The sequence below is a fragment of the Chanodichthys erythropterus genome, chromosome 3 (assembly GCF_024489055.1).
Source record: "Chanodichthys erythropterus isolate Z2021 chromosome 3, ASM2448905v1, whole genome shotgun sequence".
Taxonomy (NCBI): domain Eukaryota; kingdom Metazoa; phylum Chordata; class Actinopteri; order Cypriniformes; family Xenocyprididae; genus Chanodichthys; species Chanodichthys erythropterus.
The window spans coordinates 16908450-16972924 of record NC_090223.1 but is presented as its reverse complement, the minus strand read 5'-3'; the positions used below and the strand labels follow the sequence as shown (position 1 = coordinate 16972924).

The 64475-nt window shown below is 37.9% G+C and overlaps 4 protein-coding genes across 5 annotated transcripts; all 4 read left to right on the top strand.

The window, feature by feature from the left end:
• The first annotated feature begins 21619 nt into the window (after window positions 1-21619).
• On the top strand, window positions 21620-37025 carry hook2 (hook microtubule-tethering protein 2). 2 transcript variants are annotated; one of them, XM_067381187.1, is made up of 23 exons: window positions 21620-21748; window positions 22670-22752; window positions 23119-23179; window positions 23925-23997; window positions 24096-24146; window positions 24353-24485; window positions 25739-25806; window positions 28165-28227; window positions 28317-28397; window positions 28481-28641; window positions 29876-30016; window positions 30098-30299; window positions 30388-30498; window positions 30581-30662; window positions 30779-30845; window positions 31673-31810; window positions 33045-33132; window positions 33774-33808; window positions 33885-33967; window positions 34119-34222; window positions 34317-34424; window positions 34514-34585; window positions 35832-37025. In XM_067381187.1, the coding sequence occupies exons 5-23, from the start codon at window positions 24126-24128 to the stop codon at window positions 35961-35963; spliced, it is 1890 nt and encodes a 629-aa protein (XP_067237288.1). In that variant the 5' UTR covers window positions 21620-21748; window positions 22670-22752; window positions 23119-23179; window positions 23925-23997; window positions 24096-24125; the 3' UTR covers window positions 35964-37025. The 2 variants fall into 2 exon arrangements, with proteins under 2 accessions (XP_067237288.1, XP_067237287.1); XM_067381186.1 differs by lacking the exon at window positions 23119-23179 and having other exon boundaries at window positions 21626-21748.
• Window positions 37026-41557: 4532 nt separating this feature from the next.
• LOC137003787 (nuclear factor 7, ovary-like) lies at window positions 41558-56315 on the top strand. The gene is made up of 6 exons (XM_067364071.1): window positions 41558-41953; window positions 42059-42154; window positions 42646-42876; window positions 42949-42971; window positions 43053-43171; window positions 55804-56315. The coding sequence occupies exons 1-6, from the start codon at window positions 41558-41560 to the stop codon at window positions 56313-56315; spliced, it is 1377 nt and encodes a 458-aa protein (XP_067220172.1).
• LOC137013926 (uncharacterized) lies at window positions 51223-54740 on the top strand (the record flags this gene model as incomplete). The annotated part of the gene is made up of 4 exons (XM_067377980.1): window positions 51223-51283; window positions 51901-52676; window positions 53544-53784; window positions 53956-54740. Coding segments are annotated over exons 1-4 (1863 nt in total), but the record flags the coding sequence as incomplete, so codon positions are not given.
• Window positions 56316-57931: 1616 nt separating the features above from the next.
• trir (telomerase RNA component interacting RNase) lies at window positions 57932-63912 on the top strand. Its single transcript, XM_067370847.1, has 3 exons — window positions 57932-58641; window positions 58786-58863; window positions 63485-63912. The coding sequence occupies exons 1-3, from the start codon at window positions 58339-58341 to the stop codon at window positions 63590-63592; spliced, it is 489 nt and encodes a 162-aa protein (XP_067226948.1). The 5' UTR covers window positions 57932-58338; the 3' UTR covers window positions 63593-63912.
• The last annotated feature ends 563 nt before the right edge of the window (window positions 63913-64475 follow it).

Below are 64475 nucleotides of genomic sequence, written 5' to 3'. Positions count from 1 at the left end.
TAAAAGAACAGAATCTTTTTAACTTTTTTTTATGAATCCATTCATATATTTGGAACCTCCGAATACTAAATATAACAGATCTACTGATAAACAAAAAGATCCTAAAAAAAATGTTTGTTTGTGTGTTATTGGAAAGACTAATGTGTGTGTGTGTGCATTTAAAACTGTGGGGGGTTTCGTAAATTTCTTACTCACCACTATGGTATAAATTAACAGACACACATTGTCCTACTGGACCACCGTGAGAGCATGTCAGACCTGTGATCGAAAGACCACATAGAATCTCTCTGTGTCACACACATACACACACATTGGGTTTTTATGTTTTATGGGGACTTTCCATAGACAATGATAATGATATTTCTACTGTACAAAAGGTATATTCTGTCCCCTAACACTGAATCTACCCATCACACAAAACTTACTGCATTTACATGTTCAAAAAATGTCACTTAGTATGATTCATAAGTTGTTTTCCTCATGGGGACCAAAAAGAAAAAAAAAAAAATCCCCACAAAGTCAAAGATTTCATGTATGGCCATGTTCTTTAAAAAAAAAAAAAAAACCTTTTGACCTCAAACCTTTGAACAGCAGTACAGTATAATAGATTATAGAATTTGATGAATATGATGTATTAGAACAGAATCTTTTTGATCCCATTCCATTATTTTTATTTGGAACTTCTAAATAGCAAATATCTCAGAACTAGTGACAGATAGCAAGATCCTGCCACTAACAGTTTGTGTTATTGGGAAAGACTAATAGGCAGGGCCTAAAATTAACACCCGGCAAGCGCCAAATGCGAATAAAAATTGGTGTTGGCGAGTATATGTTACAGTGTCAATTGCCAGTTGGTCCATTTTTATGAATTCTAACAATGCAATGATGTGAAAATATGAACATGAACAAACATGAACGACGCTCGGAACAGTTACCAGCGCTGCATTGTCACGAAAGTTTAAGCCTTGCTAATTTAAATATTCAAGCTCAAGAATCACAAATGAAACTCAATTCGTTATTTGCATGTCATGCGTGCAAACATCAGAAGCGCGCCCAGAAATCCGCATCTCAGACAGAGCAAGAATACTGAATGGAGTTCTCTTTCGCGTCTACTTGCGCTTGAACAGACAAACTCAAACAAATGTCACAATCCCAGTCTTAGCGAGTATCCGTGTAAACATAGGGCGCTATTTTAATGATCTAAGCGCATGGTTGATGGCGCAAGTGCGCTTAGGGTTTGTCTGAATCCGCTTTTGTCAGTTTAATGACGGAAAAAATTGTCAGCGCGCCCGGTGCATGGTCTAAAAGGGTTGTACCTATTCTCTTAATTAGTCATGGGTGTGTTTTGGGTGTAATGTGCAATCAACCAATCAGAGCCTCATCTCCCATTCCCAGCTGCGCTCGCACCATGGCGAATTTATTGGCGGAATTTGCAAGCGGAAAAACGGAATGCTTCTCTAGCAAGAAAACGGATCTGCTTGTGCGCAAGGTTAAAGCACGCAAGCAGACCATCTACGGGACAAGCCGGATTCCACCATATCTTTATGTACACAATAATAATCTTTTACATTGTAATCCTTTTATTTTCAATATCTGGCATGTTTGTGTGCTGCTGCGCGTCCCTGTGTGTGTAATGAGCAGAGTGTACATGTGTTGTGCATCCACATATATGTACATATTACTAACGCGCTCTTTAAATAACAAAACAAATACTGCAGCATTGACTTCAAACCAGGTTTCAGTTGGTCAATGGTGCAGTCTATTTCAGTTGCCTCAAAATAGCAACACGCCAACAACGCACCTGAACACACCTCGTTTTCAGACCAGCACACCCATGGGTGCACAAATGGGCATAAATGCATTTGCTACGTGATGTGAAAATGAAACACTTGCGTCACATTGCGCCGGGTGTATGATATGGCCCTTAGGCAGTTATGTCTTAACTGAACGTAAACAGTTGAGAAATAAAACACACAGGGTAACATTATCAGTATATTGGATCAGTATATTCGCTCTTAAAGTGACAGCAACCTAATAAACCTGCTGCTGTCTGTGTATTTAATGTTAATCAAACAACAAAAGAATAAGAAAAATTACAAAAGGTTAGTTTTAGGCCCTGCTATTATGTGTGTGTGCATTTAAAACTGGGGTTTTCCTTTGTTTCTTACTCACACTATGGTATAAATTTAAACACACACACACACACATTTTCCTACTGGACCAGTTTTTTATGTAAAGTGGATTATGATGACATTAGACTGAACTTATGTTTTCCAACATTAAAGTTCCCTTAAAGAATGGAAAGTAGCCTAAAGCTGTGTGTTTTGATGAAGAAGGGTTATTTTTGCAGATATTGTTGTTTAATCGTGTGTGGGGGAAACTGGTGTTGAAGCAGGAATGTTAACGAGGATCAGATTAGGAGCTCTTCCTTTCATGACAGACCAACAGACAGTGAAAGAGTGTAAGTGTTTATAAGTTTGGCGGCCCGTGAACTGAATTCCTTTCCTCTTACGCTCCTGCAGCGCGCCTGAACCTCCTTCCCGCCTAAATGCTCCTGTCAATCAAAGCTCAGTTCTGGCCGGAGATTAATGACACTGCGGTCTGTGCGCCGGGTTTGATGTTGCTCTGTTTCTAGCGGAGCGTGTGAGTGTGTGCGCGGGTGTTTCGGCATGTGTCTCCATCTGTCAAACGCGCTGTTTATCCGAGGCTTCTGTGTCTTTGTGAGTCGACCGCAGCACGTGTGATTCAGATCCGTGAGTCATGTAAGAGCATCGGTGCTGCGGTCACCGCAACAATCTGTCCCGGAGGAAGAAAGAGAGAGTGTTGCTCCACAGACGTTGTGTTGAGGGTCTGAGACGGGCAGAGGGGTTACTTTACTTTATTTTACTATCTATCTATCTATCTATCTATCTATCTATCTATCTATCTATCTATCTATCTATCTATCTATCTATCTATCTATCTATTGTTCATTCGTTTGTTTGTTCGTTCAGTCCATCCATCAATCCATCCATCCATCCATTGTTTGTTCATTCTTTAGTTCCGCCTGTCCATCCATTCATCATTCATTTGTTTGTTCATTTGTTCCATCCATCCTCCTTTATTTGTTCAATTGTTACATCCATCCTTCATTTGTCCCTTCGTTCCATCCATCCATCCATCCATCCTTAATTTGTTTGTTCCATCTATCCATCCATCCATCCATCCTTAATTTGTTTGTTCCATCTATCCATCCATCAATCATTTGTTCATTAATTTGTTTCACCCATCTATCGTTCATCCATCCATCCATCATCCTTTGTTTGTTTGTTCATTACATCCATCAGTCCTTCTTTTGTTCATTCATTTGTTCCACCCATCCTTTGTTCGTTCCATCCATTCATCGTTCATTTGTTCGCTCCATCCATCCATGCATCATTCATTTGTTTGTACATTCATTCTGCCCTTCCATCCATCCATCCATCGCTTGTCTGTTCGTTTGTTACATACTTCCTTTGTTTGTTCAGTCATTGCATCCTTCACTCATTCGTTCCATCCATCATCCATCCATCCTTCATTTGTTTGTTTGTTCATTCCATCCATCCATCCATCCATCGATCCATCGTTTGTTTTTGTTTTTTTGTCCGTCCATCCATCGTTCATTCGTTTGTTCATCCATTTGTTCGTACATTAATTCCATCCATCCATCCAACCTCTGTTTATTTGTTCATTTGTTACATACATCCTTTGTTTGTTCATTCTTTGGATCCATCCTTTGTTTGTTTGTTCATTCATTCCATCCTTCCTTCATTCATTTGTTCAAGCCATCTATCATCCAGCCTTCATTTGTTTGTTCATTCCACCCATCCATCCATCCATCCATCCATCGTTTGTTTGTTTTGTTCGTTCGTTCGTCCATCTGTCCGTCTGTCCGTCCATCCACCATCCATCCATCCATCCATCCATCCATCCATCCATCCATCCATCCATCCATCCATTGTTTGATCATTTGTTTGCTCATTCATTAATTTCATCCATTTATCATTTGTTTGTTTGTTTGTTCATCCATACATCTGTCCATCCATCCATTGTTTGTTCATTCATTTGTTTGTTCATTCATTAATTTCATCCATCCATCCATTGTTTGTTCATTTGTTTGTTCATTCATTCCATCCATCCATCCATCCATCCATCGTTCATTCATTTGTTCATCCATCCTTTGTTTGCTTGTTACATTCATTGTTCGTTTGTTCATTCATTCCATCCATCAATCCTTCTTTTGTTCATTAGTTTGTTCCACCCATCATTTGTATGTTCTTTCCATCCATCCATCCATCCATCCATCATTCATTTGTTCGTTCATTCCATCCATCCATCCAACCATATTCTGTTTGTTTATTTGTTACATACATCCTTAATTTGTCCGTTCATTCCATCCATATACTTCGTTAGTTCATTCATTTGTTGCATCCATCCATCCTTCATTCATTCATTTGTCCGTCTATCCATCCATCCATCATCCATCCTTCATTCATTAGTTTGTCCGTCCGTCTATCCATCCATCCATCATTTGTTCATTCCATCCATCCATCCATCTGTACATTACATGACGTTAAAAAATAATAAGTCATCATGCAAAAAACAAAGAACTAATTTTCATGTAGAATGATGTTTCACATGATTTCATATGATTTTAAGGAGCACATGTGAATCAACAGTCTAGTTTAGGACTGTAATTGGTGGATGTTGAAAATGATTTTGTGTCACTCTCACCTGCCATCCACAAACATCTACAGTAAAAACAGATAAAAGACAGAGAAAAGAAGTAAAGAGTCATAATGGAAGAGTGAAAACAGATGTATGAAGGGTAATTTTGCAGACAGCTGAGTGTATGTGTGTGTTCATTTTCTTCTCCCCCATGTGGATCAATAGAAATCTGTAGTCAATTATACACAAACACACACAGATATTAAGTTTGAGCAGATCTCATAAGTGATTGTATAGAGCAGCTGCAGCATGTCTGTAATGAAGAACATCTCTCTCTCTGCGTCTCTTAGGAGTGGAAATGTAAGGCACACTTGTCCGTGACTCATTGAAGTGCACTGTAGGAAAACCTCACCACACCAGAGGATGTGTTGTGTGTATTTCTGTGCGTTCAAGTGTGTGTGTCTTGTTGCAGCTGCACATTTAGTTTTTCAATAAATAACTGTGGCGCTGTTCCTCCTGCAGTTAACGGAACAGATTACTGTAATGTGTGCACCGCTTTTGGCTGCTTTAGAATTTATTTTACTGGAATGGCAATAAAGCAGCCTGGTTTCCGTCATTAGCTCAGGATGTGTTGCGGTCTGAAGCCAGAGAAATGATTTTTTTAAAATGATGTTTAAATGATTACGGGCACAACACAGAGGAATAAACGCTGGCATCTGTCTGACAGCCAATAGGGGTTTGTGTAAGGGGTTTGTGTCGATGCCTCTCATTTGCACCATAAAGTGACAAGTGATGCAAGTTTTTGTATTTGTACTCTATCTATCTATCTATCTATCTATCTATCTATCTATCTATCTATCTATCTATCTATCTATCTATCTATCTATCTATCTATCTATCTATCTATCTATCTATCTATCTATCTATCTATCTATCTATCTACAGTGGTGTGAAAAAGTGCTTGATTTCTGATTTTTAATTTTTTTGCATGTGTCACACTTTAATGTTTCAAATCATCAAACAAATTTAAATATGAATCAAAGATAACACAAGTAAACACTACATGTAGCTTTTAAATTAAGGTTTTTATTATGAAAGGAAAACAAAATCCAAACCCTGGCCCTGTGTGAAAAAGTGCTAGCCCCCCGCTGTTAAAACATAACTGGTTTATCACACTTGAGTTCAGTTTCTCTAGCCACACCCAGGCCTGATTACTGACACACCTGTTCGCAATCAAGAAATCACTTAAATAGGACCTGCCTGACAAAGTGAAGTAGACCAAAAGATCCTCAAAAGCTACACATCATGTTGAGATCCAAAGAAATTCAGGAATAAATGAGAAAGGAAGTAAGTGAGATCTATCAGCCTGGAAAAGGTTATAAAGCCATTTCTAAAGCTTTGGGACTCCAGCGAAGTTAGAGCCATTATCCACAAATGGTGAAAACATGGAACAGTGGTGAACCTTCCCAGGAGTGGCTGGCTGACCAAAATTACCCCAAGAGCGCAGCGACGACTCATCCAAGAGGTCACAAAAGACCCCACAACAACATCCAAAGAACTGCAGGCCTCACTTGCCTCAATTAAGGTCAGTGTTCATGATTCCACCATAAGAAAGAGACTGGGTAAAAATGGCCTGCATGGCAGAGTTCCAAGACGAAAACCGCTGATGAGCAAAAAGAACATAAAGGCTTGTCTCAGTTTTGCCAGAAAACATCTTGATGATTCCCAAGACTTTTGGGAAAATACTCTGTGGACTGATGACACAAAAGTTGAACTTTTTGGAAGGTGTGTGTCCCATTAAGTCTGGCGTAAAAGTAACACAGCATTTCAGAAAAAGAACACAATACCAACAGTAAAATATGGTGGTGGTGGGGGTAGTGTGATGGTCTGGGGCTGTTTTGCTGGAGACTTGCTGTGATAAATGGAACCATGAATTCTGCTGTCTACCAAAAAAATCCTGAAGGACAATGTCCGGCCATCTGTTTGTGAGCTCAAACTGAAGTGAACTTGGGCTCTGCAGCAGGACAATGATCCAAAACACACCAGCAAGTCCACCTCTGAATGGCTGAAGAAAAACAAAATGAAGACTTTGGAGTGGCCTAGTCAACGTCCTGACCTCAATCCTATTGAGATGCTGTGGCATGACTTTAAAAAGGCGGTTCATGCTCGAAAACCCTCTAATGTGGCTGAATTACAACAATTCTGCAATGATGAGTGGGCCAAAATTCCTCCACAGCGCTGTAACAGACTCATCGCAAGTGATCGCAAACACTTGATTGCAGTTGTTGCTGCTAAGGGTGGCTCAACCAGTTATTAGGTTTAGGGGGCAAGCACTTTTTCCACACAGGGCCATGTGGGTTTGGATTTTGTTTTCCCTTTATAATAAAAACCTTAATTTAAAAACTGCATGTTGTGTTTACTTGAGTTATCTTTGATTCATATTTAAATTTGTTTGATGATCTGAAACATTAAAGTGTGACAAACATGCAAAAAATAAAAAATTAGGAAGGGGGCAAGCACTTTTTAACACCTCTCTCTCTCTCTCTCTCTCTCTCTCTCTCTCTCTCTATCTATCTATCTATCTATCTATCTGTGTGTCTGTCTATCTATCAGTCTAACTGTCTATCTATCTATCTATCTATCTATCTGTCTGTCTGTCTGTCTGTCTGTCTGTCTGTCTGTCTGTCTGTCTGTCTGTCTATCTGTCTATCTATCTATCTGTCTATCTATCTATCTATCTATCTATCTATCTATCTATCTATCTATCTATCTATCTATCTATCTATCTATCTAACTGTCCATCTGTCTATCTATCTATCTATCTATCTATCTATCTATCTATCTATCTATCTATCTATCTATCTATCTATCTATCTATCTGTCTGTCTGTCTGTCTGTCTGTCTGTCTGTCTGTCTGTCTATATATGTGTCTATCTATCTATCTATCTATCTATCTATCTATCTATCTATCTATCTATCTATCTATCTATCTATCTATGTGTCTGTCTGTCTATCTAACTGTCCATCTGTCTATCTATCTATCTATCTATCTATCTGTCTGTCTGTCTGTCTGTCTGTCTGTCTATATATCTATCTAACTGTCCATCTATCTATCTATCTATCTATCTATCTATCTATCTATCTATCTATCTATCTATCTATCTATCTATCTATCTATCTATCTATCTGTCTGTCTGTCTGTCTGTCTGTCTGTCTGTCTGTCTGTCTATGTGTCTGTCTGTCTATCTATCTAACTGTCTATCTATCTATCTATCTATCTATCTATCTATCTATCTATCTATCTGTCTATCTATCTATCTGTCTATCTGTCTGTCTGTCTGTCTGTCTGTCTGTGAGTTTCATGCAGTATGTTTCTGTCAGTTCACTCTTCACAGGTGCACTTCAGTGTATGTTGATGGTTCATAAATCAATCAGCTCAGCTCTTTGAGCACAAGCGCTCAGCACATGATCCAGATGAATCAGTGCGTTCATGTTTACGTGTGTCCAATGTGTCCGTGATCCATGGTGACCCGAGCACAACGCGGCTTCTGTCCGAGTCGTGAGTGGGTCGCGTGTGGGCTCTGACCTCATAAAGCGCACGTGATAAGCGCCTCTCTAATTGGCGGTTGTGGGTTGTGCGGTTTGTGCACTGACCGAATTTGTTACACAACAACAACACAAGCCACAAATATGCCATAAAAGAGTGAAATAATGAGGCTTTGATGGTTTCAGCAGGCATGAGCTCCAGAAATAGGACCAGAGAGAAAGCAGCTCCCGTTCTCGGCCATGTGGCTTTTAGTTTTCGGTAAATGCATTTTTAAGAGGGTCTGTTCCCACAGCCATCTGCAAGGACACTGAGAATAAAACAACAGCAACAAAGATAAGACGTGTTAGAGCGCCTACGGAGCGTGTGACGGCCAGGAATGCGTAACGTTCATTGTAAGCATTTGGAAAGAGTCGTGTCAGTTTGAAATCAAGTAGAAATACAGCATATTAAAGTCTGAGAATGCCACTACACCTGTCTGTTTGTGATTCTCATTTCTTAAAAAATCAGACAGATAATAAAAATGCCATGTTGTTATATTTAATACTGTTGTGAATAAGCTACTTCACATAACATAGTCCACAAGACAAAATTACTGAATTCACACACATGACCACATTCAAAAGTTTACATATGCTTGATTCTTGTGTTGTTACCTTAATAATCAATGCCTGTTTTTGAGTTGTGTGATGGTTGTTTGGTTAAACTGCCTGCTTTTCTTCAGAAAAATCTTTGAGGTTTTTCACATTCTTTGGTTTAACGGCATCTTCTGCACTTTTGAACCCTTTCCAGCAGTGACTATGACTTTGATATCCATATTTTCATATTGTGGACAATTAAGGGACTGCAAACATTCACTGATGCATTGGGGGATGAAAACTTGTGAACAGAATGAAAATTGTTCTTATTTTGTTAAAGATTTTATTTCTTTCATTAAGTACTGCCCTTCAGAAGTTACATAATATATTTAAAGACCAAATAAGACCAATTTGTACTGATCATCCTGTTCACAAGTTTTTTTATTTTTATTATTACTAACACAACAAGCAAGGTGTACCTCAAGTCTAAACTGTATGTACGGCGTGTTTGCGATGTGTTGGTCAAGCATTCATGTCCGTGTTTATGTACTGTACTTGTTTAGAGTCTCTTTCTGTCCTGACATGTTCATATTCCATCAGATACTGCTGAGATTATGAAACGTCTATATATAGAAGCACTTTCCAATGCGGCACTAACAAATATGTGTGTGTGTGTGTGTGTGTGTGTGTGGAGGGCTTTACTACAGTAGCTAGATCAGAGCAGGTGCAGACCTTACACACACACACATACAATACACACATCAACAACACGTGTGTTTGAAAGTCACTGAACCGGTAAGAAAGTGATTCAGGCTCGATTGTGAACATGACAGGGCAGAGAGAGAGAGAGACGGGCTTTGAAACAGAAAAACTGATGACTCACCAAGCTTCCCAAAACCCCCCTCCTCCCTTCCCGCCTTACGGGAAATGGAATGTTTTCCTTTTTTTCCCTCTCGCTCCTCTACAGGGAGAAAAGCTCCTTTGACAGCGCTGGGGTCATGTGTAGGTTGAGCGTTTGTGTGCGGGACCGTCGTCTCCCTGCCGCTCCGGGGGTCCGGGGCCTTATCCGTTGGGGGCTGTTAACTATGAGGAATAGGGGTGTGTGTGTGTGTGTGTGTGTGTGTGTGCATTGCTCAGATCAGGGGTTTTCAATCTTTTAGGTGGCATGGACCCCAAATATGATCATCCTCACCCTAAAATTTAAAAAGGCAGATAGATATTTTCATGTATTAAGACCCAGTTAATATTGTGAAAAATTAATATTCTAAAATATGTGTAAAATAGTATTTGGAAAGTACTGTACTGTTAGATGTTTCATTTATTTAAATCACATTTTATTTATTTTAATACATTTATTTATTTATTTCGATCAGTTTTCTCTATTTAAATAAATATTTATTTTATTTTTTAAATATTATTTAAATATTTACTATTTAATCAAATTTTAAATAAAACAGTATTTATTTTAATGAAATTAAGTTTGTTAGCTAGCTAGTTTAATCTTATACTATTTAATCTTATTTATATATTTTATCATTTATTTAGATCAATTATGATTAATTTGTTTATTTTAATTTTATTTATTTACATTCAATCAATTATTTAATTTTATTTTTAGATTTTTTTTATTAATTTTAATCAAATTTAGTTAGTTATCTATATTATTTTTTATTGAACATGTTTATTGATTTTTTTATTAATTTTTAAAAAAAATATATATATTTTTTTATTTTAATTTGTATTTATTTACTTTTTAATCAAATTTTGTTTTATTTAAATCAGAATTGATTTATTTTGATCAAATTTAGTTTGGTTCTATTTCTATTTTTTAGTTTATTTGTTTCTGTAAACCTTTCCCTGGAGTTTACGAGACCTACGGTAACAAGTTCTCAGTTATGCCACTTTAACGTATCAACTCATGTCTCAGATGTTTCTCCACAAATTCCTTACATGAAAAACAAAAAATAAATATAGACAAAACAGATTATCTATATGATTTTGGCAAAAATGAGAAATGTCTGAGCTCATACTGAGACTCTTTGGAAAAACATCATTAGACCTAAACAAATGTCTTTATTTAAACTCATAGCTGTCTAGGAACAACAGTTAAGATATTAAAGAGGGTCTGTGTGTTTATATTCCTAGTGAACGCCACTGCTTGTTGAATGAAAGTCTGTGTTTTTGTCCATTCAGTGACTGTTAGTATGCTAGCATATCTAATAGCATTCCTCTTCAGAGGCGGGACGGTGGTGCTGTCATAAATAACCCACTCTCGGACTTTCCGTTTGAAGTCGGTTTGTTTGGCGGCCTGTTGTTTAACTGGGTTTAATTGAATCCTTACGGCTCTTCAGACTCCTGAAAGTGTTTGTCCTGAGGGAGACAGAGTGTTTTATAACATGGAAACTTAGGGGATTTCTCCCGCATTTCTGAGCGATGATGCAGGACGGCAGCCAATGGGATCTCAAGGCTCATGTAAACACTGAGAAAACAGATTCCAGAACAGAAACAGAAATCACATGACTGAAAACAGCACAAAATATGTACAACACAATATAGACAATAGGCTACTGTACAACACAACAGCAGCACATGCAGTGAATCTCAGATGGAGCGTCTGTGACCGATATCAGGTGTGCTAGTCATAAGGTCACCAGGTTAACCTGCTGTTTGTACTGGTCTGTACCTGTTTGAGCAGATGTGTGAAGGTAACTGATGTTGACAGAATGTTTGGTGTGTGTCATCAGTTATGTGTAGCTTTATCTTCATATCACACCGAGATAAAGGCATCAGACACTGAGACAATACAATACACAATATGACAAGGGTTGTGCATCATAGACAGACAGACAGACAGACAGACACAGATAGATAGATAGATAGATAGATAGATAGATAGATAGATAGATAGATAGATAGATAGATAGATAGATAGATAGATAGATAGTTAGACAGACAGACACAGATAGATAGATAGATAGATAGATAGATAGATAGATATAGATAGATAGATAGATAGATAGATAGATAGATAGATAGATAGATAGATAGATAGATAGATAGACTGACCTCAGTTTGAACCTTTACTCAGAGGTCAGAGGTCACTCAACAGTACTGATACCTGCAGCTGTCAGTCACAGGTGTGTGTGTGTGTGTGTCACCTGGTCTCGACTGCAGTCTGTAATTACACACACAGGTGTGAGACGCCCCACAGACCGTCATGTAACACCGTACTGTGTTTACCATAGCAACCGTTGCTAGGATGAGTTTGTCTCTTATTTCCAGGTCCTGTCTGGAAAATCAGATACAACTTCAGAAATTATATGCCATCAGATCTGACTGAAATCTTTCATTCTCTCCAAGAATCATCACAGTTTTTAGTTAAAACTTTGTGTTCAGCTGCAGTTTGTTTAATACAGATGAATTCCTGGAAATGATGTAATAGCTTTGATGGTGAAGCTACTTTGAAATCGGTTTTATCAGGTTACTTATTTAAACTACACTGAACGCAGTTAAGAATGCAATGTGTTTTTAGATATATGTAAATAAATATATATACATGCAATTTGATCATATATGATTTAAAAATATATTTTTAATTACTCTACATACAACTACTAAAGCTACAAAACACACTCATTTTGATATCCAAGTTGAAAACAGTGCAAACAGCAGCACTACAAAATGCAAAATACCAGTTGAATCAGTGAATCATTTTTAGAATGAACAATCAGACTTGCCAGTGTAGTTTACAAGAGTGTGTTTGATTACAGCTGCAGGAGTTTCTCGCGTGTGAATGTTGTGAATAATCTGCTGTGAAGTTTTGCTCTAGGCTGAACTGCAGATGTGCGGATCTCAGCAGCTTTTCTTGTGTCTTTGTCTCCTTCTGGCGCTTCTGTGTCCAAGTAGGTCAAAGTTGTGCTGCAGTTTTTCCCGGACTAGCACTTCTGTGTCCAAACTCACAAACACAGCTGGAAGAAAGCAGGGCATGTGGACGATAACTGTAAAAGCATGAGTCAGAAGCACAGCTGTGAGTGTCTTTGTTCTGTTTTTTGCATTTATTTTTCAGTTTATACTTATGTGAGAGTGCTGAATGCATAATGAATCCTGCAGATTGTGGGGTTTGTTTTCATTAGTGATTCTGGTTTTCAACGGGACGCTCCCATGACTGTGATCAGGGCATCTGTTTTCATGTCAGTGTGACAAAATGACTGGTTTCAGTCAATAATGTGATTCATTATTGACTGAATCAGTTCGTTCAGATGGTGCATTTAAATGAACCGATTAAGAAAATGATTCACTGATTTGAGTCCCTGCACTGCATTTGTTATAGTGAAATACACTCAGTTTTTAAATTGTATGTAGTGTAAATGTTTCTGCTCAAATTTGATGCTTTCACACGAATTAAATAATTCAAAAACATTTGTTTTTGTGCCTGAAAATCCATATTTGCTTAAAGGAGAAATATACATTAGTTTATTTAAAAAGACATTGATATTAAAATACTTTAAATGCATTTAGCTACTTTTGTTAGTAGCTGGTACTGAAAATAACTGCTTTAAATGTAGTTTGTCACCAAAAAATGAAAATAATGTCATTTATTACTCACCCTCATGTCGTTCCACACCTGTAAGAAGTTCATTCATCTTCGGAGCGCAAATTAAGGTATTTTTGATAAAATCCAATGGCTCCGTGAGGCCTGCATAGGGAGCAATGGACACTTCCTCTCTCAAGATCCATTAATGTACTAAAAACATATTTAAATCAGTTCATGTGAGTACAGTGGTTCAATATTAATATTATAAAGTGATGAGAATATTTTTGCTGCGCCAAAAAAACTAAATATTATATAGTGATGGCCAATTTTAAAACACTGCTTCATGAAGCTTCGGAGCATAAATGAATCAGCGTGTCGAATCATGATTTCGGATCGCGTGTCAAACAGCCAAACTGCTGAAATCACATGACTTTGGCGCTCCGAACCCCTGATTCGACACGCTGATTCATTATGCTCCGAATCTTCCTGAAGCATTGCACTAAATAAGTTATTTTTTTTATGTTGGTGCAACAGAAATATTCTTGTCGCTTTATAATATTAATATTGAACCACTGTACTCACATGAACTGATTTAAATATGTTTTTAGTACATTTATGGATCTTGAGAGAGGAAATGTCATTGCTCCCTATGCAGGCCTCACGGAGCCATCGGATTTCAACTAAAATATCTTAATTTGTGTTCTGAAGATTAATGAATTAAAATATAAACTAAAACTGAAATAAAAAACAAAAAAAACTATACAAAAACCAATACAAATTGCAAAACCACACAACAAAATGACTAAAACTTTAACAAAAATCAAAATATAAATGGAAAATATAAAAATAAAACATTTTTGTCATTCGAAATAACTGAAATAAAAAAAATTTTTTACAGTTAGTTGAAAAGTAATTAAAATTACAAAACGAATTCAAAGTATTAACAAAAACTATAATAATATCTCAATGATACTAAAATAACACCGACTGGCACCAACTAAATCCACTACGGCGGCTCTTAAAGCACATGATAATTACGAGATTAGTGGCACAGAACCTGTTTAAAGGTTCATTTGTGCCGATAGTCCTTCATATGAAGTGTGTTTGTGTGTCAGTATGGGTGCGGATGTATCACATGGGTGTACATGAGTGGTTAAGAGCTTTACTCGATTTAGTTTGCTAACTTAAAATGTAATCTAATCTTAAAGAGTCGAGAGTGGATGCAGTGATTTATAGACACAAGTTTTTCAGGTACTGCCATGATAATTTATTTAATAAACCTAATTCATTATTTCATGTGCCGCTTTTTGTTTTAATTACCTTCAGTTCAACAGGTCGACTGTTGGGTGTTACGTCTAATTTTCACTAAAATGTTTCAGAGACATTCAGAAAAATTATTCTGATTATGTAATAAAACATTCAAAATAACTTATTTTCTGTCAGTTTCACATTGGAATCAACAATTGTTTTTTTGAATGTGTGATTGATTGTTTCTTGCAATTAGACCTAAAGTTTAGGGTCAGTAAGATTTTATTTTTTTATAAGAAACTGATACTTTTATTCAGCAAAGATGCGTTAAAATAAAGATATTTATAAAGTTACAAAAGATTTCTATGTCAAACTAGATGAATAAAGTTCATAAACAAACTTTGAAGTTGGCTTGAGAAAGCCAAACCAGAAAGTTTGACATAGTTTTAAAAGCTTGAAGTTTGAAGGTTTTCAGTTTGAAGTAGTTTTAAAGTGTAATGTTTTAATGTTTTGAGCTGTTCTCTTGAACTTTCTATTCATCAAAAAATCCTAAAAAAAATATCATGGTTTCCATAAAGATGAAGCAGCACAACTGTTTTCAACATTGATAATAATAAGAAATGTTTCTTGAGCAGCAAATCAGCATATTAGAATGATTTCTGAAGGATCATGTGACACTGAAGACTGGAGTAATGATGCTAAAATCTTTTAAATTCACAATTTTACTGTTTTTACTGTATTTTTGATCAAAAATGCAGCTTTGGTGAGCAGAAGAAACTTCTTTCAAAAACATTACCATTCAAAATTTTTTGAAGTTGGTATGATTGTTTTTAACATGTATGTATTCAAAAGGACTAAAAATCATTGAAATTATTGATCAGCAGAATCAAAGCATCCTGAAACGTGCTCCCACAATCCCGTGCTGCCCGTGACACATGGCACGGTTGTTGTGTGCACATGATGCTACATATGTGAAGCAGGTCACCAGACGCAGCCTGAATCTTGTTTATTGCGTGTGTTTTCGTATCTGAACAATAGCAGCAGTGTCGTGTTGCTGCGGCCTACGAATCCATCTGAGCATCGGAGGATTTGGCCATAATGATGGCGACACGTGTTGGGTGTCTCCCAGAAAACACACACACTTCCACCCATGCAGTGGCAGCACATGGCCAGTGGGACGTGACTCACTGCAGGCCTTGTGTAACCGTGTGTTTAGATGTGCAGATGCCAGCGCAGGAGTCAATATGAACCAACAGGAATAAATCATGTTTGAGGAATGAAGCTCACCTGGTCTTCCTGGCGCACCTGTCTCATCTTCTCGTGCCACATGATCTCCTGTCTATTGCCCGGGATGAATCATACTTGAAAATTATTTCATCTCAAGGCTCGTTTACGCTTGGTAAGAACTAAAATAAACCACCAACCACAATCTCTGAGGCAGTACATCTCAGACAGCTGAGTTGTGTTTGCGCAGGCCTAAATCCGTGGCTTTATTTTGTGTCATTTTAGTACTTGCTTCCACTTCTGCCACTCATTTTTGATTAATTCATTCATTTTTAAACTACATTTTATAAATTTCCCATACAAAATTCTCCACTGGTTGCTAGGGTGTTGTGGGTGGCTGCCAGGGCAACGATGTACAATTGCAATGTATTTAACATGGTTTTTAATATTACTATGTGGTTTCTAGGGAGTTTTCAGGGTGTTGCCATGAAGTTGCTAAGATATAATAATTTGTTAGGGTGTTCTGGGTGGTTGCCAGGATGACATTGTGCAATTGTAAAGTATTTGAAGTTTTTTAAATCTGGTTTTAAAAATGTGTCAGTATGTGTTTCAGTTGGTTTCCAGGGAGTTGCTATGACTTTCTGAGTTGTCAGAGTTGTTCAGTTGTAGTGGTTGGTTGCTAGGGTGACACTGTACAATTGCGAGGTATCCAACATGTTTTTTACTATGTTTTGTAACATTATTTTGTGGTTACCAGGGTGTTGCTATGCCATTCTGAGTTGCGTGAGATGTTTAGTTGTTGTGGTTGGTTGTCAGGGCGACACTATGCAATTCCAAGGTATCTAACATGTTTTCTAATATGTTTTGTAACATTACTATGTGGTTGCAAGGGTGATGTGGATGGTTACCAGTGTACCATTTCAAGGCATTTAAGCGGTTTTGTTATGTGGTTGCTAGGGTGTTGCTATTTAGTTGCTAAGATAAAGTTGTAAGTTCCAGGGTGACATTTATAGTAATTTATAATGTGTTACTATGTGCTTGCTAAGATTTTCTAAGTCGCTAGGGTGTTCTGGGTGGTTGCCAGGAAGACATTATGCAATTGCAAGGTATCTAACATGTTTTCTAATATGTTTTGTAACATTAATATGTGATTGCTAGGGTGCCTTGTGTGGTTACCAGGGTATTGCTATGTAGTTGCTAATATATTGTAAGTTACAAGAGTGATGTGGATGGTTACCAGTGTGACAATGTACCATTTCAGGACATTTTAAGTGGTTTGTAATATTATGTGGTTGCTAGGGTGTTGCTATGCAGTTGCTAAGATAAAGTTCCAGGGTGACATTCATAGTAATTTTTAATGTGTTACTATGTGCTTGCTAAGATTTTCTAAGTTGCTAGGGTGTTCTGGGTGGTTGCCAGGATGAGATTGTGCAATTGCAAGGTATGTAATGCTTTTTTAAACCTGGTTTTTAAAATGTGTTATTATGTGTTTGTTAAGGTGTTTCCGTTGGTTTCCAGGGTGTTGCCATGCAATTTCTAGGACATTCTGAGTTGTCTTGAGTTGTTGTGGCTGGTTGCCAGGGCAACATTGTAGAATTACAAAGTATTTAACATGTTTAAAAACTTGGTTTATAATTTGTTACTGTGTGGTTGCTATGGAGTTTTGTGAGGTTTCTAGGATGTTGCTATGCAGTTGTTAAAATAAGATGCTAGGGTTTTGAACAACTGCAAGGTATTTAACATGTTTTTTTGTGTGTTTTTTTTTACATGTTTTTAACATAACTATGTACTTTTGGGTGGTTTTCAGGGAGTTGCTATGCAGTTGATGAGATAATCTGAGTTGCTAAGGTGTTTTGGGTGATTGTCAGGGAGACACTGCACAATTGCAAGGTATTTGACGGGTTTTGTAACCTTACTTTGTCATTGCTGGGGTGCTTTAGGTGGTTGCCAGGGTGTTGCTATGTAGTTCCTAAGATATTGAAAGTTGCAAGGGTGATGTGGATGGTTACCAGCGTGACAATATACCATTTAAAAAAGGCATTTTAAGTGGTTTGTAATGTGCTATTATGTGGTTGCTAGGGTGTTGCTAAGATAAAGTTGCAAGTTCCAAGATATTCTAAGTTGCTTGGGTGTTTTAGATGACTGTTTGGAGTTTTGCTCTGGATTTTTAAAATCATCTACCAGGTGAAATCTCATAAACGGACAAGCTGCGTGCAAAAGTTTAATAGGCTACCAAAGATCAGTGGGTTGTTCAAATTGACTTAGAAAACACTAATAAATCAAGCTCGGGCGGCTAAAAGCTGTTTGACTTTCATGTTGCCATTCTGCGTCTGTATAGTGGCCGCTAAAGTTTCCTCAGATGAAAGGTCGTGGGGAATTTTTACGATGTTTATTTTCTTCTCCAGCTCTTCCAGCAGCACCTGCACGGTCTCTGAGTCAACACACCGCCTCATTAAAACCTCATTTAATGGCCCTTGTCGTTGTTCTGGGCACATCTGCAGGGTTTTCACCCGTGTGCTGTCAGTCTGACTCTCCCTCGTATCAGAGCAGCACAGATCCGCCCTCGACAAGGCTGTAAATCTGCAGTGGATCTGGGGTGAACACACACACACCTGTCCTGTCGCCCTGCCCTCATGAGCTCATGTCTGGAGTCGTGGGTTTGTAGATCTAGCTGAAAGCGCTTCACCCGGTCGAGAGACCTGCCCTGCCCGCTGCTTTCCTGGCGTCCAGCAAACCCCTGCTGTTTTTCCTGTGCTTCCTGCACCTGGCGCATTGCTGCGACGTGCCAGCAGCCCATCACTCCCGCCAGTCATTCAGAGCAGCCCACATTCCTGCCTTAAAGACGCAGGACACCCACAAAACCGTCACGCATTCAATGTGGACCAGCACTGTTTCTGTGGTTTTTAGGCATTTTAGTCTGTCCTGACGTCAGATGTGGGTGTGTAACCTTAAATTAGAGTCTGAAAGCGTCATTTCTGAAATCTGCAGAGACCCCATTTGAATGAAGTGTTATTTAATGTTATTGTTTGTTATAGTCATCCTACAGCGTTTGTGCTTCACACATGAATAAATCATTCTGAGAGAGAGTTTGTGATCAGACACAACATTTACAAGTAGGCCATTATATATATTTTATATATATTTTAAAATAATTGTATTAAATTAATTACATTAATAATAAGTATTAGACAAAAGCATAATTATTTACCATTTATACCTAAAATTATACACTAAAATTTTAGAATGTTTATTTAAAATACGAATTGAAAGTGTTTTTTTTATCTTATTTTGTTATTTTTTACTTGAAATATGGATTTATATTTTCAATATACCATTACTGCCACATCATACCTTTGTCTAATATATATATATATATATATATATATATATATATATATATATATATATATATATATATATATAATTTATTAATGCTGTCAAATCGATTAATTGCAATTAAAAATATGTCAGTTAATTTTAAAATAATTTTATATCTATATAAATACAGGCTACTTTTGCCTTAGTTATATATATATATATATATATATATATATATATATATATATATATATATATATATATATATATATATATATACTATACAACTTTTATGTTAGATACGATTAATCAATTTGACAGCACTGTTATTAAATAATTTATAATTAGAAACAAGGAATATATATTTAATTTATTAAGTGCTCATTAATGTCTTATTGAAATTTTATTTTATTTCTTGTCTTTTCTTTTAATTGAACATTGTTATATTTTCATTACCATTACTGCCACCTTGTTGTGTCTTTTCCCTCCACTGTCACAATATGTTTGTGTATTGTTGCTTTGGCAATACAATGTGTAAAATGTACAATGAGAAGGGAGCAAGAGGGAGAAAATAAACAGTGTGTGTCATGGTTATTTTACAGAAATAGTTTTAGGAAGCACATCTGGACAGACGGATGGAGAGCAGAGAAGAGGAAGGTTCCTGAATGAAAATAGCCGGTTCTTGTGAAAATCCCCTTCCTGTCTCTTGCCAGTTTGTTAGTCATGAACCCCTGGAGGATGACTAACCATAACCAGACACTAGTTTATAAACTAGTGACCCAGTGTCCGAAATGAAGGACTTCCTGTGAGGGTCAGAGCAGCCCCAGACCTGTCAAATTAATGGAAGAATAGTATTTATGATTTATGATGCCTATATTACATACAGGAAAGGAAGTTACACTGTGAGTGCACGTACAGTAACAGCATGAGAGGTGTTGGGTAACCACAGATGATTGACAGGTCCGGATGGGAGGAGCAGGAAGTGACGTACGCACACGTGTGTGTGTGTGTGTGTGTGTGTGTGTGTGTGTGTGTGTGTGTGTGTGTGTGTGTGTGTGTGTGTGTGTGTGTGTGTGTGTGAGGCGGATGGGCCAGGCAGAAATAGAAAGTATGTGAGAGATGTCAAGTATCCGAGAGAGGGAATATAAACACAGATCTGTGTGTGATTATGGGGAGTTTATAACCCTCGGCTGTCATGGTGAAAAATGTAGTTATGTTTCCAGTACCTTTGCCAAGAGCCGTTTGTCCACAGTTATATGGGATGGATCTGAGAGGGAAATATTCTAACCCAAAATATTATAAATATGTTCTAAAAACACGTTTTGTGTCAGACACTTATGAATTAGCCTAATTATCCACATTGTTTATCACAGTAGCGTTTTGAGATCATTATGACGATTTTTATTATTGATAATGATCAATATTAAGATGATTAATATCAATTCAGATGACACTAGTTTTCCCCCGGCTTGATGGCGACAAGAAATATAAGAAACCGAAAATAATATTAAATCTTGTCACTTTTTGGCTATTGGCTTGCGCCATCTAGTGGTCACACAGCAGAACGTGTGGCAAGCATGTAAGTCCACTTTCAAGTAAAATTTTCCTGATAATTTACTCACCTATGTCATCCAAGATGTTCATGTCCTTCTTTCTTCAGTCGAAAAGAAATTAAGGTTTTTGATGAAAACATTCCAGGATTATTCCCCTTATAGTGGAATTCAATGGCCTCCAAACGGTTGAAGGTCAAAATTACAGTTTCAGTGCAGCTTTAAAGATATCAGACGAGGAAAAAGGGTCTTCGATCGGTCACCCCCCCCCCCCCCAAAAAAAAAAAAAAATTGTAAATGTATATATACATTAAGCATATAGGCCTATGCTTTATATAAACAGATGATCGCCTTCCAAGTGCTTCCACCAAAACCGCAAAACGCGGCGCCAGTTCAATTTTTTTCGTAAGTTGAATAGGGAAAGCGTAGGACATACAGCGTAAGCTTTTTGAAGAATACAAAAGTGCGGTTTTGGCGGAAGCACTTGGAAGGCGATCATTTAAAGCATATACATTTATTTTATTTTTTTTAAATGACTGATCGTTTCACTTGATAAGACTCTTATTCCTCTTCTGGTATAATTTAAAGCCCTTTGAAGCTGCACTGAAACTGCAATTTTGACCTTCAACCGTTTGGGCTCCACTGAAGTCCACTATAAGGAGAATAATCCTGGAATGTTTTCATAAAAAACCTTAATTTCTTTTCGACTGAAGAAAGAATGAACATCTGAGTAAATTATCAGGAAATTTTAATTTGAAAGTGAACTAATACTTTAAAGAGGTAACGTTTAGTGACTGGATAACTCAATAATTGTATATTTTTGGCATTTTAATCAATTATGTACATTTAAGGACCGCTGTCATCAAATATCTAGAGCGCGCGTCGTTCCGTTGTTATGGCGACGGCGCCTACTAGGGTTCTCGCGGCGCAAATATGTGCGTCGATGACGCGTCCAGTTCGTGTGCGCGCATTTAGCAGCGCTGCTAGTGTGTGTGTTTGTGTAACGGCACAAACCGGCACCATGAGCCTGAATAAACATCAACTGAGTGACTCTTTATTTATCTGGGTAAGATATAAACCCATTCCATTGACTTACTGTGGTATGTAGAGCGTGTTTGCCTGTGTTCAGCGAGAATAAAGTAGTTTGTTGTTGTGTAGCGCGCTAGCCTGTTAGCAGCAGGTGGATCTCCTCAGACTTCATGAATTTTATTGCTGTTTTCTGTGGATTATACACTCGTAAATCAGTCTGACGATTTCATTAGTGCTTTATACCGTGTGTGTTAAACTCGTTATGTAACTGATCAAAGGTCTTAAAATGAGTTTAGAGCTGATTATAAGAGTTCAAAATAACTTAGACCTAGGTTAAATCCCCATCAAATTAAATAATATAAATGCCCTTCAAAACGACGTTATTTTAAAGGCTGTTGAGAAACAAACCCTTACTTTAGCTCAGTAAACTCACTGTTTGTGATCTCATGAGCTGCTCATATTGACTTTCTCTGCTGCAAATGTGTCAGAATAATAAGTAACCTATTATTGTAGTCTTTTCATGTTTTTCTGACTCGGTAGACACAGATAATATTACTGTAAACTGTCTAATAGATCATAAAGTAACTTGAAGATTTCAGAAATGTAATTGTTCTCCAGTATACCAAGAGTTTTCAAACATGTGATGAACACCCATCCTAAAATTATATATATATATTATAAAGTCCCAATTTATACTGTGAAAGATTAAAACTTTATTTGGAAAATATTTACTTTATACTGTGCTATGTATTATTTATTTGTATATCTTAATAAATTTGTATTGTTTAATTTTATTTAAAATCTATTTTTATTTATTTATATTAATCTATTTTTTATCATTTATTAATTTTAATATATTTATTTACTTTTAAATGCGTCTCAGACCCTAAACAGGACATTTTAAACTCTGTCCAGTGTTAGTCTAATTTCTGTCCTGACTTTTGTCTGTGTGTTTCAGCTGCAGACGTTTCAGGTGCCGTCGTGTGCGAGCAAACATGAGCTGACCAGTGGCGTGGCCATCGCACATGTGCTCAACAAAATGTGAGTGTTCACGTCATCGCATGTGGGTGTGATTTTCTGCAAATGTTTGTGATGGAATGTCAAATATTGCTCTGAAAGCTGATCTGACAGATGCGCTGGATGTCTGATACACTGTTATCACCAACACACATCTGACAATGTCAAATATGACAGCTGCTCATGTCTTCATGTTAAATAAATAATTATCATTTACTCTCCCTCAAGAACACTATGTCCCAAGTGTTAAGATGGAAAAAAAGACTCATATTTAATGGGGTGGTTGATTATGATATCACTTTTTTAATTTTAGTTAGTGTGTAATGTTGCTGTTTGAGCATCAGTTACGATGCTCAAAGTTCAATGCAAAGGGAATATTTTCTTTTACAGAAATCACTTGTTAAGGACTACAATAAACAGCTGGTAGGGACTACAACAAGTTTCTTCCTGGGTTAGTGACATCATAAATCCTAAATTTTACATAAACCCCGCCCCCGAGAACACACAACAAAGGAGGTGAGGTCATGTTGGGCTGCTTTAGAGATTTGTTGTAATCGAGGGTTGTTGCCATGCCGTCATTTTTACGCCGCACTGCTTCACAAACGAGGTTCAATTCAACGCTGGATTTGCACAAAAGATGAGCATGACGACACATGCTAGTCGATGAGTTGAATCAACTCCACAGCAACTACATAAATTTATCCACTAACCATTTAGAAACGTCCAGTTTCATTCTAAAAGTTGTAACTTCTTCCCGAGTCTCTCCATCAGTGTCGACTCCGGTTTGAACAATGTAAGGCTAAACACCGTTACTGACAATCCTCATTTTGGCTGCGTGAGATTCTCCAGTTTTGTTGTTGTTGAGCTGTTAAAGCCCCGCCCCCTTTCCAGCAGCAGCTCATTTGCATTTAAAGGGACACACACAAAAACGGCGTGTTTTTGCTCACACCCAAATAGGGGCAAATTTGACAAGCTACAATAAAAGATCTGTGGGGTATTTTGAGCTGAAACTTCACAGACACATTCTGGGGACACCAGAGACTTATATTACATCTTGTGGAAAGGGGCATTATAGGTCCCCTTTAAAGTCATTAATCTTTCCTTCTGCTGGTCTAAATCAGGATGCATACCAAAAAAATTGTCGGTTTTGTATTTTAGGAGTATTTCTGATCTGTTTGCTTTTCTGTTTTTGTCAGAGATCCATCCTGGTTTAATGAAACATGGCTCAGCAGGATAAAAGAGGAGGGCGGCACAAACTGGAGGCTGAAGGTATTTTACTCTAGCTTTACTCTTTCTTATTCTGCTCAGGCATTTTCTGTACAGTTTATGGTGTGTGTGTCTCAGTGAACATTTATATGCTCTGACAGGTCAGCAACCTCAAGAAGATTCTTCAGAGCATGATGGAGTATTATCATGATGTGAGTATTGAGGTTTGACTGATGTCTGTATTAATGCATCTTTCATTTGAGCCTTTAAACCAGACGTTTTACACACACAAACACACACACACACACACACACACACACACACAATATATATGTGTATATATATATATTAAACTATTAAAGAAACTGTTATTGGCTAGTAACGCGCATCTCCTTGTGTCATGTGCCGTCTCTGTCAGGTGTTGAGTCAGCAGGTGTCTGATGAGCACGTCCCTGACGTGAGTCTGATCGGTGAGATGGGTGACGTGACTGAACTGGGCCGTTTGCTGCAGCTGGTTCTGGGCTGCGCCGTCAGCTGTGATCAGAAACAAGGTATAGCTGCTCGTAACAGACCCAAACTCTCACAGGATATGAAGGAATTATAAACCACGTGTTCAGTCGTGTCACCTTCACAGTGTTTGAGAGAATGACTAGAAAAGAGAACAAAAACTGAAAGGAGATTAAAGCAACCCCCACTGACAGCGTGAATGGAGACAGAGAGAGACGAGCACAATGGGAGATCATTAGATGAGGGGAATGATGGGAAGAGCCAGATGGAGGAAGTTCCCATAGTGTGTGAAACGCTGTTTACACCTGTTATTAACGTCCTCTAAATGGGTTCTTGTTAGATCAAAATCTCAGTAATAGGTAGAATATTTGTAATCACAGTCATCAGTTTAAGAAACAGGCGCCTTGACCCTTGTGATGTGTGTCAGCAGCGCGAGATCTCGGGATGACCAAGCAGACACAGATCAAGTGTGGTAGATTTATTCAGGAAGAAGGGTCATATTTATAGACAGAGGTCAAACAATGCAATCTCCATGACGGCTTGAGCATCCAATCATACAACTTAAGAATCAAACCTTACCATATATGGCATTTCAAGAAATATAATAACAAATAAGAAATGTATGTGCGTAAATGTGTGTGTCTTCAACTTCTGGTTACGTGTGTCCAAGGACTACTACTTCTTGTTTTGTCTAGTTAGGTACATGATGTACACAATGGAAAATCCCAAGACACAGAGAAAGACAAAAAGTAAAACCTGAGAAATAAGGAATTATTTAACAGTTCTGAAACATTCTGATTAAGCCATGTTTAAAGTCATATTAAGAAACCAGAACTAATGGTCAAAGGTCTCCTTCAGCTGTCTGCCAGTTAAAAGCAAAAATATATCTGACCATATATAAAGCCACAATATCAACTTTGACAACACAGTGTTAAATTATTATTATTTTTTTAAAAGAGTTTTTTCCATTTCCTGAAAACTAGCATTTTTGGAGATATTGCCTGACAGTGACAATATGCAGAATAATCAATTTACTATTAAACAATATTCAATTGAACTGGTTTTCTGTGAATAGAAAGTGGACTATATATTTAAAATTTCATATTCATAGTCATTCTGCCCCAGTGCAGTATTTGTTTACTGAACATTAATATTTTATTTATATTTCCTGGTTGAATGTAGATGAATGTTTTTATAACATGCATGGTTATTAATCTCAGAATGGTTAGTGATGTTGAACAAATTAGCATTTATTTGTCTGACAGGTATCATAATCATGAACTGGTTGTCTTCACAGAGCACATTCAGCAGATCATGACGCTGGAGGAATCAGTGCAGCATGTTGTGATGACGGCCATACAAGAGGTACTCCTCCTTTACTCCTCTGTTTGTCTCTCTCTATTTAACTGCACACAATAAAACAGGGCTCGCCCCACTCAAAATAACCAAAGTTCAGTTATATTTTACTGATAATGCAGAAACATTTTAAAACAGACTTTCAGTGCGATCAGAGATAAATGTGACTTCTCCAGAACGCAATCACCCACAGATCTGCCTGTCTGAGACTCTGAGTGAGTATATGCAGATTAGTCAGGCAATGTTATATTATGTCAGCTTGCTAGTACCATTAAAGACCATGTTGTGTTTTCTGATGTGAAAATATGTTGAAGACACAAACCCAGACTGATTTATTCCTAATTCAGAATCATTTTGGAACGACAGCTCTAATTATTCCCTTAAAAGCGGATAGTCTTGTGCTGTTTTCAGATACATCTACAGTTTCACAAATACCTTTTTTTTATTGTTGTGATTCATCTGGTTGGTTTCACTCAACACTAAATAGTCCTTTGCCATCAAGTCTATGGGAGTTTTTCTCCTTACAGTCTATCACTGATCAGAGTCATATCTCACCTCTCTCTTCTCAATAAGCTGCACAGTTTGAGCCCTCATTCATGGGTTTACAACACACAGAGCAGGGCGAAAGATACACCCCAAACAACAACAAGAAATTCCTGTTTTTATATATATATATATATATATATATATATATATATATGTATATATATATATATATATATATATGTATATATATGTATATATATATATATATATATATATTTTTTTTTTTTTTTTTTTGTTTAAACAAATAAAATTAATATTCATTTCATTTGAAATTTTAATATTAAAATATTCTAAATATTATTATATCTTATTATTATTGTATTATATTTATGTGTGTCATATATCATATTGTATTTGCCATTATAATAAATTATAATTAATTTTATTTATAACATAATATAGAAATAATAATTGATATCAGATTATTAAAATATTACATAAACTTATACACATGTGTGTGCATATATATATATATATATATATATATATATATATATATATATATATATATTATATATAATATTAGTATTTGTTTTAATTTTTAATGGCTATAGCTAGAAGCCAATGAAGTAATAATTAATGATGATTAATTTCTATATGTCAAGTCAAGTCAAGTCAAATTTATTTATATAGCGCTTTTACAATTGGTAATTGTTTCAAAGCAGCTTTACATATTAGAAGCGCAGAAAAAAAAAAAGGGAAGTGGTTAAAACTGTACAAACAAGCGTGGTAATATGTAACACATACAAGATGGTGCTACATTAAGCCAATGTCGGCTGACTTCCAGGGGTGGAAAAAACCCCCTAGGAGAAAAACCCAGCGTGCTAGCACTGGGAAAAAAGTCCTAGGAGGGAAAAAACCCCTTGGAAGATATATATATGTAAATGTATATGGAGATCAAAATCTGAATTGTACATTTTTATTATAGAGTTTAAAAATCGATTATATATAAATATATGTAAGCGGATACGGGGATCCTGGGCTACGTTGTAGTCAGGTCCAGACGCAGGTTCTCCATCTGACCTGGATACGGCCTGGATCCAGCACCCGGCAAACCTCAGGATAAGCAGAGAGACAGATATTAGCGTAGATGCCATTCTTGTTCTGATGTACAGGTATATCTAGTGTTATAGGAAATGTTCTCGGTTCCGGCCGACCTAATTATTGCAGCGTAACAATCCTTTAACGGATTTGAAAAATGTTAATGTATTGATAATGTGTTATGTGTATGCAAGAGCAAAGAGATGTGTTTTTAGTCTAGATTTAAACTGACAGATTGTGTCTGCCTCCCGAACAATGCTAGGAAGATTGTTCCAGAGTTTAGGTGCTAAATAGGAAAATGATCTGCCGCCTTCAGTTGATTTTGATATTCTGGGTATTATCAACTGGCCTAAATTCTGAGATCGCAATAAACGTGAAGGACTATAATGCATTAAGAGCTCACTTAGGTACTGGGGAGCTAAACCATTTAGAGCTTTATAAGTAAGTAGCAAGATTTTAAAATCTATACGATGTTTAATAGGGAGCCAATGTAATATAATAATATAATATATACATTTGTATATAATAAACATAATAAAGAAAGATGCTGTCACTGTTGATCTTTATTCGTGTGTTTTCTCTGTAACTTCCTCCTTCAGGCGTTTTTCCCACATTAGAGTGAGAAGGAATACAGTCTCTGCATTGATCTCTGTATATCTGTGAAAACTCGCTCTGTTCTCCCAGAAGTCTGTCTGTTCTGTGTATAAAGAGCACCAGACTGAGCATGTGACTGCTGTGTGAGCCTGATCTAATGGAGACGTTACTGTGCTTGTCTTTCAGCTGCTCACTAAAGAGCCTGTGGAGGCAGGATCTCCAGAGTCATATGGAGACTTCGACAGTCAGGTGAGCGTGTGTTTTTTTTTTTTTAGATCAGACAGGCTCGTGTTTTCATCACTATCTCACTCTCTTCTGGCTGTTTTGTTGTACCTCAGTCCAGGAAGTATTATTTTCTAAGTGAAGAGACAGACGAAAGAGACTTCACGTCTCAGCGCTGCCGAGAGCTCCAGCAGCAGGTGACCATAACTAAATGACGATAAATGCCAGAGAGTTCAAGAGAACTGAGGTAAAAACTGAGATGTGCTTGTCTGTGTTTCAGCTGTCTGTTCTGATGGAGGAGAAGTCCTCGCTGCAGGTGGAGGTTCAGTCACTGCGGGAGCGTCTGACGCACTGCGAGCCGTCCGTCTCCTCCACCATCACCAACAAGAAGCTGCTGCTGCTGCAGAGTCAGATGGAGCAGCTGCAGGAGGAGAACTACAGGTGTGAGGCCCCTCGCGCAGCTCTGCCACGGGGCCCAGAATGATTAGGCTTAGTTCACACTGATGTCCAAACCTGATTTGTCTCTGACTCTGAAGTTATGGTCTGAACAACCAGAAGCGTACAAAATCTACAGTTTCATATGGATTTTAAGTTTTAAATAATTTGATTTTGCTAGATTAGACAAATTAGATTAGTATATAGACAAATAACATAACATTAATCATAATTCATTAATTCATAATTAATTAATTAATTAATGACTTAATGATGATGATGATTATTGTTTTTATTAACTATTATTGTAATTATGGTTGTTTTTATTTATAATAATATATCGGATATAGTATTTAATTATTTAATTTAATTATATTGTATCATACTATTACATACCATTTCTAAATTATAAATTAAATTATTAATCCAAATAAATGTATACTATTATTTAATTATATGATATCTATTCATGCAAATACAATATTATATTTCTATACAATATATAAAAATAGATTATATTATATTATTACATTAATCTAATATTATAGTAATAGTATGCTATAATATGTTATTTCTATGTTATATTATAAATAAAAGTAATCATAATAAATTATTCATTATTTCTTAATTGGCTCTGACTATATCTATTCATACATACAAATACAATATTATATTCCTATATAATAATAAATAAATAATATTGTAGTATTATATTTATGTAATATTAATACTATATTTTATTTGCAATTTATAAATTAAGTCAATCGAAATTAATCATAAATAATTATTACTTAATTGGCTTTGGCTATATCAGTTCATACAAAAAATATATTACTATATATTATATAAATATAATGTAATAGCATGTAATATATTCATAATATTAATATTTCTTTATTATAAATATATTATTTATCTATGTCTGACATTATTAATCTTCGTTGCTGTACTGTGTAACAAAATTGACATTTTTTTTAACATTGTGTGAATGTGAATATTAAATGTTACAATAAAATCGACCAGAAGGAGATCTCAATCCACTTTCTCAATCCACTTTCAAATCCAGATTCAGTGTGAATGCAAAAACTGATTGGTCCTTTTTGTTGTTTTAACTTCGACATCATCTTGATATCATATAAGCACCAGTGATATGAGAGATTATATGTTAAAACTGCATTATTTGTTATAATTATTACATATGATTTTTGACCAAACCGGAAGCCTGACTCTTGTGTTTCAGGCTGGAGAGCAGTCGAGACGACCAGCGGGTGCGAGCAGAGGTTCTGGAGCGAGAGGTGACCGATCTGCAGATGAGGAATGAGGAGCTCACCAGCCTCGCTCAGGAGGCCCAGTCCCTCAAAGACGAGATGGACATCCTCAGGTCAGACACGGAGACATGAAGCCTCTGTTTCAAACCCCACGCTCTTTCTTCAGTCATTCATCGCTCGTGTTTGTGTTTCAGGCACTCGTCTGACCGCGTGAGCCGCTTGGAGGCGATGGTGGACACGTACAAGCGTAAACTGGAGGATCTAGGCGATCTGCGCAGACAAGTGCGACTGCTGGAGGAGAGGAACCACGTCTACATGCAGCGCACCTGCGAGCTGGAGGAGGAGCAGCGCAGAGCGAACACCATCCGCTCGCAGCTCGACACCTATAAGAGACAGGTGAGCTGACACTGAACGCTGCCCCCGAAGCGTGTCATCTGAAACGGTACGTTCAGATGAATGAATGATGGATGTTTGTGTTCCTCAGGCTCACGAGATGAGCGCCAAACACTCGGCAGAGGCCATGAAAGCTGAGAAGTGGCAGTTTGAGTACAAGAACCTCAACGACAAATATGAGACCCTTCTGAAGGAGAGAGAGGTACAAAAATGATGACTCACATCACATGAGATGAAATGATAATGACTGTCTTACAGTAGCACTCTGAATGTGTCTGATGTAGAAGCTGATATCTGAGCGGGACACGCTGAGAGAGACGACTGAAGAGCTGAGATGTGCTCAAGTGCAGCAGCAGTGTTTAACAGGTCTCGCACACACAGCATCATAACCTGACAGCATGTACCAGCAGAAGCAGCACAAGCCCCGCCCTCTCTCACTCTATCGTCCAATCAGCTCTGTCCCTGACTGTGTGTGTTTGTAGATTCTCTGAGCGGAGATTCAGGAGCAGTTGGCAGCTTGGCGTCAGAAATCATGCCAACAGAGTTCAGGTGAGCGCTAGCCAGTGTTAACACGTCAGAAACGCTTGTTACATTATTTACTAATTAATTTTTCAAGAAATGTCATATAAAATATTTAAATATATAAAAATCGATCATTTTTATATAAAACATTTTTATACAATTTTTTTATAGTTTTATTTATGTTTTTGATTTTATTTTCAATTTTCAATTTGACTTTAGTTTTTTTAAATAGTTGTATTAGTTTTTATTTTGTCAATGTAGCTTTTATGAATATTTATTTCAGTTTTAGTAATTTTAGCACATCAAATTAAACTACAATGAGAAATGTTGCTTTGGCAACTAGCTAAAATAAAATAAGTTGTACCTTTTTTATATTTTATTTTATTTCAGTTAAAATTTACTTTTAAGAACATTTGTTTTTTATTGTTTTAGTTATTAATTAGTTTTTACTTTTTTTTTCACTTTTTTTTTCAAATATTTTAAATCCATTATATAAATAAATGAGGGTTTTCACACTTGATTATTTAAAAAAATAAAATAAATAAATAAAATAAAATTTTCTTTTTGTGATCCTGACTTACCAGACTAGTACTTTTGTGATAAATAAATTATATGAGTTTAATAAATTGTATGAATTATATAATCAGATGATAACAAAATTTACATGATGATCACAATTATGTCAGTATATGTAATAATTGTTTTTAGTAGTAGCTGGTTGAGTGTCTGGACTTCTACTTTAACATTTGAGCAGCTTGGCAGTTTGAAAACACAACATTAATCACACACAGACACAAGATAATGAGTCTGACATATGAAGGTGTTTTCTCTGTATGTGTGTGTGTTTGTTTCAGGGATACAGTCGTGCGTCTGCAGCAGGAGAATAAGATGCTGTGTGTTCAGGAGGAGTCTTACAGACACAGACTGGAGGAGCTGCAGACGCAGCTGGAGGAATCGCAGCGCTGCCAGAACACACTGGAGACTCAGAACAGGTGTGTGTGTGTGAGAGAGAGATTAGGGTCAAGTCTGATGAGTGTTTCAGTGGTTTGGAGGAATGTGAAGGTTATACACTGATATATTAGCTGAAATATCACTTACTCCAGTCTTCAGTGTCACATGATTAGGGCTGTTGAGGTATAGGGATTTCCCTTGCAGTGATTTTGAGTGGCTCAAAATCACGATATGCGATATTTTTACCATATTATGATCTTAATTGTTGTTATTTTGCTATATAAATAAGCTAATTGGGCTATTATTAAATTTATACCAGTAAGTTCTAATTCTCCAATCAGACTGGAGGACAATAGAATTTCCAAAAAAGGGATGTTTTTTTTTAAGAAATCCAAAATAATTTCTCCATCCAATATAAAAATAATCCTTACAGCTCCAGGGGTTTAATAAAGACCTTTTTGAAGTGAAGCGATGAGTTTTTCTTAGAAAGATATCCATATTTAAAGCTTTATCAATTCAAAATAACTATCTTCTGGCAGACAGCTGTACCAATACTGCATAAGTCAACTTGTTGCTCAAGATTTACCCGTGACGTGATGTATTACGCAGGATGTAGGAGTATCATAAGATTAGATGCATCTCGTGGTTCAAACAAATATGGCTGTGCAACAAACTCAAGCTCCTCTTCTCTTATATTGAAATCCTCCAACCTTTCTCTTTAAAAATTCAAGTTTTAGACTTTCAGTTTGTGACCATTGTTTTGTTTTGCTCTCTCTTCTGAGCTTCTGTGTTCATCATTACATCATGCATCAGGTCAGAGGTCAGAAGCAAGTTATTATAGTTAATACATTTTTATATATTGATATTTTTCTTACAAAAACCCATCACTTCGATTCAGAAGGCCTTTATAGACCCCCTGGAGCCGTATGGATTATTTTAATGATGGATGGATAAAGGTTTTTTGGCTTCAAAATCTTGACACCGACCCCCCCCCCTCCACTACTATTCACTACTATTCACTACTATTATAAAGCTTGGAAAAGCCAGGATGTTTCTAAATATTTCTCCAATTGTGTTTGTCTGAAAGAAGATAGTCATATACACCTAGGATGGCTTGAGGGTGAGTAAATCAGGGGATAATTATTGGGTCAACTAACTCTTTAAATGTTGACAGGATACTTTGACAAAGATATCGCTTTAATCTTCTGATAGTGAACTGATTTTTTTCAGTTATGACGTGTGATATGCGAATGACGTGTTGTCTCTGTCTGTCAGGTTGAGTCAGCAGCAGATATCAGAGCTGACGTCTCAGGTCGAGGAGCTGCAGAGAGCTTTACAGGAGCAGGACAGCAAAACTGAGGATGTCAGTAACACAGAAACACATACACAGATCCGTATCTGATTGACAGAACTCATTCAAGCCACTCATTCTTCACATCATGATTGTGTTCAAGCTAAAATCACTCATCTGAAGTTGAGTTCAAATCCTCAAACACAAAATGCTGCTGTCTGATGGATGATCTGTCTCTCGTCTGGAAATCATGTCAAGTCAAATCCCAAGTGAAAGTCCTTTCCTTCAGAAATCATTATGTAATGTTAAATGTGTAGTGAATGGCGGCTTTAGAGGCGTTTCTCCTCAGACAGCAGCGATTGAGTGATCTCCATCTGTTTGTGATTCATGTAATATCACTCACCTGATCATCTGATCCTGATGCAAAACTACTGAATTTCCCTGTAAAGAGTCTCACTGTCTCTGGTTATTTGTGTGTGAAATCTGTAACTGATTTGTTTGCGGTGATGAAATTAACGCCTGCTCGTCTGTTTTTATCCGCCCACTTCTCCTAATCGACCAATCATCCGCCGCCTCAGGTCATTGTAAGTACCGCCCACCAGCCCGTCTGCTTTCTGATTGGACACTGATTGTTACTGAGTTGTAAATGTGTTGCGATGAACACAGAATATCATCTGTCACTGTCTGACGGATCTACTTCTCTTTCCCAACAGTCGTCGCTGTTAAAGAAGAAGCTGGAGGAGCATCTGTGAGTGTCTCTGATCTCTGTGAAGCAGCGTCGCTCATCAAATCTTGTTTTAATGTTGTATATGTGTTTTCTGCAGGGTGAAGCTCCATGAGGCTCATTCTGACCTGCAGAAGAAGCGAGAGGTGATCGATGATCTGGAGCCGCACGTGGACAGCAACAGTGAGTGAACTCACACATGACTAGCAGCAGGTCAAAGGTCACTCTGATTAACAGCTCATAGACACTCTCATACATGACACTACAAAGCTGTTTAGTCTTATGGAAACACCTGAGATACTGAGTAATGAAGTTCTGTCTGTGTGTCTGTCAGTGGCAAAGAAGATCGATGAGCTGCAGGAGATCCTGAAGAAGAAGGATGAAGACATGAGACGAATGGAGGAGAGATACAAGAGATACGTGGACAAAGCTCGCACGGTCAGTTTGATGTCAGGTTCACTCAGGATGCAGAAAGATAATGTATATCTATACACACAGATAACAGTGCACATGTCATATGTGTGTGTTTCAGGTGATTAAGACTCTAGACCCGAAGCAGAAGAGTAACGTGGTTCCTGCTGAAGTTCAGGCCCTAAAGAACCAGCTGACAGAGAAAGACAGAAAAATACAACATATGGAGGTCAGACACACAAACACACTCATTGTTGGTCTGTGACTCTGTTTTACTATGGTAATGATCATCTTGTTCTCGTGTCTGTCTGTTTTCAGCATGATTTTGAGAAGACGCGCTCCAGACACGACCAGGAGGAGAAGCTCATCATCTCGGCATGGTACAACATGGTAAGAAGATATTCCAGATCAGTCAGAACAGCTTGTGACTAGTTTTGTTAAGGTTATTTATGTACTATTATAGTTTTTATTAATATTTTGGTATTTACACTTGACAATCGGGTTTCGGACCATATTAAGTGTTACCAAAATATTAATTAACTATTCATTACCTATGTAATATTTAAGTTGGAATTGCGAGAAATAAAGTCAGAATTGTGTGATATAAAGTTGGAATTGCAAAACATGAACTCAGAATTGCGAGAAATAAAGTTGAGAAATAAAGCCGTAATTGTGAGAAATAAACTTGGAATTGTGAGAAATAAAATCAGAAAAAAGTTGGAATTGTGAGAAACAATGTAGGAATTGCGAGAAATGTCGTCAGAATTGGGGGAAATAATGTCGGAATTTGGAGAAATAAAGTTGAGACATAAAGTCGTAATTGTGAGAGATAAAGTCGGAATTGCGAAAAATAAACTCAGAATTGTGGGAAATAAACTTGGGATTATGAGCAATAAAATCGGAAGTGCGAGAAATAACGTAGGAATTGCGATTGTGAGAAATAGTCGTAATTGTGAGAGATAAAGCAGGAATTGAAGGAAATAAATTTGAAATTGTGAGAAATAAACTCCAAATTGCGAGAAATAAAAGTTGGAATTGCGAGAAATAGTCGGAATTGAGATGAACAAAGTTGAGAAATAAAGTTATAATTGTGGGAAATAAAGCCCTAATTGTGAGATATAAAGTCGGAGTTGCGAAAAATGAACGTAGAATTTTGTGAAACTTGGAATTGTGAGAAATATAGTTGAGTCGGAACTGAGAGAAATAAAGTTGTAATTGCGAGCAATAAAAACGGAATTGCGAGATATAAACTCGGAATTGCGAAAAATTTACTCAGAATTTTGAGATATTATTTTGGAATTGTGAGAAATAAAGTTGAGAAAATCAGAATTGCAAGACATAAAGTTGGAATTATGAGAAATAAAAACGGAATTGTGAGAAATAAAGTGGAGAAATAAACTCGGAAATGTGAAAAATAAAGTCAGAATTGCTAAAGACAAACTCAGAATTAACTTTTAATTTTTTTTATTATGTGACGGAAGAAAGCTTCCATAAAATGGCAAGTTTAAATTATTTTCTCTAAAATCAACAGCAGTTCACAGATTCTGCATGTCGTGCATTTAATAATCAACTTGAGCTCTACATCACTCCATTCCTATCATTAAACGTACGCTCTCTCCTCCTGTGTGTTACTCAGGGAATGGCTCTTCATCAGAAGGTGGCAGGAGAGCGATCCGGATCCAGTTCTGGTTCGGCTCAGTCCTTCCTGGCCCAGCAGAGACAGTCGACACACGCGCGCCGAGGACTGGCCCGTCTGCAGCCCAGATGAACAAACACGGATCTCCCATTCAGACGATCAACACTCAAACTCGACCGGATCTGTCCGTGGCCTAATCAGGACGCAGGGCTTCATGCTTCACTTTATTTCTCTTTCAGCACTTTCTGATCGTCCTGCTGAGAATGTAGAAACAACACGTGGAGGATGATTTTAATTATCTTTTAGATGATGTTTTGTTTATTTTTAGTTGACCCGAGCGTCAGTATGTAGTTGTCTTATTTTAGTGTTAATTAGTGCCAGAGGGTCTTCATCGGGCCGCAGGAGCGAACGAGTTTAATGAAGTAGATCAACATTTTGATTCTTTTAATTATGTTTTGAGGGTTTTATTAAGGTTGTACGGTAGTTTTTGTGTTCATCAGGGTACGGTGCATGTGTGAGTGCACTTAAAACACTCAGTGCCTTCAATCATCCATCATCATCGGTCAGCTGTCAATCATGTGTGTGACATCTCATCAAACCAAACTCTGAATGCTGGGATGCCTTTAATGCATCGAACAAATGAAGTGCTTTTATTATTATTATTTTCATTTAATCATAGTTTCATTATGAGTCTGATTAAATATGAGCTGCTGTGTTTTGTGTGAATGTGGAACTGGAAACAACACTAATCGGAGATGAACTTCTGGAGGATTTTCTACCTGCACATGTGGTCATTTGCATGTGAAAACTGCTGCTTTACCATTTTTATAATGGTTGTTTTTTTTTAATTGTAACGTCACCAAAGTCTGCTACTGAAGGTTGATCCTGTAGCTTGTATTTATTGATCTTCAGTCACTACTGTATGTCCAGAAACACTACTGATCTCACCCTTATCAGTCCAAACACTGAGGTTTGTTCTCTCACGATCTCCAGATGTTGGTTTGTTTGTTCTTTACACTGCAGTTTTTCACAGTTTTTTGCTTTATGAATGTTCTGTCACATATGTTCTGATAGTTTTGTTTGTGTTTTATCACAATGTTCAATCGTGTTGTTGGTGTTGGACTGATGGGGTCGGTACATGAATAAATCACTTTAATCTCACTGTCCTTCTCTTTGCACTACAATAAACGAGATTGGTACAAAAATAATCCGTTTTGTGTGAGGTCACTGTCACATTAGCTAAAGAGGTGTATAAATTAAGTCCATCGAATTGTTTTGATTTAAGGTGTGGTCACATTTTGTTCCATTGACAACTATATAGAAAGATGGTTCACTCCTTTTAGTTGTGAGAGATAAATACAAATTGATAAATAATAGATCTATATGTTTAAATAAAAAGATGTGTATGTATAATTAAATACATTTTTAGTCTAGGAAGTAACTGTGCATATAGTCCATTGCGGTTTAGTACATGATGCCAAGGAATAATTCTGAGTGTAAAAGTAGGCTGTCAAATAATTTTTACAATAAGTTAGCCTCCATTGTGTAACAATAAGCAAATTACAATGATACACATTTATTATTCACAATATGGAAACTGGAAAAAAAACATAGTTCATTATGAACATGACTCAAACATGCCATTAATGGTCTTATTCCTCTTTTATTTTTTGAACAATCAGCAATCAATACCGCCAACAGAGCAAACACTGACCAGAATGGATAAATCACAGAAGGATGTCTATAAAGTAAATGTATCGAATTAATAGACAAATTAAATATTTAACTAAGGCACTATGCCACCCTCTTTAACAGGGAATATATGAGTACAATATATTAGTACTTGTAGATTAATCCCAAACAAAATTCACACACACAGGTAAGTGGTTTTAAGAAGAGAAGGGCCTAGACATAAATACTCAAAACAAAACATTATTTCATCAATCAAACACTAATTTAAAAATCACTAAAAGACTGTAGGACCCGGACTACAATCATGAAGCAGAGAAAATTTAGAAAAGGAGGTCGAGGCTTACCAATGGCAGAAATCGTTTGGAAGGAGGTCTGGAAATTTGAGTATGGAAAAGTATGGAATTGTGAAATGGAAAATGTGTAGGAACCCTGTGTTAATGACTGTCCTAACAGTCTGTCACAGGCGATTCTATTTAAAAAAAATTCTCTCATCAATTATCCTTTGACTATGTTCTGGCCCGCCAACTAATGCCAAATATTTTTTTTGGACGAAGGAGCACAGGACACAGACGAAGGAGTGGAAACACGGGAACATCAGGTAAGCAAATGGGTAAGGAGTCTAGGTAAGTGAAAACAAGACCAGACATTGAAGTGCAGGGAGTGCAAGTCTATATAGTGCTGGTGTGATGAGGTGCAGGTGCAGATGACAGTGACAGTACCCCCTCCTCCATGGGCAGCTCCTGACGACCGGATGGGGCGATGACAATGGGGTCTACCTTGACCCAGAGGAGCAGGGCGGTCCGGATAGTTGGTACGGAACTCGGTTAGAAGTGAGGGGTGAAGGATGTTGTGACGGTTGACCCAGGAAAGTTCCTCTGGGCCGTAGTCCTCCCAGTCGACGAGGTATTCCAGCATTGGACCCCGTCTTCGAGAGTCAAGAATCGCCCACAACTGGTAGATGTTTTCCTCCTCAGCGATGTCGGGAGGAGGTACCGCATCGTTACCGAGATCTGTGGAGGGAGGAGACAAGGGTTCAGTGTGAGGCTTTAAGAGTGAGACATGAAATGAAGGTGAGATGCGATACTGAGGAGGTAAGTTGACCTGTAGGTTACTTCATTGAGCTGCCTCTGAATGGTGAATGGTACAAAATTTTTTGTGGGATTCATTGTCACATTAGCTAAAGAGGTGTATGTGTATAAATAAAGTCCATCGAACTTTGTTGTGTTGATTTAAGGGGCAGTCACCAAACCTTTGAACAGTAGTGTTAGTGTATATTGTTACAAAATGTCTCTAACTGCAGAAAGATTTCAATACACACCATGTTTTAAATGCTTGTCTATAACCTGTCCAGTTTGAACCACTCCAAGTGGGACTCAAACCCGGTTCGCTGGCATGGAAGGCAGTAGTGATGTGTCGTTCTTGAACGATTCGTTCATTTTGAACGAATCTTTAATGTAACTCGGGAAGAACGAGTCGTCTCGGGGGGTGATTCGTTCAGTCGCGCATGTGCAATATTCTACAGGTTATGTACTGCTAGTAGTAGTTCACCTGATGATTCAATCCATCGCGCTCTGGCTGCGAGATGGACGCGCGCAGCTCTTGTCATATATCACAACTTTTGCAGTGTTTTCAGCCACATAACGTTTCTTTTGAGGTTTCAGGCGTTTAAATACACATAAGCACCATTAAAACAATACATTTAGAGTTTATAAAATACGCACTGATGTCAGACATAAGTGGAAGGAGCAATAACAATCCATTCAAATATAATTTGCCGACATTTATTCATATCAGACACACATAACGGGCCCAAGCAACTATAAAGTTTACTATATTATTCTTCCAGTTCACCAGCCACTTACTTGCATATATTTCGGGAGAAACGGATGAATTCACCTGCTGTAAATCCGACTGACAGTTATAAAGGCTTTTAAACAACAAAGCACACTCACTTACACATATTTGAGGATCGGGATATCAGATAGTTGATGACATGGTAAGCAAGTTTGTGAATATTTTAAATAAACAAGGAAAAACAAAATAATAGCGATCCACCTGTCATACAGTGTTATTGTGGCTGCGTTCAGCGCTCGTGACACGCAAGACGCGTCGCTATGGAAACATTAAAGGTACAATTTGTGATATTTGTTTCCGCTAGAGGTCGCTAGAAGCCTATTCAAAACAAAGGCGTAGTTTGAAGACGCCAAGTTTTAGAGCGGAAACTTGGGACATGTGGTCTCCATCTCAACGGACGGTGCAAAAGAATAGGGATTTGAGTCTGGAAGAACTCATGTTCATGGATGTGATTATTAACGTTACTGTAGTATGAAGCAGAGCAGGACCGAGTGTTGCGGGAGCTGAACGAGGAGCTGGAGCGATTGATCAACACACGCCCCACGAGCAGCGGGACTTTTATTATGACACAGTCGCCGGCGCCGCTTCCGCTTTTCCGGTCATGAGTTTACGGGAGCTGTCCTTGTCGACAGAACCAGCGGCAGATGGTAAACAGTAATTATGTTCCATAAATAAGTAACACAATCCACCATAAAACGTGCAAGAAGTAAACAAGGAACTGCTCGAAGCAAGCTAGTGGTTTGCTGGACACTAGACACTACTTCCGCATTTGTCCACGGCACTTGTCATGTGGTTTCTATCGGTCTGTAAAGGTGGTAACAAAGGTAACTGACGTCATTGACAGGCGACTGCACTGCCCCGTGTCACTGTTTAGAATGGGAATTTTCTCATGATTTACAAGTAGTTGAAAACATTAGAGATATTGTTAGTAATCAGCTGGACAAAATATATAACACTAGCCTAAAATAACGGTCGCCTTAAAAAAACTCACTCTGGGGGGACAGTTAGAATATTTTAAACTCACGCTCAAAAGGGTTAAGTCAAATGACACAATGGTAAATAATTGTATTGTTAGATTTGTAGTACATCCCTGTTGAAAAGAAAAACAGCATTTGCTGGTTAGGTATGTTTTGAAGCTGGTTTGAGCTGGTTTATGCTGGTCCATCTGGACCATCTTAGGACCAGCACTTGACCAGCTTAAACCAGCTCAAACCAGCTTCCCAGCTTCAAAACATACCTAACCAGCAAATGCAGTTTTTTTTTTTTTTTTTTTTTTTCTTCAACAGGAATGACTCCATGTTTGTTTTAAAGATGATATTAAAGGTAAGATTAAAATATAATTTAAATTGGGTTTTAATAACTGTTAATAATATCTAATTACTGTTTTCTAGGGCAGGGTTTTCAAATTTAGATGCCAAATATGATAAAAGACAGCTTAATATTTTCATGTTTAAAGACCACATTAATACTGTAAAAAAAAAAAAAAAAAAAAAAAAAAAAAAAAATTATAAATGTGTAAAATATTATTTCCATTACATGCCTACCATACAGTTGTAGTCACTTGAATCCTTTGTGGGAAAAAAAAAAAAAGTGCGTTAGGTAGGGTAGGCTAACCCTTATGAAAATTAATCAATGTTTTACTACAAAAAAACCTGCAATAACCTCTGTAATACTGTGGTATTAATACTGTGGTAATCAATCTGTAAAAAAACCCAAAAACAAACAAAAAACATGGTTATTAGGCTACACTTTTACTATATTAAAACCATAGTTAAACACTTGTGAAGTAGGCTAATTCATTTTTTCCTTTCTTTCTTTTTTTTTTTTTTTTTAAGTATGAGAATTTGATTTGGGGTGCAGTCTTTAACCTAAAGGAAATTCTGTTGTTCCTGTCTGACATGTTTAAACACACCCAAAAGTGATCAGAAACTCCCTCTTAATAACACTTATACCAGGAAGAGACTGACTTATTTTTCTGTTCCATCACACTGACTCTCTTCTGTCACGGAAAAAGCAAAAAAGAATCTGCGATCAATGATGTACAACGAGAACAAATTTCAAGAAGAACTTAAAACATTTGTTTCTGAACAGACAGCAGATCTTTGATTCTCCTGGTTATTCATTTTTGTAATTCAGAAAGTAAATGTAAAGTTCAGATTGCTGGAGCTCAAACAGTGAAAATGGATTTACCAGCTGAAAATGATTATATTTGTCCTGTGTGTTGTGAAATCTTCAAGGATCCTGTTGTTTTATCATGTAGTCACAGTTTCTGTAAAGAGTGTCTTCAACAGTTCTGGAGGACCTGGGAAACTCAGGAGTGTCCTGTCTGCAGGAGAAGATCCTCAAGAGATGATCCTCCAATTAATCTTGTGTTAAAAAACATGTGCAAGTCGTTCCTGAAGGAGAGAAATGAGAGTCGTTCATCAGGATCTGAGGAGATCTGCAGTTTACACAGTGAGAAACTCAAACTCTTCTGTCTGGAGGACAAACAGCCTGTGTGTTTAGTGTGCAGAGATTCACAACAACACGAAAATCATAAATTCAGACCCATCAGTGAAGTTGTTTCATCATATAAGGTAAGACTGATTTACAGATGAGGATAAACACTTGTTTAAGCTAATATATTACATATAAGATCATATTACAGAAATCTCTGTTGTCTTATTCTCTTTAAATTCCAGGAGGAGCTCCATAAAGCACTGAAGTTCTTACGAAATAAACTTAAACACAATAAAAACATTAAAGGAGAGTTTGAGAAAACAGTTCAACACATCAAGGTGAGGATTGATACTTTTTAAGTATTTACTAGTTTGATTGGAACAGCTGAAATGATTTATCTGACACCATTACACATTCCTTTATTGACTGAAACACACACACACACACGCACATGCACAGACACCTGTTTGTGTAAATAATGATCGAGCACAGACACTTCTGTCAGCTGGTTATTCAGCAGTGGGCGGGACTAATGCACCAGCTCTAATCCCATTGGCTAACGCTCACCTTCCGCATTTTCATTTTAGCGAATTAGTTTGGATGAATGTCATTAATATTCATGATTGCAACAACCTGTTGTGCGACAGACTCTGATCTGCTGACATTATGCTTCTACCTGAGGATTTGATTGATAATGTGTATTTTCACACTACAGTCAGAACATCTACAGCTACAGTTCTAGTACTTCATAAAGTTAAAGTTTTAGTTAACTAACCCACATTTACCCTTTAACTTTGAGATGATTGAAGTGAATGTGGTTTGATTTCAGTCTCAAGCTGAGCACACAGAGCATCAGATTAAACAGCAGTTTGAGAAGCTTCATCAGTTTCTCAGAGATGAAGAAGAAGCTACAATCACTGCACTGAGGGAGGAAGAGGAGCGGAAGAAGCAGATGATGAAGGAGAAGCTGGAGGAGATGAACAGACACATCTCAGCTCTTTTACACACAATCAGAGACATGGAGAAGATGAAGAAAGACAATGACATCTGCTTTCTGAAGGTCTGATTTCACATCATTGATTGATTGATGATTGATTGAGTTCTTGATGATAATGGTGTGTTTGTTCTGCAGAAGTTTCCAGTCTCAATGGAAAGGTGAGTGATCTGCTGGTGTTTCTGGTCTCTCTGATTCTGATCCAAAGCCACTGCAGTTCTGACTCCTGAATGTTCTTCCAGAGTCCAGATCTCACAGCCGGATCCACAGATGCCTTCTGGAGCTTTGATTCATGTGTCACGTTACTTGGGCAACCTGCAGTTCAGAGTCTGGAAGAAGATGCAGGACATCGTCCACAACAGTGAGTCTGGAGAAGATCTGTACTCTTACACACACACTGGAAATCACGCAATTTTTTTTTTTTTTTTTTTGTGACACAAAAATACTAGATTATTTCAGTTTGTAGTAAATGAAAATCATACTAGTTTAGATATATAATATTATCTTTTTGAGAAGGTTTCTGTTTTCTTCATCTACTCAAGTCCAGAACAAACTCAACAGTGTAAAAGTGAAAAGAAACTTGGTTTCATTTGTGATTCTTCAGACTGAAACACTGAAGCTCAAATATAATATTGTGAAATCAAGAACTTCAATATGTATTTCAAGATCCTCAAAGAGTTTCTATAATGATGGTGTTACTAGAGGAACTATTGACAGTCTCTTGAGTTCATGAAGTTCTTGAAGATAACATTATTTATTTTATAATCTCCTTAGAGAGCTGCGGCCAGATTCACAAAAGGAACACACTTCTGTGTCTTTGTAATAATAATAAATTGAGTAAAACGTGCTTTCACACACTGTAAAAATATTGCCTTGTTTGAATAAAATAATTGAGGCAAATATATATGTGCATTAAAATGTTGAGTATTTTGAACTATATTTTGATCATAATAATATATGGAAATATTTTCCTTCCATAAATATTTCTTAAGATGTTGTACTTGAGAACTTATTTAATTTTTTCAAGAACTGCAGGAACATTCAAAACATTTCTTATCTTGAAGGGATAGTTGTTCAAAAGTAATCTGATCGGATTTCGGCCATTGGATTGGATCAAATCTTGAAAATGGTTGTTCAAAAGGAAAAAGGGATTCTGAAATCAGATTAGATCACGGAATCCAATCCTAGTTTTATTCTGGATCAAACCTTCAGTTTGTGTTGTTCAAAACTTGTCAGTAGGATTTGGATAACTTTGATCCAAAAAAAACAGGATTATACTGATCCCATCAGAAGGGTGGATTTTAGGAACAAAAATGTGATAAAACTTCTAAAACTGGTCAAAACATACATTTTATCATGTAACATACATACACACATATTTTTTTTTATTTTTTTTATTTTTAACTGTTAAAGTAATAAATTAGTAGTCATTAGGCTTCATACTAACTGTAAAGTTAAAAAGAGATTTTTGTGCCATAAAACAATCCCCAAACATCTGTAAATATCCAACAAAAATATTATATTTAATTCAAAACCCATATTCTTTCTATCAACATGTCCCTTTAGTGCCTCTGTAGAGCACTGGTAATACAGATTTGGTTATCTGGAAAAGTGTTATCTGGAAATCTGGAAAAGTGTGTATCTGGATCCAATCCAATCCAATCTAATGGTGATCCAATCCAATTTTTCTTTGAAAAACCAGCACAAAAGTAAGATGGATTACCTGATCCGGGATAGCAAAACATGGGATTTCCAAATCCAGATCATTCTGATCCAGATTAAACTTTTTGAACAACTGGCCCAAGAAGATTTCCATGAATCCTGAATCATTTTGAAAGTGTTTCTAGAAGAAGTGCTGCTTCATGAATCTTGATGTTTCCATGTTTCAGAAACACAATGATGAAGGTTTGCACAGATAACGGGGTTTACCAGAAGAACCTGCTTCAGTTACTCACAATACACAGATTTATTACATCTTAAAATATTAAAATGAGTGATTATTCATTACCAGTGTTGGGCAGTAACGCATTACTGTAACGCAGTTACTTTTGACAGTAACTAATACTGTAACGCATTACTTTTTAAATAACTCCGTTACCATATGGTGCGTTACTTTTTTAATTAATTAATTTTGGCTGAAGTGTGTAGCCTACAGCCAACCACTGGATGCCAACCACTGTAAACACGAAGACGCACCGTGGGCGTGTTTCCATTTATTCAAGTATGTGCAGCAGTCATAGCGAGTCGAGGCGAGAACAAGACGAGTTTCTCAAAGTGGAAATATGCTCATTAATTCACTTTAGTTGAGCATAAAGACAAAAACCTTTTAGTCAAACGTAAGAGTCTTTCTGGTTCGAATGTCCTATCTACTGCGATAAACAGCAACTCCAATCTGTCAACACCTCCAGAAACGTAATTCATTTAAGCAATTAGTTGACTTGCATTTATATTCATTTAATTTCTTAAATACTGCTGCTGCAGTGTTGACTGCAAAATCCAGAGAGAGAGCGAGAGTGAGCTGGTGTCCTGGATTTAAATGGCTCCCTTCAGGTGTCATCAGTTAACCAATTGGTCACAAGTAGGTTACCAGGCAACTGTAACAAATCACATGTTAGAACTGGTAATACAGGACACTAGAGGGACAACAAACAGGACATAACACCCACACCCTTAAAATGTTGCTATATGATAACCTATGGCAACATTAACATGTACATAAAATAAAACAAGCACTTACGACCTTGACAGGGTATCCGCCAAAACATTATCCTTCCCACGAATATGGTGGAATACAAGGTCATAGCCCTGCAAAAACAGGTTCCACCGCATTAAGCGCTGGTTAGAGTTTCTCATGCTGTGGAGGAACACTAAAGGATTATGGTCAGTGTAAATAATAAGTGGGACACTAGATGAAACATACACCTCAAAATGTTTCAAAGCAAGGATAAGGGCCAATGCTTCCTTCTCAATGGTAGAATAGTGCTTCTGATGGACATCAAATTTCTTTGAATAAAAACACACAGGATGTTCAACACCTACTGAATCATCCTGGAGAAGAACAGCACCAACCCCAAAATCACTAGCATCCACACTTAACTTGAACAGCTTGTCAAAGTTAGGAGCAGCAAGGATAGGAGAACTAATCAACAGTGCCTTTAGATTGTCAAAGGCCACCTGACATGACTCTGTCCACACAAAAGGAACCTTTGGACTAAGCAGATTGGTTAGAGGTACAGCAACAGTGGCAAAATTCTTGCAAAAGCTCCTATAATAACCTACCATACCTAGGAAACGCTTTAACTCCCTTCGAGATGATGGTACATTAAAGTTCACAATGGCCTCTACTTTTGCTCCCACTGGAGACACATGACCATGGCCAACCACTTTGCCCAGGTAAGTTACTGTAGCTTGTCCAAACTTACACTTAGAAAGGTTCAAAGTCAAATTTGCACCTGTCAGCCGCTTAAACACATCACGAAGCTGGTCCAAATGTTGAGACCAAGTAGCGCTGTAGACAACTATGTCATCAAGGTATGCTTCACAACCTACCATCCCTTCCAACACCTTATTGACCAGGCGCTGAAAAGTGGCAGGTGCATTTCGCATCCCGAATGCCATAACGTTATAGTGGCAGAAGTCATCTGGGGTCACAAAAGCCGAGATCTCGCGACCTCGCTGGCTAAGAGGAACCTGTCAATATCCTTTCAACAGTTCCAACTTAGTTACAAAAACAGCAGAACCCACTTGGTCAATACAGTCATCTAGTCGTGGAAGAGGATATGAATCAGGTTTAGTGATGGCATTCACCTTGCGAAAGTCTGTACAAAAACGTAAAGACCCATCCTGTTTCTCAACTAATAAACATGGTGAACTCCAGGCACTAGAGGTTGATTCAGCTATCCCATGATCTAACATATACTCTACCTCCTTACGCAAAAGTTGGCGTTTAACTGGATTGACCCTATACGGATGTTGTTTAATAGGGACAGCTTGACCCACATCAATGTCATGTTCCAGCACGTTGGTACAAGTTGGAACATCAGAAAACAAGGCCATATGTTGCCCAATTAACTGAATAATATCAGAGCGCTCAGGAAGATTAACAAAGGACAAATGAGAGTCCAAATCAGCCAGAATTTCAGAATTTGCCAATCTACTTTGAGCAATTTCAGTGACAGCGACACAGTTTTCGGTCTCAATAGATGGAACATCAAGTACAGCCAAGGCCTTGACCTCTGTAACAGCTGTGCAATGACGATCAAAATAAGGTTTTAATAAATTCACATGGCACATGCGGGTTTTCCTTTTACGATCTGGAGTCTTAACCAAATAGTTACACTCACCAACTTGCCGATCAATGGTATATGGACCACTGTATTGAGCCTGCAATGCAGAACCTGGTATTGGTAAGAGCACAAGCACCTGGTCTCCTGAACAGAACACACGATGCTTAGCCTTTCGGTCATACCAAGTCTTCATTTTTCCCTGAGCCACTTTCAGATTTTCTTTGGCCAGTTCACATGCCCTACTAAGCCTGAAACGGAAATTAGACACATAGTCCAAGAGGTTAGTAGGAGTAGAATGCTCAACATCCAACCACTTCTCTACCAATTTCAAGGGCCCCCTCACAGTATGGCCAAACACAAGTTCAGCTGGACTGAAGCCAATGGATTCCTGAACAACCTGTCTAACCTCTAACTCTTTACAGTAGGTCTTCAGCATTGTCTTGAGTGTTTGATGGAATCTCTCAAGTGCACCCTGAGATTCTGGATGATAAGCAGATGAGACGTTATGCTGAATGGACAACTGCTTTAACACCTGAGAGAAAAGGCGGGACATAAAATTAGACCCTTGATCAGACTGAACAACTCTTGATAGCCCAAACACTGTGAAAAACTTAATAAGGGCTCTAGAAATGGCAGGGGCTGTGACCTTGCGCAATGGAACGGCTTCAGGAAACCGTGTCGCTGCACACATGATTGTGAGAAGATATTGATTACCTGACTTGGTACGTGGAAGAGGTCCAACACAGTCAATCAAAACATGTTCAAATGGCTCTCCAATGGCAGGAATCTGATGTAGTGGAGCTACAGGAATAGACTGGTTAGGTTTACCTGTAATCTGACAAACATGACACGATCTGCAATACCGAGCCACATCTGATTTTACTCCAGGCCAGAAAAAATGCCTTAACACACGATCCAAAGTCTTCCTGATACCCAAGTGGCCAGACAGACAAAAATCATGAGCAAAATACAAAATGTCAGACCGATAAACTTCTGGAACCACTACCTGAAACACGCTACTCCAGTCATCCTCACTTGACAGTTTTGGATCTGTCCACTTTCTCATCAAAACACCATCACTAATAAAATAACCAGAAGCTACATTTGATAGTGCTTCATCTGAAACTACATCTTCAAACATTGGTGACAAAGTAGGGTCCTGTTCTTGCTCAACAATTAACTGCTCACGAGATGGAAACATCTTTCCAAACCCTGTCAAATTCATGTCACCTTGGGCCATGAAAGTATCATAAAGTGGAATGACAGATTGATTATTGGAAGGCTTACCTTCAACATGTTTCTTGGTTGACATGGCACGAGTAGTTGCACAAACAGGAAAAATTTCTGGAAATGCCAATTCAAGCTCATCTGGACTATCTGACTTCTGGACAGTACAAGTTACTTCAGGGACAGCTAGCACTTTACCCCCAGCTAAATCATTCCCTAGAATAAAGGACACACCATCTATAGGAATCTGGGAACAGAGTGCAACAACAACATCACCAGAGACTAAATCGGATTGGAGATTAATGTTATGTAAAGGCATAGACAAAAATCCTCCACCAAAACCTCTGACAAGCACCTCTGAACCTTGAGCTGATGCATCATTAAAAGGCAAGACATCACGAAGAATCACAGATTGAAAAGCTCCAGTATCTCTCCAGATCTTGATAGCTTGTCTTTGTTCAGAGTCAGCAGACAGACACACAAAACCATCCATCAAAAATGAGGAGCCAGCTAACTCACCTTTCTTGCATGGAACATTAGCAACAGAAGATACTAAAGGAAGACCTGGCACAGGACTTACAAAAGCTAGAGTTTTTGTTGATTTCTGTTTCTTGCTTAAAACTGGACAGTCTGCAATAAGATGACCTTGTCTCTTACAATAAAAAACAAGCCCTTTCTGAAATTGAACCATCATTAGTTATTTTCTTGACAGGTGAGGCAGCAAGGGGCACAGACTTTACAAACCGAGATCTATTAGGCTTACTCTGCCCCTGAAACTCAGCCTGTTTGTCACCAAAATTTACCTTATGGGTCAAAACAAACCCATCTGCCAAGATTGCAGCTTGTTCTAAAGTCACTGCCTTCTGCTCATTCAAATAAACAGATACAACCTCAGGCAGACAGTTTTTAAATTCCTCAAGCAAAATGAGTTGTCGAAGATGTTCCTTACTTTCCACCTTCTGAGATGTACACCACCGATCAAACAGATTCTCCTTCTGTTTAGCAAACTCAACATAAGTGTGGTGAGCAAATTTGGTACAACTACGAAAGCACTGGCGGTACGCTTCAGGAACAAGCTCATATGCCTTTAATATAGCTGCTTTAACTTCATCATAATTAGTACTCTTCTCAAGGCTTAGACCAGAATAAGCTTCCTGAGCTTTACCCACCAAAACACTTTGTAAGAGCAAAGTCCACACAGATTTAGGCCACTTTGATGTGGTTACCACACGCTCGAAATGAGGAAAATATCGCTCAATCTTTCTCAAAAAAGGGAGGCCCTAACCTAATATGGCTTCCTACATCAAATGGGGAAACATCACCTCTAGGAATTACACAGGCAGCTTTTAACTCCAACTCTTTAATAAACCGATCATGCTCAAGATACATTTGTTTCTCTCTAAATTGTCTCTCCTTCTCCTTAGCCTATAGCTGTTTCTCCTGTAATGCTAGCTCCTTGAGCCTAAGCTCAATTGAAGCATCAGACAAAGGATTAGTCATGGATGGTGGGAAAACCTCCTTAACTTTCAAAACACCATTATCAATCAAAACACTTCTAATAATTTCCTTCACACTATCCTTCAGTCACTTCTCACTACTTGTGATGGGAATATCATAATGAGAAGCCAACTGCAAGAGTTGATCTTTTGTGAAAAACTCAAGTAACTCTTCAGAAGGTTCTTTAAGGAAGTCTTCTAAAGAAGCCATTACTAAACTCAACTCTAACTACACTAAAGTGCAGCCAACACAACAGGTCCAAAATAGCACACATCTACAAAATTAACAAGCAGCAAAAATGCTCTCTCAAACAAAGCTTTTAACGCAGAAGTAGAACTAGAAATCCCAGTAAACAACACACATTGAAGATTACTCACCTCAGACAAGAAAACACTTTAATGCAACTTGTCAGTAATCACAACCTAACTACTAGGCATTAATCTACACTAAAGTCCACAAAGGAACAAACAAACAACAGCTGCTAACACACTAAAGTTAGGATCATGGACCAAAAAAAAACCCAAAAGTGCCTCAATGTTTAACTCACCTAACTTAATTATTCACCTTTCAGTCCCTTACAAATAAACAAAAAGTGAGCATGGTTGTTGAGCCCAAACATAAAACACATGAGAGACACCCGGATACCTGCCTATAATTTTCTAACTCCTATCTGTCTTCTGAGGTGTACCGAGGCGATTTTAAAAGCAAAAACTCAACAGTAGGCCATATGATCAATGGTCATACAGTTGTGAACTGCTTACCCCCGACAGAGAACAAGTCTCCACCCAGAATAACCTCAAAAATAAAAAAGGAAAAACAACAAAAGAGTGAACCGATGGAAGGATTGGATCTTCAACCCAGCTGGAACTCTCACCCTACCTAACCGGGGAAACTCATGCAATAAAATATAATAAAAGATACTCAAACAACCATACTCACCAACAGCTCTCAATTAAAGGGAAGAAAAAAAAAAAAGTAGAATTTCAAAGTATCAAAAGAAAAAAATAAATAGTTTTACCAACAAAATTGGACGAGCCCCCATTATGTTACAACCCTGGCTCTAGGGAAGCAGCATAAAGGACACAGAGACCAAAAATCTACCAATCAAAGATTAGGTTTATTAAACTATTAAAGAAAAAGGGGATTGTTGAGTAAAAAACACTGCTGCTGCAGTGTTGACTGCAAAATCCAGAGCGAGAGCGAGAGTGAGCTGGTGTCCTGGATTTAAATGGCTCCCTTCAGGTGTCATCAGTTAACCAATTGGTCACAAGTAGGTTACCAGGCAACTGTAACAAATCACATGTTAGAACTGGTAATACAGGACACTAGAGGGACAACAAACAGGACATAACAATTGTTTATTAATAAAGTAATGTTTTCTGAATCAGTGTCGGCTGCGAAGATGAAGTTGACATTGCTGACTCTCATTATCTCCGGATACAAGACGCGCCTAGAGAGAGAATGTACATTTCATTCGGATTAGGATACATAATCAGAGTAGCCTATTTCTTTTTGTTTTTAGATATTTCAAGCTTTCTATAGCTAGAAGTATTTCTCATGTCTGCGAGGCAAGCAGCCGCTGAGTTTCGGTTCATTTAGCCTCGTTTGCTCTGAGTCAGTAAGGCGTGGTCAAAGCCAGCTTAGTATATAAACAGTTGTTATTTAGCATTCATTAGAGAGAATCATTGAAGCTACAAGAGGATCTGCATACTGTAAGTGTTTTGCTGTCGTTTCTAGTTGATTTTAGTGCTGTATAGTTGCTTTACTGCTTGTTTACTGAGGTCACGTGGCAAATCGCGTTTGGTTTCGTTTGCTCTGAGTCAGTAAGGCGTGGTCTTCTGAACTAACGTTGTAATAAGCTGGTATAAGTGCACAGTGTACCGCGGCAGCGGACGCGGCAGCCCTCATGTGAAGCCCTCCTCGTGTGAAGACCGAAGAGTGTAAAGACCAGCGACTCTACCTGTGCGACTCCACCGAGCAACGACAACGACAAGGCACTTGAGTATTGCTCTTTTCTTTTTTTTATTCTTTCTTTCCTCTTTATACAGTGTGTTCTTGTCTGTCTTTTGACTTGTTTTAGGTATGTGCTTCCAAATTCCCACTATTACTAACCCTCGTAAATCACATGCTACACGCTGTAAGCAGCGCAACCATAACAACCTGCGTTCTTTACCCATGTCACCTAGTACATTGTTTTCTATTTCGATTGGGCTCTGGAATTGTCAGTCTGCTGTCAACAAAGCAGAGTTCATCACAGCTATTGCTACTTATTCAGATCTCCATCTCATAGCTCTGACTGAGACATGGATCAAACCAGAGGACACTGCCACACCAGCAGCCCTCTCCTCTAATTTCACTTTCTCTCACACCTCACGCCAGATTGGGAGGGGTGGTGGTACTGGTTTGCTTATGTCCAATGAATGGAAGTTCAATCCTTTACCATCTCGCTCTGAAAATGGCTCATTTGAATCACATGCAATTACCATCACCTACCCTACCAAAATTCATGTTGTAGTTGTTTATCGTCCCCCAGGTCAGCTAGGTAACTTCTTGGAGGAGTTGGATGTGTTACTCTCATCCTTCCCTGAGGATGGCACTCCTCTGCTAGTACTTGGTGACTTCAACATCCATCTACACAAACCTCAGGCTGCTGACTTCCACACGCTGCTTGCCTCATTTGATCTCAAGCGAGTGGCTACCTCAGCTACCCACAAATCAGGTAACCAATTGGACCTCATCTACACACGCTGTGGCTCCACCGACAATACACTGGTTACTCCACTACACACCTCAGACCACTTTCTCATTACTTTCACACTCAACCTGACCCCCAACTCATCACACACCCCACCACACGTCACTTTTCGGCGAAACCTACGCTCCCTCTCACCATCTCATCTATCCTCTTCGGTCTCATCCACACGGACTCTCTGCACCACTCTATCATCCTGCTTAGATGATTTCTGCCCCCTCTTAACCAGACCAGCCCGCGCCACCCCCTCTGCCCCCTGGCTCTCTGATGTTCTCCGTGAGCATCGGTCTAGACTCAGGGCTGCAGAGAGGAAGTGGCGCAAATCTAAAAATCCTTCTGACCTTAGCTTATATCAGTCACTCCTTTCTTCTTTCTCTACTAATGTCACCAATGCTAAAACCTCCTACTATCACACTAAAATTAACAACTCAAATGACTCCCGAACACTTTTCAAAACCTTCTCTTCTCTTCTTTGCCCTCCTCCCCTCCCTCCCACATCAGTTCTTACAGCTGATGACTTTGCCACTTTCTTCACACATAAAATAACAACCATCAGCGGTCAATTCTCCACACCACACACTGACAAGAACATCTTAATTGAAAACACACAAATTCTCCCCTCCTTCTCCATGCTTTCTGAGGCAGATGTTTCCAAACTCATTCTTTCCAATCACCCTACTACCTGTCCGCTAGACCCTATCCCCACTCCTCTTCTTCAGGCCATCTCCTCCTCAATTCTACCTGCACTCACTCACATTATCAATTCCTCCCTTCACACTGGAACATTTCCCACAGCTTTTAAGCAGGCTAGGATTACCCCACTGCTTAAGAAACCCACTCTGAATCCAGCTCTTTTAGAAAACTACAGACCAGTATCCCTTCTTCCTTTCATTGCTAAGACACTTGAGAGAGTTGTATTCAACCAACTGTCTACTTATCTCTCACAGAACAACCTCCTTGACAACCACCAGTCTGGTTTCAAGAGTGGCCACTCTACTGAGACTGCCCTGCTCTCAGTCACTGAAGCCCTGAGACTGGCACGAGCATCTTCAAAATCATCAGTACTCATCTTGCTGGATCTGTCTGCTGCCTTTGACACAGTGAACCACCAGATCCTCCTGTCTACACTCATGTCGAAGGGCATCACGGGAACCGCGCTCCAGTGGTTCGAGTCTTACCTCTCAGGTAGGTCCTTCAGGGTATCTTGGAGAGGTGAGGTGTCCAAGTCACATCATCTTGCTACTGGGGTACCTCAGGGCTCTGTGCTTGGTCCACTTCTCTTCTCCATCTACACGTCATCACTAGGATCGGTCATTCAGGATCATGGTTTCTCCCATCACTGTTATGCTGATGACACACAACTCTACCTCTCATTCCAACCAGATGATCCGACGGTTGCTGGTCGCATCACAGCCTGCCTGACAGCCATTTCTGCCTGGATGAAGGACCACCACCTCCAACTCAACCTTGCAAAAACGGAACTGCTTGTGATCGGTGCAAACCCAACACTTCATCACAACCTTTCAGTTCAACTTGGGTCTTCAACCATCACTCCTTCCAGGACAGCCAGAAACCTTGGAGTGGTGATGGATGATGGTCTAACCTTCACAGATCATGTTGCAGCAACGACCCGGTCCTGCAGATTTGCCTTGTACAACATCAGGAAGATTAGACCCTTCCTATCTGAACATTCCACACAAATTCTTGTCCAAGCTCTTGTTCTATCCAGACTGGACTACTGTAATGCTCTCTTGGCTGGCCTTCCAGCATGCACTATCAAGCCTCTACAACTGATCCAAAATGCTGCAGCAAGACTGGTCTTCAACGAACCGAAGAGAGCGCACATCACTCCTCTCTTCGTCAGTCTGCACTGGCTGCCAGTAGCTGCTCGCATCCAATTCAAGGCTCTGATGTTTGCTTACAGAACGACAGCTGGCTCTGCACCGCTATACCTTAACTCACTACTTCAGACTTACGCGCCCTCCAGAAACCTGCGTTCTGCAAGTGAACGGCGCCTTGTGGTGCCATCACATAGGGGCACAAAATCACTCTCACGGACCTTCTCCGGGACTGTTCCTGGCTGGTGGAATGACCTACCACGCTCTATCCGAGCAGCCGAGTCTCTAGCCATTTTCAAAAAAATGCTAAAGACGTATCTTTTTCGTCAGCACTTGACCCAGTAGTAGTAGCACTTACCTTGACTAATATTCTTCTCCTATCTGTGTATTTATTTATTAAAAAAAAAAATAAAAAAAAATAAAAATTTCGCTATGAGCACTTTACTGACATAACTGTGACTTCACTCAGCACTTACATACTGTTGTTCTCATGTTGATTTAATTGATTCTACTACTCTCATTTGTAAGTCGCTTTGGATAAAAGCGTCTGCTAAATGACTAAATGTAAATGTAAATGTATAAGTCACGCTCCAGTTCATGCATCTTACTCATGCTGTTCACCTTTCATAATCAAGTAAATTAATTTAAAACATAACATAGAACTATTTAAACATAAATATGAAACTACATTTTCTTTAATGGCTATACCAACACGTATTGTACAGTACAGAGAAATTTAAGCAAGAGCGGTTCATGAGTCACGAGTCGGATCAAGAATAATTTATTCTTAGACTTATATTTAATATTGGGGCCATTCAAGTTATTTGACATATTTAAATTTTAGTTACTTTTGCTACGCAATAGTTACTTTCGCTGGTAATTAGTTACTTTTCTAATGATGTAACTCAGTTACTAACTCCGTTACTATTTGTGAGAAGTAACTAGTAACTATAACTAATTACTTTTTTAAAGTAACGTGCCCAACACCGTTCATTACTGAGTCAAACACATCAGACAGTAACAGTAAAGTATTTAAATCAAATTCACACACATTAAGATTCAGTTTAATGAAGATGATCAGATGAAGATGAACAGATATTTTACAGATTCAGTTTTTCATCTCAACAGCTCTGATTGTTTGATTGTAATTTAAACCTTTCCAGAATATCAGTTTCTCTTGATGAGACACAAATGTTTGAATCATTTAATGTTTGTTTCTGATGCCACTAAACACTGATAATAAAAATGAGTGTGTGACTAAAAACACTGACAGTGATCAGAGGAAAATGTGTTTGATCAACAGTGTCATAATTCATAATAATCTGTGTACGGTTCACTCTTGATCATTATATGAACATCAGAATAAAAGCAGCTGTTGATTGTGTCTCATCAGCTCCTGTGATCCTGGATCCAAACACGGCTCATCCATCTCTCATCCTGTCTGATGATCTGACCAGTGTGGAAAACAGCTCATATCAACTGCTTCCTTATAATCCAGAGAGATTTAGTGGTTGTCGCTGTGTTCTGGGTTCAGAGGGTTTTAACTCAGGAACACACTGCTGGGATGTGGAGGTTACAGAGAGTCGATTCTGGAGTCTTGGAGTAACTAAAGCATCAAACCAGAGGAAGGGACGTGATTGTTTTAACGCTGATATCTGGAGTGTACGGTATGGGTCATCTCACCTTATCCCAGCATTCCAGCCCCGCACTGGTTTTCATGTTGAACAGAAGCTTGATCGTGTGAGAGTGTATCTGGACTATGACAGAGGAACGGTGTCATTCTCTGATCCTGTAACTAACACACATCTACACACATTCACAACCACCTTCACTGACACACTCTTTCCATTCTTCTGTTGTTACCTTTCTTCCTCTCTGAGGATCTTACCGGTCAATAGTCAGTAATTGTCAGTCAGTAACTGTAGTTCTGGGTCGAGCTGCTTCATCATTTACACTCATAATGTTTCCAGTATTTAAGTGTAACACTTCTCAAAAATGCTCTTGAAGGGATAGTTTACACAAAAATGAAAATCCTGCCATCATTTACACAAACCTGTATAAGTTTCTTTCTTCTGTTGAACACAAAAGTGCAATGTGGCTGTTATCTGATTGGCTTAAGTAGATGGTGGGTGGAGTCCACAAATAAATGCCAGGCAGAGTTGTGTTTGTGACACAACACATTTGTGAATATTTTTTATTATTATTTGTTGTTGTTGCATATTTCTTTACATTTATTTGTGAATCTCAGTCTATTTATTTGTAATAATGCAACAATTCTCTATCATTCTCATGATCACCATGATGGTGTAAACTGAACATTTTCAACCAATCATCAACATCTAAACCTCTGTTAATAAGAGCTTATGTAGACATCTGACAGAAATAAAGTCAATCTGGTTAGTAATAAGTAAAGCTGCTAATGTTTGTGGAGTTGTTCAATCATCCTATATGCTCAGAATGTCAGAGATTTAATGTCTTCTTTTATTTGCAGTTGATTTCAAGGCTGTAGCTGAAGTCAATTTTTGTTCTTGTCTTTCTCTTTTTTTCTCTTCTTGTTGCTTTTATTTTCTTCAGTGATTGTGTTTGTTAAAATCAGTGGCCTGTTCCACAACGCTGCTTTCAGTTGCTACCCGTTTGAGATTAGTTTGAGCAACTCTGGTTTTTCAGGGTTCAAGAAGGTGGATTGTTTTTTAGCGGTGTTCATCGCCATGGTAACATATGCTACAGGCTAATGTGCTCCAGAGCAGATTTTATTCTGAGTCACAAACCCAAACTGGACCAATCAGAGGTGAGTAAATTGACGTAGGCTATCTGATGCAATAAAGCCACGTCCCCTGTATCTCTCACTCCAAATTAAAGGAACACTCCACTTTTTTTGAAAATAGGCTCATTTTTCAACTCTCCTAGAGTTAAACAGTTGAGTTTTACCGTTTTCGAAGCCATTCAGCCGATCTCCGGGTCTGGCGGTACCACTTTTTTGTTCCTTTAAAGCAGTTTAGAGTCAAAGAAAGTGTACAAAATTGTCCATGCTGCTAATTATTTATGTTTATTTATGTTTATATTATATGAATTGTAATTATGTATAATTCATATCAAATAAAATATATTAATTTACAATTAATATTAAACTTTGCTTTAAATTAATAAAGGTAATATGAAAATAGTATACTTTAAATGGGTCTTTTACACTGTTTTCCTCTAAAAAAAATTGTCAAAAATCTTTATAAAATTATTAAATAATAAAGCGTATTAACGTGTGTTTCTGATGGAATCCTATATCAAATCTGTGATTTTTTTAAACATACTTTTGCTGCCTCCTGGTAACTGTTGCAGTTAATATTGTATTATATGTTTTCATGGACAATAAAACTGAAATAAGTAAAATTTTATGCGAAAGACGCTGCAGTTACTTTTAGTTACTGCCAAAAAGAAGAAGAAGAAGACAAAAAGAATACGGCATTGCAGTTCTTCCTCCAGCCTGCAGGTGGCGGCGGCGCGTCACTCAAACGTACGAACACTGACTGCAGATGAAATGCAGTATGGCGGAGCGACAGTGAAATAAAACAAAACTGTGCGAAATTCATCGGGATTAAAGCCCGGATTCCTGCCGATTCATCCCACAATCCGCCCGATCTGCGATTATAATCACATACGGATTCACGGCTCGATAAATCGCGCTCTTTGTGTTTGTTGTTAAAGGTGTTTTTGTTTATCGGGAGACCCCGCGATACTTTATGAGCACATTATAAGACAAACACGCTTATTATTATTTATTTTTCATCTTTATTACGTTCGTTACGTTTAAATTGCGATTCATTCTTTATTAAACGCGCAAATCTTCACTTTTCGTGCAGAAATCTAACCAGCCCTGTAAAATCACAGGCGTGAATGTAAAGGCTTGTTTATTATTTTACTAAACATCAAAACGATGGAGAAAAAGCAGCATAAATCAGACAAACATCATCATCGCCACCACCACCACCATCATCATCATCAGTCCTCGAGCAGCAGCAGCAGCAGCGGGGAGTCCGGCGGCAGCAGCCCGGCCCACGGTGCGCCCAAAGCGGCCAACGCCTTCGCCAACGACGGCAGCTTCATGGAGATGTTCAAGAAGAAGATGGAGGAGGAGGAGAGGAGGAAGAGAGAGACTGAGGAGCAGGAGAAGACGAAGAGTCCTGCTCCGGCAGGTCAAGCGGCTCAGGACAAGAAGCCCTGTAGCGTGAGCAGCATTGTAAGAGCGGCAGTGGAAGCGCTTTACATTAGTGTAACATTAACACACACACACACATACAGCAGTAGATTCTGGCTCTGTTCGGGTCCTGGCCGCTTCCTAAAGCCCGTGTAACGCTCTGAGTCTGTTCCCTTATTAACTCAGGTGGGCAAGCGGAGGGGAGGCGCGCGTTTGGCCCTCAAGACCGGGATGGTGGCCAAGAAACAGAAACTGGACTCTGAGGTGAGAAGCGACAATATTATATAATACAAACCTTTTCGTTATGAATTTATGAAGTTCATACAGTATCTATCATAAGGTGTTCACGCCATGAGATTACGACTTGTAAAAAGCATTCACGTCCTCGTAGAAGTCATAATTACAGTTTGTAAACTGGGAATTTGCTGAGAGCTCCGACTTGTACCACGTGACTGCTGCAGATTCAGATTGGTGTTGACAAGCGGCAACCTCCCCGTTTCTCGTAAAGCCAATACGGAAGTAATTTAAACTGCAATTCATCGACTGGCCGCTAGGGACAGGCTGCAGAAGTGAGCAGAATCTCATTGACCATCATGTTAAAACAGCCAAGTTTAGAGCAGAAAAAAAAACGTTTACAGTTGGTTCATATTGTGGTTTTGGTCTATACTGCGAATTTTGCCCTTCATGACAACTCTGAGGGGAGTGAATTTTTTTATAGCTCATCTGTTTAAATTATATTAAGCCTTAAAGTTCTGCATAATTAAGGGCGTGGTCACTTGAGTGACAGGTATGCCGCTGCTGTCTGTGAGCCGTCATGTTACCTCAGCAGCTCATTTCAGCCACTGAATTTGGCATCTCAGCCGTATTTGTGCCTTTTTTCTGGATTATTTTATACAATATATGGCTTGCAGCATACTCGAGACAGATGTCAGTCTGTGTACATGTGCTCGCATGCAGAACACACGTTGTTGGATCGTCGTGGCATTGGCTAAAAGTTTTGTTCCTGAGATTTACTAAAATGACAATACCAGGAGGATATACAACTCCGACAGCACTGTATGGATATAACTAAAACTGCTGCACTATTTTGCAAAATTATACTTTGTGCTCATTAGTTTGAGAGAACATTTGAGAGATATACAGCTGGTACATATATATATATATATATATATATATATATTACCCAAGTGCCACGGATTGGATTCATCTCGCGATCTGTTTCATTAAGGTATGAAATCCCATTTGATTTGTGTTATTTGCACACCCCACACCAGCCTATTGGTGTTGGAGCATCTATAACGTTATCGTAAAAAAAGCACTGTAGATTGACACTAATCCTTTAGTACTTTCTAATGATATTGTTATCTTTATTAATATTTTAGATAGTATCTAAGATAGATAGCTAGGGCGGGCGTGGGCTCCGACTTCATCCCGCCTCTTTGCCCATTTTCAGTTATCCGTGAGTGACGTGCGGTCACGTGCAGCTAAGATGGCCGCGGCCTCATTTACGCGTCAAAACTGCTGTTCAGAGCTCTATGGGTGACGTCACGGACACCACGTCCATATTTTTTTACAGTCTATGGGTGTTGATAGTGTTGCCATAGAAACGAGTTATACAATAATTTAATAGTAAGTTCTCCGATTTTTTGACGGTTACATTTCACATGTAGTATCTACTCAGTATGCGATTTCAGACGCACTGCTAGTTCCTGACTGAACGGACAGTTGATATGCGACAAAACAACGATCCGATTTATTTTTTGCATTTGCTCATAGCTTTGCGAAAGTTGTGTACGGACACCCATTTCTTCCACACACACATAAAAAAACTGATGTTTCAGTAAAACTTAATGACATACAAAGTTATAATTGTGGTTACAAAGTCAAAAGAATGACCAAAGAAAATTTGCATATATATATATATATATATATATATATATATATATATATATATATAATCGCATATATAATCGCATTTATGACAAATTAATGAATTGTGACTTTAGAGGATTAGTCCACTTTTAAATACAATTCCCTGATAATTTACTCACCCCCATGTCATCCACGATGTTCATGTTCTTCTTTCTTCAGTCGAAAAGAAATTAAGGTTTTTGATGAAAACATTCCAGGATTTTTCTCCTTATAGTGGACTTCAATGGAGCTCAAACAGTTGAAGGTCAAAATTACAGTTTCAGTGCAGCTTCAAAGAGCTTTAAACGATACCAGATGAGGAATAAGTCTTATTTAGTGAAACGATCGGTCATTTTCGAAAAAAAATACAACCGTTTATACTTTGTAAACACAAAATATCGCCTTGAACGTATTTCCCATTATCGCATTCTTTAAAAACACTTGCGCTGTATGTCCTAAGCCTTCCCTATTCTACTTACGGAAAAAAAAAACGAAACTGGCGCTGCGTTCGTTACTGTAATTTTGACCTTCAACCGTCTGGAGTCCAAGTCCACTATATGGAGAATAATCCTGGAATGTTTTCATCAAAAACCTTAATTTCTTTTTGACTGACAAAAGAAAGACATGGACATCTTGGATAACACGGGGGTGAGTAAATTACCAGGAAAAGTTTATTGAAAAGTGGACTAATCCCTTTGAGCGGTACGGTCCCACATAACATTCAGCGACGTCACAAGCGCTCAGCTCTTGTCACAACTATGCAGTGTTTTCAGCTACATAATGTTTTTTTTTTTTTTTTTTTTTTTTTTAAGGTTTCAGACATTTATATACGCATAAGCACCAGTAAAACAATTCATTTAGCATTTATAAAATACACACTGATGTCAGACATCAGTGGAAGCAGCAATGACAATCCATTCAAATATAATTTGCAGATATTCATATCAGACACACATAATGGGCCTAGGTAACTATAAAGTTTACTCTATTATTCTTCCAGTTCAACAGCCACTTACTTGCATATATTTCGGGAGAAACTGGTGAATTCACCTGCTGTAAATCCGACTGACAGGACTCTGAACAGAGGGGCAAACTAAGATGGCGGCGCCCATCTCGCATTATAGATCATAACGTTCGTTTAGGTTTTAAAACGACAAAACAAACAAAATTACACATATTTGAGGATCGGAATATCAGATAGTTGATGACATGGTAAGCAAGTTTGTGAATATTTTAAGTAAAGGAAAAACAGTTCAGCGCTCGTGACGCGCATGATGCGTCGCCATGGAAACAATAAGGGCAAACGTTCTAAAATAACGGTCGCCTTAAACATTTTAAACTCACGCTCGAAAGGGTTAAGTTGAAATCATGACATACTAAGTCATAATTAAGATGCTGAAAAGTTTGGTATTATAAAGTCAAAATTTCTCATTTGCGTCTGTCATAATTGACATAGTAGTCATAGGCCTAATTGTGGTTTAAAAGCCAAAATTATTACATAATCTTTATTATGAGACTGAAAAGTCAAAATCAATTTCATCATTTTTGGTTATTTTTCAGAAACTTTTTAGTTTTTGTCATAATTTTGTCTTATTTTTCATAATTTTCAACAGTTATAATTTTGATTGTACATTTAGCATGTCATACTTTTACTTTTTATGTCGTAATGTAGACTGTCAAACTTTTGACGTCATAATTTAGACTTTTTGTCATAATTTAGACTCTTACTTTTGACTCTTACTTGACAGTTTTTGACTGTCATCATTTCCAACATAATTTTTGACGTCATAATTTTGACCTTTTATGTCTTAATTTTTCGACTAGTCTTAGTTTTCGATTTTGTCATAATTTTCAACTTAATGTAGACATCATACTTTTGATGTCATAATAATTTTAACTGTCATCAATTTGACTGTCAATTTTGGCTTTTTATGACATAATTTAGACTTGTTAATTTTGTCGTCATAATTTTTACTCGTAATTTTGACTTATTTCAATTTTGACATTGATTTTTATGTCATAATTTTGACTTTTCAATTTTGGCTTTTTATGTAATTTGATGTCAATTTGGACTTTATTTCATAATTTGGATATTTATCCGTGCGTACGGCTTTGATCGTAGAGCGTGTTTCCACCGTCTTTGACGTGGAAAAGTGCTCAGCACCACATCAGGGTTCGAGCAGACTCACTTTTCCTTGTGTCAGAGAGTTAGGGAACTGCAGTGTTTGGAAATGTCAGCCATTCTTGCCGCTTGACATTCTCAAGTGAAGGATTTGGACGTTGACTCGTGCTCTTTTATATACAAGACAGACATCTGAACCCATTCATCCGCGCAAAATTTAAAGATCATTTGGGATTTATAAATTTCACTTCTGGAAGAGAGGCGTACACACGTTTGTCGTGCATATGTTTGTTCTCTGAATCACATGTATGCACATTTGAGAAATGATCGTAAGATCAAATGTAGGACGGTTTCTACACATTTTAACGATGAGGTATGTCATAATCTTGACATTGTCATACTTTTTCATCTTTCTTGATTGTCAGAATTTTGACTTTTCATCTCATAATTATGACTTGGTTTGCATGCATTGAAATTTTTCTCACGTGTACTCTCACTCTCACCTCATGTTTCCTTAGTCGTTTTTTTTATTTTAATTTTTGATGCTATATTTAAATCTATAATTTTCAGTTAATTGATTTTATGTGACTAAAATATTGTAAAGCATATTATTTAATTCTTACATTTACCTAGAAACAGTTGAGCAGTATTAAAGGATAATAGTTTACCATAATTTTCCTCTCTCTGATCTTTTTAATTAAAAAGGCTTTTACTTGTTAACCTTTAAGACATCTGTATATAAATTGATAAATGTAAATGACCCCAAATGTTGAATGGTATGAGTGTGTTTGATGCATTTGCAGTAGTTTTCATGTGTTAACTCATCTGTGTGTGTGCGTGTGTTTAATGCAGGTGGAGGCTGGAAAAGGAGACGCCTGGACTAAATACATGGCTGAAGTGAAAAAGTATAAAGCGCATCAGTGTGGAGACGATGATAAAACCAGACCACTGGTCAAATAGACTGGAGCTCTTCTGTGGACACGGGCCGCACTGCCACATCCTCATCCTCTCACACACAAACACACACACACACACACTGAAGTTATTCACGCTGTCCTTCTCTTCCTTCAAGTCCTTGTTTCCAGATTGAGTTTTACCTTGTGCGCCGTATTTGACCGTTTGTTGGATTCTGGTTAATTTTATGACATTATTTACAGTGTATTCTTTAGTCCATGGCATTAGAAAGATCTCCTTCCCCTTGTTGATATTTTGTACTCGACATGTTTGGTACTTGAATGTCAATTGATCAAGATTGATGATGAAATTAAAGTCACAGTACCACAGGATTGTCTGTCTTCTGACTGTGTATGTTAACATCAACACCTGATCGCATTGTTTATTTATGTGAATAATTCATGTGTTTGCATTTTACACACTTAACCAGTTAGGATACCAGGCTTTATCAAAAAATAATTACAAATTATTCTGAAATTAATCTCGACCTTTGTATAGTTTTTGCTTCCTTCTCCATTGCTAATTGGTCAGAATTTAACAGTGTTCTACATTTTAGATGAAATTACTTCAAATGTGCAATATAAACAGCATCATCAAAAATCTGCCTCACTGCAGAACACAAGATCCAGGGGGTGGGGTTGGATCCAACTCCTCCCACTTTATATATCCATTTCCTACCTGACTCCGCCCCCTGGATCTCGAGTGTTTGCAGTGAGTGGCTACTGAAAAAAGGACTTATTTTTCCTTTAGCATAAGAAAATCTAGATTTAAATAATGTTAAAATGGTCATGCTCAATAGCACTTGATTTTGAAACATGTATTAGTCCAAATCACTAATAATAATAATAACGTATATAAAGCTTTCAGAGCTCAAAGCACCTGGACTCTG

Bases quoted from the DNA above. Each gene is read 5' to 3' on its own strand.
- hook2 (XM_067381186.1), top strand. From the start codon at position 21,626: ATGACGCGTCCAGTTCGTGTGCGCGCATTTAGCAGCGCTGCTAGTGTG. The intron at 34,425-34,513 runs GTCAGACACACA...GTCTGTTTTCAG, and splicing joins GAAAAATACAACATATGGAG to CATGATTTTGAGAAGACGCG. The intron at 34,586-35,831 runs GTAAGAAGATAT...TGTGTTACTCAG, and splicing joins TCTCGGCATGGTACAACATG to GGAATGGCTCTTCATCAGAA.
- trir (XM_067370847.1), top strand. From the start codon at position 58,339: ATGGAGAAAAAGCAGCATAAATCAGACAAACATCATCATCGCCACCAC. The intron at 58,642-58,785 runs GTAAGAGCGGCA...TTATTAACTCAG, and splicing joins CCTGTAGCGTGAGCAGCATT to GTGGGCAAGCGGAGGGGAGG. The intron at 58,864-63,484 runs GTGAGAAGCGAC...TGTTTAATGCAG, and splicing joins AACAGAAACTGGACTCTGAG to GTGGAGGCTGGAAAAGGAGA.
- LOC137003787 (XM_067364071.1), top strand. From the start codon at position 41,558: ATGGATTTACCAGCTGAAAATGATTATATTTGTCCTGTGTGTTGTGAA. The intron at 42,877-42,948 runs GTCTGATTTCAC...TTTGTTCTGCAG, and splicing joins ATGACATCTGCTTTCTGAAG to AAGTTTCCAGTCTCAATGGA. The intron at 42,972-43,052 runs GTGAGTGATCTG...ATGTTCTTCCAG, and splicing joins TTTCCAGTCTCAATGGAAAG to AGTCCAGATCTCACAGCCGG.